Source organism: Bidens hawaiensis, unplaced genomic scaffold (genome assembly GCF_021521415.1).
Source record: "Bidens hawaiensis isolate Kalapana, Puna unplaced genomic scaffold, B.hawaiensis_p1.1 tig00023694_1, whole genome shotgun sequence".
In the NCBI taxonomy this organism is placed as follows: domain Eukaryota; kingdom Viridiplantae; phylum Streptophyta; class Magnoliopsida; order Asterales; family Asteraceae; genus Bidens; species Bidens hawaiensis.
This window is the reverse complement of record NW_027493724.1, coordinates 78,582-149,905: the sequence shown is the minus strand read 5'-3', so window position 1 is coordinate 149,905 and position 71,324 is coordinate 78,582. Positions and strand designations below refer to the sequence as shown.

At 38.7% G+C, this 71,324-nt stretch overlaps 6 protein-coding genes across 7 annotated transcripts; 2 read left to right on the top strand and 4 right to left on the bottom strand.

Moving 5' to 3' along the window:
* The first annotated feature begins 30,931 nt into the window (after positions 1-30,931).
* LOC143567901 (histone acetyltransferase HAC1-like) lies at positions 30,932-38,022 on the top strand. 2 transcript variants are annotated; one of them, XM_077054183.1, is made up of 14 exons: positions 30,932-31,797; positions 31,881-31,989; positions 32,067-34,292; positions 34,383-34,679; positions 34,765-35,043; positions 35,134-35,262; positions 35,334-35,534; positions 35,622-35,764; positions 35,833-36,142; positions 36,214-36,353; positions 36,436-36,514; positions 36,606-36,998; positions 37,417-37,634; positions 37,718-38,022. In XM_077054183.1, exons 1-14 carry the CDS (start codon positions 31,619-31,621, stop codon positions 37,830-37,832), a joined length of 4,818 nt encoding a protein of 1,605 aa, XP_076910298.1. In that variant the 5' UTR covers positions 30,932-31,618; the 3' UTR covers positions 37,833-38,022. The 2 variants fall into 2 exon arrangements, with proteins under 2 accessions (XP_076910298.1, XP_076910299.1); XM_077054184.1 differs by having other exon boundaries at positions 35,334-35,538; positions 35,626-35,764.
* Positions 38,023-38,033: 11 nt separating this feature from the next.
* LOC143567905 (uncharacterized) lies at positions 38,034-41,372 on the bottom strand. The gene is made up of 6 exons (XM_077054186.1): positions 40,915-41,372; positions 39,208-39,329; positions 38,926-39,019; positions 38,678-38,855; positions 38,529-38,598; positions 38,034-38,456 (listed from the first exon to the last, which is right to left on the bottom strand). Exons 1-6 carry the CDS (start codon positions 41,351-41,353, stop codon positions 38,148-38,150), a joined length of 1,212 nt encoding a protein of 403 aa, XP_076910301.1. The 5' UTR covers positions 41,354-41,372; the 3' UTR covers positions 38,034-38,147.
* Positions 41,373-42,387: 1,015 nt separating this feature from the next.
* Positions 42,388-44,442, bottom strand: LOC143567903 (putative fructokinase-5). Its single transcript, XM_077054185.1, has 5 exons — positions 44,192-44,442; positions 43,236-43,646; positions 43,014-43,148; positions 42,806-42,922; positions 42,388-42,720 (listed from the first exon to the last, which is right to left on the bottom strand). Exons 1-5 carry the CDS (start codon positions 44,366-44,368, stop codon positions 42,589-42,591), a joined length of 972 nt encoding a protein of 323 aa, XP_076910300.1. The 5' UTR covers positions 44,369-44,442; the 3' UTR covers positions 42,388-42,588.
* Positions 44,443-45,886: 1,444 nt separating this feature from the next.
* Positions 45,887-48,628, bottom strand: LOC143567888 (uncharacterized). Its single transcript, XM_077054170.1, has 2 exons — positions 48,114-48,628; positions 45,887-46,256 (listed from the first exon to the last, which is right to left on the bottom strand). The coding sequence occupies exons 1-2, from the start codon at positions 48,398-48,400 to the stop codon at positions 46,034-46,036; spliced, it is 510 nt and encodes a 169-aa protein (XP_076910285.1). The 5' UTR covers positions 48,401-48,628; the 3' UTR covers positions 45,887-46,033.
* A 3,608-nt stretch (positions 48,629-52,236) lies between these two features.
* LOC143567900 (chlorophyll a-b binding protein CP26, chloroplastic-like) lies at positions 52,237-54,528 on the top strand. The gene is made up of 6 exons (XM_077054182.1): positions 52,237-52,486; positions 53,306-53,390; positions 53,483-53,533; positions 53,694-53,814; positions 53,905-54,039; positions 54,124-54,528. The coding sequence occupies exons 1-6, from the start codon at positions 52,276-52,278 to the stop codon at positions 54,382-54,384; spliced, it is 864 nt and encodes a 287-aa protein (XP_076910297.1). The 5' UTR covers positions 52,237-52,275; the 3' UTR covers positions 54,385-54,528.
* Positions 54,529-59,898: 5,370 nt separating this feature from the next.
* LOC143567899 (uncharacterized) lies at positions 59,899-64,658 on the bottom strand. The gene is given in 19 exon segments (XM_077054181.1): positions 59,899-60,231; positions 60,302-60,411; positions 60,491-60,675; positions 60,753-60,867; positions 60,948-61,074; positions 61,154-61,219; positions 61,331-61,454; positions 61,578-61,696; positions 61,789-61,961; positions 62,064-62,177; positions 62,316-62,394; positions 62,478-62,624; positions 62,720-62,785; positions 62,787-62,960; positions 63,046-63,241; positions 63,334-63,518; positions 63,588-63,695; positions 63,771-63,873; positions 64,417-64,658. Coding segments are annotated over 19 exon segments (2,706 nt in total). The 3' UTR covers positions 59,899-59,958.
* Between the last annotated feature and the right edge of the window lie 6,666 nt (positions 64,659-71,324).

Here is a 71,324-nt window from a genome sequence, read left to right as displayed (position 1 = left end):
TTGCGGCTTGCCATTTGAGATCCATGTCTTCAAGGTCATCAGCATCTATTTGTTCCAAATCATCCTGCACTACACTTGTGTGAATCATGTTTTTGGCCACAAATGCATTGTAGGACTCAGTGAACATAGACATTAGGGCTTGTGCATCATTCCCTTGAACATGCCCTGCACCAGCACTTTGAGCATTTCCATTTCCCACAGAGGCTAAATCATCATCAATCAATTGGACATTAAACCTCTGTTGACCACCTTGACTGCTTGAACCACCTCTAATGAATGACCTAGCAGTCTCATTGTTGTGATCACTTGGTTCTTCAATGATGGGAATTTGTTGTTGATTCTTTGTTGTAAGATTCCCTATAGGAGCAATTAAAGCATTTGACATATTGAAACTTGGTTTGTCTTCCTTGATCATTTCATTCTCAATCATTTCAAGTTCAGCAGCTTAAAGAAAACATACTACATCATCCAATTTCAATTCATTGAAATTTTGCTTTTGAAGGATGAATTTGCAAGCAGTATACCATTCTTTTGGCATTGAGTTGAGCAACTTTGTATTTAAATCAAAGTCAGTCATTACATAGTCAGTTGTTCTCAACTCATTCACAATACTCAGAAAACGTTCTAGTATTGACTTCAACCTTTCACTATCTCTATACTTGAATCTTTCTAACTGTTGCTTCAGTCTTTGCTTCTTAATGTTCTTCAATTCAGTGTTCCCTTCATACATCTCAAGGATTGCATCATACATTGCCTTAGCACTTTGATGATGTGAAACCTTTGTGAGGATTTCCCAAGACAGACCAAGTTTGAGCATAGCCAATGCCCTATCATCAACCTTTCTCATTCTCTCTCTAACGGCAGCAATAGCATTTGCATTAGCACCTTCTTCAACAGCAGCTTGTGGTCCATTCTTGATAGAATTCCACATATCCACATCATTATAACAAACAGCAGCCTCAAAAAGCACTTTCCACTTGGTAAAGTTCTCCTGACCATACAATCTAGGTATCTTATTAGTAGACACCTCTTGTTCCTCATATCCAGACATTTTCTTAAAATAAAAGTTATGATCTTATCAAAAGTAGATTAAAACAATCAGATCTGAGAATAAATTCTTAGATCTGAGGTGTCTGATATGAATAGAACAAGATTCAACAATAAAAATCAAAGCTTTAAGTGAAATAAGGAAAAGAAAACACCTAAAACTTGTAGATCTGGAAGAAAAATGAAGAACAGAGCTTCTGACGTCACAAATCAATCGAACAGTGCTCTGCTTACGTCATTCTTCTTCAAAACTTAATCAGCAACAATCTTTCTAAAAATAGCAGCAACAAGCTCTGATACCACTTGTCAGGTCGTTTCGGATCGGATCTTAATCAATCATGTCATAACTCACACAAAATTAATCGTGTTAACAAGCGAGTTAATGATGGGTTACTATGTTTAGAAAGATGACCGTTTGTTAAAGGCGGAATCAATAACAAACATACGGTTGCAGTGAATATTCAAAATACGAAGACACACGAAGGATTCACTCAAAAGATTTCCATTTATATAACGTTAATCATACAAAAGGATAATCGATTAGGGTTTAGGAGGAATCCTAGGACAGCCGTCACACACAAAATATTCTCTTAATTAATGTGTCGGTCTTATCCTCTCTGTCTCTCGTGTCTCTCGTGTCTCTCTGGCGGCGTGCCCTAATTATTCTATTTATAGGTCTGCCAACCTAGGACAGCTATCATTCATTCTAGAAACCCTATCCGATAGTACATATTCAATTTACATATTCAAAAATTATACTAAGTGTAAAACAAGTCTTTCGGGTAGGCTTTTCATTAAACTTCAGTCTCCGAGTACGCAGTGTACTCGGCCTTCCTTCAGACTTGGTAAACATAGAAGTGTACTCGGAATCAGTTTCCGGGTAGACTTTACTTAAAGAATATTTTACCAAGTAAAATATTCACCGAGTAGACTTCAATCTTCTTGGACTTATCAAACTTTGCTCGACAAATCCTTACGAGCAACCTTGTTCTTCTATGATCCTGTTCGGCTCATTGTCAGTTGAATAACTTATTGATAAGGCGTACTCGAGAGTACATACCTTGCTTGAGCAGAACCTTACTCGATATAACTTAGAGATATTCCATCAACTCATCAAGTATACTCGGACCATAATTATTAAAGAATACCTTGCCCGGTCTTCCAATTACTTGGCTTCTTGGACTTGGTTGACCAAACCTTACTCGGAAGAGTAAAATACTTGGTCTTGAAGAACAATCCTGCTTGACAAAGTGAACCTTACTCGGATATGCCAAATAGATGAACCTTACTCGGAAATCACCAAAAAGCATACCTTGCTCGGATATCCACTTAAGAAGACTATTTGAAGAAAACCTTGCCCGGGAGGCAAAATCTCGTACTCGGCTAAGTAAAAGCTTACTCGAAGGTCCAAGGTGTACCCGGGTTCAATACTTAGCAGTTTCTGAGAAGGTTGAGAAGATTCCAATCTTCAATATTCTTCATTTAGGTCAAATCTCCTCATTTGGGTCAAACTCTTGACCCAACAATGCTACTTAACCTTGCACGCCAAGTAACGCCTTGAACCGAAATTCCCAACAATGCTCTTAGTAAAGTTATGGGCCTTCTTGAAGCCAATCAAAGATGCATAAATATTTAATACCAACACATAAGTTCTCATATGTTTATATGCATTTATATGATCAGATTTCACCATTAACATCTGTTTACCACTTTCTTGGTAATGGCAGTAGCTGTTATTACCATCACAACCTTCTAAGCGGCCAACAACATCATACCGTCAACATGCAATAACACAAATTTTAACACAAATTTTAAAAGGATTATTAAAAGAACTTTTTTAAGGATAATTATATATAAGAAAGCTTCATACTATGCAACTTTCTGCTAATTTTTTATTTGTTGGCCACCCTAGGATAAAGGAAAACTTTTTACTTATAGGTTAAACCAGTCTATATACCCGTGTGACACACAGGTTATAAAAAATTTGAAAACATATTAATAAATATAATATATGATACAAATACAATGAAATCATAACAATAACTATATAGAAAGAATGCATAGAATAATCAAGCAAAGATATAAAATAAAACAAATTTCTCAATGAACCAAATTTTATGGTTCTACAGTACATTAAAAGATGAAAGTACGGAAACAATGTGCCTTCCACTTCCTTTTGTAGTTTGTTCTTGATTTTCCGTCAACCCAGAAGCATTCTTATGTTATGCCACATTTGAAGCCATAAGCTCTAAACATGTTAATATCAACCTCCATCACAATTAGTAATTATTACCAAGTTGAAATAGAAAATAGTTTCCACAAATTTCACTTGTTTTGATCACTTGAGATCACTATCACTGCACATCTAGACAACATATCGTTATGAGTAATGTGAAAAAAAGTTACCTTTTTAAATACTAATGTGAATATATAATTCTTTTCGGGGATGAGTGAGCTTGCAACATACAATCTCGACTATCTGCAAATTTGTAAGATCACGTAAAATTCGGGCCAAAAATGTCAAAATTCCAAAGTATAGGGACTAAAATTGTCCAAGTTTCAAACTCAAGGGGCTAATATGAAATTTCTGATTTCCTGACTAGGGCTGTAAATGAGCCGATCGAACACGAACAAGGCCTTGTTCATGTTCGTTCGTTAAGAAAATATTGTGTTCACGAACAGTTCACGAACACTTACCGAACGAGATTTTATGTTCGTGTTCGTTCATTAAGAAAATTAATGTGGTCACGAACACATATAAAATCGGAAGAGGCTAGAGAATAAGACCGATGTATTCATCAGTGTGAATATTGAAAGCCCGTAAATGAATCGAATGAACACGAACAAGGGCATACTCGTGTTCGGTCATTCAACTTTATAATTAATCGAACAAATATCTATGTTAATGTGCGTTTATTTAAAAATGGACATTTGTGTTCGTTTATGTTCATTTGTTTAAAATCTAAACAAAAATAACTAAACAAAGATAAACGAACATAAATAAACACATATGAACCAATATGAATGAAGAAAAACAAACATAAACAAACTTAAATCTGAAAACACATAAACGAACACAAATTAACAAATATAAAACCTTTAAGCAGATGACTTATCTAGATAATATTTAATTATTTTCTATTAATACATAAACGAACGTTTATGAACATAAATGAACGAACGGAACATGTGTTCATATTCGTTCATTTAATTAAACGAACACAGATTTTGTGTTCATGTTCGTTCGTTTATTAAATAAACGAACATAAACGAACTTCCCGCCGAATGGTTCACGAACAGTTCACCGAACGTTCGGTTCGTTTACAAGCCTATTCCTGACCCATCGCTACGCGATGGATCAAAAGAGACACCCATCGCGATACGCGATAGGGTGTCTGACACGCAGTGACACGTGGCACACGGTGGCAACGTCTGTCGCCACGTGTCACCACGTGGCAACACGTTCGCCACGTGGCGCGGCGCCTGCCACATGTCACCACGTGACAGGTCTACACACTGACTCAGCAAGCCTACATCGCGGTACGCGATGGGCTTGCCAAGGGACCCATCGCGTACCGCGATGGGGTCTAAAATCAGCTTATAAATAGAGGGCTGCGGGATTCATTGCAACTCACACCAATACACACACATTACTCTCTTACTAGTCTCTCTCTAAACCTCGAAAAGCGTGTCCTCGATCTACCTTGTTTTGCGTGCCCGATTCTTTGTTTTCCGTGCCCATTATCTCGATATACGTACCACTTCCCGACAACATACTAATCAAGAAGGAGGTGCTGCCCCAACGTCCCGACAACTACCTCGAAGTACGTGCTGTGAAGAGTTGGTGTCTTGATTAGCGTGTGTTGATAAGAAGGATAGAGTCGAAGTGCTGCCCGAGTGTGAAGGGTATATTGAGCCAAGAAAGTTAGGCATAATGCCGGAATAAAATAATAAAATATTATAAAGGCTTAATACCCCAAGTCGAAGTTATTCTCGATAAACAAAGAAATATATAACAAAGAAAATAATGAAAAAGAGAAATGAAATATATATGTGAGTATATATATATATATATGTATATGATTATCCTTTGTTATAAAATATATTATTTAAGTATAATGAGTATACTTAAATAATAAAGAAATAAATACGTTTCTTAATGAAGAAGAAACGTAGGGTTTTTATAAATAAACTAAAGGTTTATAACGTTTACTTTTTAACTAAAGGTTTTAGAGTAAAAAGAGATAATGAACTAAAGGTTCATCGAGATAAATAAGACTAAAGGTCTTAAGCCGGATCATGTATCCGACTAACAAAAGTTATACGCGTACTATAGGTGCGAGATAGCAAGAGAAAGACTCACGGACGGTGTTGGAAGCCGATCCCATTGAAAAGGTGAATACGCCCCACTTTTACAAACTTGTTTTCAAACAAACAAACGTGTTATGTGTAAAACTTTACATGAGGCTACGTGTCTCTAAAAACATTGTAAATAAGAGTATAAGCCTAGCCTTCAGGCTGTGGTATACGTTTGTCTGGATCCTTACATATGTGGAACGCGGTGGGCACATCGCACCACGCTTGGTCACGACCTCCAGCCACGATGGGCCGGACCTAAGTTATGTCCGAGCGAGACTGACCATGTGTATATTTATGGTACCTAAGTTATGTCGAAACGCTGCGGTGTTTTGCTGAGGTGACCTAGTGTAGAGACTCGAGTTTATGATGATTGTTTAACTTGATTATTCCTAAGCCAAGATGGGCCGAGGCTTACGTGGTCTCGATGGGTGATTAAGTAAAGAAAATATTTTTAGCGTCAGCATATTCACCAGCATTCGTTGCTGACGTATTTTTATAACATTTTGCAGGTAATCAAGATTAGAGCTTGAAAGACGAAGAGCTCAAGAATCCGATGGCTCGGATAATTTTGTGTAAGTATTAAAATATGGTGGTTTTGTAAAACTTATAACAAGTAAACTAAACGAGACTTTCGTCTCGTCTTTTGTGTTGTAAATATTTATTATATCGATCCTTAAGTTTTTATAAGTCTTCCACTAATAACCATAACTCTGATTTATTTACAAACATGGTACCAACTATTGGTCACACTCTTAGGCCTTAGATGGGGGTGTGACAAAATTTCTCAGCATTATGCTTTTTATTAACAGAAAGTTCATAGACGAATAACTATAAGAAATGAAAGATAATTGCATACCTTTGGCAAGTGATTTAGTAGCAATGCATTAGTCCTCCTCACTATGAACTAACAACACAAATTTTAAAAATGATCAGTTGCTATAAAAGAAATATCGTATCAATAATTAGCTTTAGTTAACATGCTATAAAAGAAAACTGTATCAATAATTAGCTTTAATTATATAAAAGTAAGACAAACTTACCTGATTCGTTTTTGCACTTAGTTATGTTGAACGTTCATTTGCGAGACGTTTTTCTTCTGAACAAATAGGCGAGCCACATTTTTTAAAGAACTGTTCATAGGTCTAGAAATGAAATATGCAAAGTTGATCAGATTGTTGCATTTATGATTAACATCACATATATAAGTCATCAATAACAAATTCATATAAAGACTTAAAAATCCCACGAGCCCTAGCCTTAAATCTTTTTGACACATGTGTAAAACAGAAATTAAAGCTGAACAAATTATACAAGTTGGTTTGTCTACATTTTGTAGTTATCTAAACATGGGTACACAAAATCAGCTTTATTTTTTTCATGTCCAATATTTCGTATATAATCATTATAGTTGTAAAATGTATTAATATCATGAAAATATTAGTTTTAACTAACTAAAATAAACACATATTATTGTGCACACATGATACAATACTGTAAGCCTCCTAAAAAATACATATATATAATAAATCGAGTCGGCGCACGAGCTCAGAAGCTGAGCTCGGGCTAGCTCAGGCTCGGCCCGTTTACAACTGAGCTTCGAGGCACAGGCTATTTGGACACCCCTAATATAAAACTGCCGGTCAAACCTACAATCCTATAAAGTCAAATGAACCTTTAAGAAATCCATAGAAAACTCCTGGACACAAATAATCTATTTGCAACCCGTTGTAAAAAACGAAAACCTAACAAAAAAAACCACGACCGAACTGAATTCATTGTAAAAACCCGAAAAAAAATAAGATGAACCGAACATAACACATCTTCAAACCATACTTAAACCCGAATAAACAAAAACATATCAATTAACAAATGCATACTATGAAATGAATAATATCATAATATGCAACTATAATTTCTTAAATGAATATAGTAAAAAAGAAACATAAACATGAAGTAGTAACCAACTTAGGGGCTGTTTGTTATTCCTTAAAACCTCTTCCTGACCACTTTTGTCTGCGCCGCGCAGACCACGCGCAGACGTTGTGGTCTGCAGTGTGTTTTTTTTTCGAAGACATTTCATTAATAAACCTCTGCGCGTCCTCTTCTTCTAGAAGTGTTGTTCATATTACTTCTCACCACTTCTCCCCCTCTTCTTCTTTTTTCCTTCATCTCCTTCATCGGACACACTCCAAAGTCCAAAACCTAACCATCTTTTCTCCTCTCCAACCCTCCACTCCACTGCCGCTGCAACCATCGCACTCCTCCACCCCCGCAACCGCCGCAGGCCTCCACTCCTCCACCGCCGCCGCTCCACTCCTCCACCGCCGACCTCTCTTCTCTCTGTCCAGGTTTGTTGATTAGCTCTTTAGAGGACTTCTTGCATATTAATTTATTTTCACTGTTTATTAAGTTATGCATATGATATACAGAGCTCGGATTATTGATAATTGTGAACACAAAAGGCTTCAATATTAATCTATTTAATTTATGAACCATTTTGATATTAGTCTAACAGCAGATTTGACAAAAATGAACACTACAAAAAGGAAATTATAGCATTTTCGGGTCATAAAGGGTCGACTCAAAGAAAGTTATTTTGGTACGAGTCGGCACGGGATTTGGGTGGGTACGGGTTGGGGTGTTAATGCGGTTCAGGAACAGATTTGGGTTGGAGTCGGTTACGGGTAAGAGCACGTGCAGGCCACAACGTGTTCGTGTCATAGCAGGTCAACTCAAAAAAGGGTTATTTCGGTATGGGTTCATGTGTCAATATGGTTTTTTTGGTTAACATAATCTTACAATGTTATCTATCGATCTATGTGTCTATATTTTTTTTGTTTAACGCATATGCTGCCTTCTAAATATGACATTATTAATTAAATATTTTTTTTTATGTGGTGAGTTGTTGCTTATCAATAAGTTGGAACAGTTTTCATAACCCAAGGTTGTCGGTATAGCAAATTTTGACCCGTTTAAAGTTCGACCCACTCTAAAATTTCAAAAATACAACATTCTTTAAATAGACAATCTATCTGCAACAGAATTAAGGTAAATTAAAATATCATTAATAGTTAAGTGTAAACAAATATGCAAAACTGAACCACCTTATTTGAAGAATGGCGCTTACCTTAACCCATCCGAACACGATTTGAATCCGAAATGAACCCACACATAACCCATATATTTGCAGGCTGGACCGAACACATGGCCCGCTTGACTTGTCAAGTTTTTCTTTGAGATGTTAATACTTGGGGTGTTAAACGAATGGCACCATTTCCATTGGAAACACAAAGGAACGTTACCGTTGCATGTTTCGCTTAGGAAACAGGGTTTGGACGATGAGTTGTTTACGCAATACGATCAACCCGATGTGTCGCTTGAAAATAGTCGTGGGCAAATTGATGCTAATGAAGACGAGGTTGCAGCACTTGGAACTGCATCAGATCGGGAATATATGACTTAGTTACGGGATGAAATTGATGAGCAGTTAATGCAAAGTACGGAATAAATGATTTAAAAAATGTTTTGTGGTATTATGAATATTATTTCAGTGTTGTTGACCATTATTTAAATTTGGATGTTGAAGACTTTTTTTATTTAAATTTCAGTTTATTTTAGCAGTCTGCAGATATTAAAAAACAAACAGTCTTCTTGTTGCAGACTGCAGAGGTTTGGTCCACCTCTTATGCTACAGATGTCTGCAGATGTGGTCCGTAGACTGCAGACATTTTACCTCTGAAAAAACAAACAGCGCCTTAATTAGCGGTGCCAGTCGATTGAGCGTCAGTGATGGCCATTTGAGCAAGACGAACAGTGATTGAGCAGCGGCTACACAAATTTATGAAAAAGTCCGTGATTAACCAAATCCACAAAAAAAATTGAATGAAAACATACCACACAAGTGATGAGCTTTGATGAGGTAGCAGTCCCCCTTTTAACCACATCCACGGAGGCCACCACGAGTTGTTGAAACAGTTTCCGGCTTGGAAACGGCGTGACAGACCGCCGGTGTTGACCGACTCTCCCTTTTCTCTTGTGTTATCTCTCGAATAAGAAGGGTAGAAGATTAGTTTTTCTTGGATGTTGTGATGGAAAGGTTTGAAATTCAAATTTGCTGAAAAACCAAAATAAAGCGTTGTTGCTTTTTGGATTGAAACTTTCACAGGAAGCTTGTAAACAAAAAACGTGGCTGGCTTATTTAGTTGACATAGTAGCAAATGGCTCCTATGGATGACACATCAGCCCAAACAATATTGAGGGGACAAGTGGCAAAAGAGATCTTCTTTTATTATATAGGGAGCAACCAGTTAATTATTAACCAACAAAAAGATTAGGTCTTCAATATTTTGGGCAAAAAATTTTTCAACCCAAAATTTTCAAGCCCAGATGGTACAACCGAAAAAAGCAAAACACAACACCAACCCTATGCAACCTCCTAGATCATTTTATTTACAAAATTAGATTATTATTATTGTAATTATATTGTCTTTGCAGTCATAACTAATGCATAACTAAATCATAGAAAGTACCCAAAACGGACAAAAGGTGTTCATGGGTCATCTTAACCGTGCCCGTTTTGAGAGGTAAGGTAATAAAAAATGACCTGTTTTAACCGTAGCCACTTTTAACTCACTACATTCCCACCACCCCCATCTTGAAGGAGAAAACTATGTAAATCCAATCTTGGTTACATTTTAATGACGATTAACGAAGAACAAACCGTATGAAAATTGCTTCTTTCTTCTCCATTGAATCTCAATGTGATCTTTTGGGCGTAAATTGCTCAAACAATATGAAACTTGAAGATCAAGAGGTGACGTGTCAATAGGTGGATACCTTTAATCTATCCCAACTCACCCATGTTTCTATTGCTTCTGCCTTCCTCCCATGAAACAGATACTTATGACAAATAAAGCTATAAAGATCACAAAATTTCTATAAAGTATGAAACTTTTAGAATTTTTATAAACTTTTCCTTGGCCTGAAACGTGCTGGTATCATAACTAAGATCAGCATCATAGCAAGATAACATAAATCCCACATGTTCCTTATGTAAAAATCAAGAAAATGTTATTAGCCTTGTAAACAATCGAATGTTGTAAAATTGTAACCGAACAAACGATCGAACACAAAAACGACTAAACGAATGGGGTTTTTTGTTCGTGTCTGTGTTCGTTCGTTTAGATATTTGGTGTGCATTGTGCAAGTGTTCATTAACATCTTTATTTTGACCAAGTTGATGAGCTCAGTCCCGAGCCCACCGGCTCTTGTGCTCAATAAAATACAAAAATAACCATTAAACTTATATTCGGCAAGAAACTCACCTTTGTGAATGGCGTTCTAAAAAGTAACCATTAAACTTATATTTAAACCTATGAATCTGAAACCAACAAACTGGAGTGTCAGATATGTTTTACCTGCACAAATGCTCGCTAGCCGGAGACATCAGATACACCCACCAGAATCTGAGGATGATTATAACATTTTGTACGTAAGATTTAATATATCACATTTGCATAAGATATAACATATGTTATTACATTTTGAATCGAATAGATTAGTTGCAGTAGATATAACATATTTTATTACTATACACATGCATTCATTATACACAACAAAATCCAATTCCTGTATAACAAACAAATTATCATAACCACAATAGATGATAGATGAAACTGATATTGATTGCAATTGAAGTCGCCAGAGGCACGGAGTTGGAAGGTCGCCTGAGAGGGACGATTGTAGTAGAAGTTACCGGAAAGTTAATGACAAAGCCGGAGGTTTTATATGTAATATAGATATAGATTTAGATATTGTATATTATATTGGGGAGGTTTTGAGCGGTTACCATTCTGGCATTTTGTTCTCCACGTCTCCCTTCTTCATCGGAGCGGTTAACATCACAGATGCATCACATATATCTAACAGATTGCACACTTCTCCTATCCCCTCAATCTTCTACCGCGCGCCGCTGCTGCTTAATTGACTATCGCCACTCCTCAATCGACCGTCACCGCTCAAATTAGCAATTACTACTCTTCGCCAGAACCTTAATTCTCGATTCCGTACAGGCAATGAGTGTCACCGGTCAGGTCAGGAGAAACAAATTTACATATTAAATTATTTTTAATTATTATTATTATTTATTTATTTTTGGTGAAAGAGAGGTTGTGGACTCGTGCTGCTAAAGACATAAATCATGTGTTAGTGATCTTAATTATATCAAATTGTAGGCGTTTGTTAAATTAAAGTGGATTGCAGCTCAATGTACCTTGTCAAGTTCAAAATATCATGCAAATGCTTAGTTGTAACTATGTAAAATGTAGTTGGATAATAGTTCTGCATATATATATATGATCATAGTGAGCATTCAGTGTTAATAGATAAATTTGCTACACCAACGTGCAATAATTTTATTAGTTCTTTTCATTGCAATCTATCACTATAATTATATGCAGATTTCACAAGTGGACTTCCAAACTAAACAGATTGAGTGCACCTCGACAACATAAGCTAGCAATCATTGGTCTGGTGATGTCTATTGCCCAAATATAATGTAAGGCCCCGTTACCGGTAGCCCTACTTTCGTGTTGGATTTACTCATAAACGCAGTTCTAAATATCAGAGTTAATTAAAACATTCGCGGAACATTAAAAACTTTCATAAAACATTTAGTAACAATCGAAAACTTGTCTTTCAAAAACAAAGTAATTAAAACATATCACGTCTTGAGCCTTCTGATGCCAGCCTCTTATTCAATGCCACGTGTCTCCTCAAGCGAGCTGCCTCATCCTACTCACCTGCGTGCATACTAAAAGTCAGCTACGCTGAGTGAGTTCTAGTTAATCATACATTATACAATACACACAAACGTATATTCTTTCATTCATACTTTCATACTTTCTTTTGTACTAACTTGCTTTCATATCTTACGTTATAAAGAGCATTACGCCCTACATTCCTCGAGTATTATTAGGGCTCGGTACCCTCCTTCCTCGAGTATTATTAGGGTTCGGTTCCCTAGTTCTCGAATATTAGTAGGGTTCGATTCCCTCTTCGTTACCATACAACCATACATCATACCTCGAGTATTATTAGGGCTCGGTACCTTTTTCGTAACCATACAACCATACAACCATCCTTTCCTTCTTTTATTAACTTTATCACATTCATACACATAAGCATACATATCATACTTACCTTATACATAGCGTTACAACCTGAAAGTACGTGCAATATCTGAAGATCGTTCACGTACCATCAAGCAATCATTCATACATTTCACATTATTCACATAAGGCATACACTTATCTCTTAGGATAAGCGTATTAACAAACATATTGAGTATGCACACAGCCCCGAAAACATAACACATAAATGGGGCTAGAAACTCACCTGAACACGGTTACGTTCACCGTTAATTGTTATTCCCTTCTTGAGCTGTGCACGGCTAACTGTATAACAATACACGTATCAATCATCTATCGCTATCTATATTGTGTTTCTAGTTCAATTATAACCCACAACGAACGGGGGTCCGGGGCAGCGCCCCTGGCAGCAGGGTTCTAGGGGCGGCAGCCCCTAGCAGGGTCCAAGGGGCAGAGCCCCTGGCTGGGGTCGAGCTGCCAGGTCAGCTTGAAAAAATTTTATTTACATTAACTGTCTTAACACATTTTCCATTAGGTTTTTAATTTATTTTCTAAGCGAACTTAACTTTAGGCGAAGTTAATTTGGCGAAGTTAAACCTTAAGCGAACTTAGCTTTGGGCGAAGTTATATAGCAGCGTACTTATATAACCAGCGAACTTATGTATCTAGCGAAGTTAACTAGGAAGCGAACATATAGGGCGAACTTAGCTGATGGCGAACTTTAAGCCAGACGAAGTTAGGCTTGGCGAACTTGGCCTTAGGCGAAGTTAACCTTGACAACGAACTTGGCCTTAGGCGAAGTTATCCAGCTGCGGCCTACTGTTCGTCCCCAAACCCCATAATCATCATCGTTTCATCACGAAAGCCTTGAATGCGAGTTTAACCAAACCCGTAAACATTCTTATGTTCATTTTCGGATAAAACTTAACACGTAACAGCATAAAGCATGAATCTTTAAGGCTTAAACGTTTACTACTAGATCTAGGGTTCATTTTACACGAGTCGCACATGTTTGCAGGTCTAACGAGTTCGTTTTAGCATCAAGTTCGCAACTTTACGTTTCATTTGTATCCGATCTATACCCGTTCTAAGTTTCAAGGTTAAACGTTACTAAACACGTAAACTTTAAAGTAAAACGGCTTACCTTTCGGTCTCGGTTAGCTTGCTTATGGACTCTAGATCTTCGTGTATGGCTCGTATAGCAAAGATCTACCACAAACGGATGTTCGCTCGATCTCGTTTCCCTCTTCCCTCTCGGCCGTAAGGTTTATGGTGGTGTAGGGTGTGTGTGTGTTTTGAGTGTGTAGAGAATAAGATGGAAATGAATGAGGGTTTAGGGTTTTAGGTTGGTTTAGGGGATATTTATATCCCTTAAAGCCCATGGACCTAAGGCCCATTCCCATTTAACCCACCTTAATTAATCTAAGTCCATGATCCGTTCTTTACTCGATATTAATTAATTAATAACGCGAAATCACTAAACGTAACTTTCTTTATTTAACATTATAATATTCAGGATGTTACATATAAACACATGAGAGCAAATATGTCTGAACTAAGTCAGGTAAATGTTAGTAATGTTAGCATTTGTAACTGAACAAATTGTTACTATTACACTAATAACTAAACCATGTTCTCATTTAGGGGTGTCTAATTATACAACGAAGAGGGATTGAGAAATATGATTCATCTTGGGGCCACAAGATTTACGCATACGTCTATTGGTGGATACATAAGGTAAGAAATAAAAAGACTTTTAAATTTTAAAAAATTCCCAGAATGAAGCAATATTTATTTTTTTTTTATTTTTTTTCATTCCAGGCAACATTCTTTCCAAATTCTTGGATCATTTAGTTGCCTACTCCTTTGCATGAAAGTGGGGGTGCAATCCGAACAACCAAGGCCAAAGTAGAGAGAGATGTGGGATAACACCATCAATTAATGTAAGTTAAACGTTACAATTAGTCGATTAAATTTATAAATTATGATTAACTGGTATGTTTATCTTAATTTTTGAAATTAATTTTTTTATGCTACATCACTCTTTATTTTTGCTATAGGGAATTTGCATAAAGCATGAACTCTTGAATATATCTAGTGAAAAGGATACAAATACAACTGAGGTACCCAAATTATCTAATAAACTTGTACTTCCATTTAATATCTATCTATTAATTATGTGCTTGATCTTAAATGTCAATGGCATAACCCTTTATACTGTCAATCTTTCATGGATTGGTTGCAGGTCATTGGAAAATTGGCTTTGCGAGATCAGGGTAAGATTAGTTAGTCACTTTCTATCTATGTTGTCTTAAAAATGTTCAACATTGTTGAATTACAAATGAAGAAACGTGGATCGACTCACTGGTAGACGATCAACTTTCCTCGGGTGTGATTATGCTATTTCACTGATGGTTCTCTGGAATCTGGATTCTTCCACCTACAAAATGAACAGCACCGTAAACTTACCCCTCAGAAAGGGACAGAGGGGTCCTCTTTGGGGTAACCCTCCGGTGTGAGAATAAGAGTTTGTAGGAGAAGATAATAATCTGAGAGTAAGGAAATTGGAGTGTATTGCTTAATATAGCTTAATACTGTGTAATAGGGCATACCTCTCCTTGTGGAGTTGATGTGGTATTTATAGTGCTAGGGTTTCCAATGATTGGGCTCAGACCCAATTAGGGCCTTTTTGGCCTCCTCCTATTGCTTCGCGCCACGTGTCCTTGGGACACCTGGTGCTTTTTCATTGATTATTCTCTGACCCAGGTATTTTACCTGACCCATGTGCAATCACGTGGTGGCACATGGGTTTTACTGAGTTGTCCACCTTTCATTGGCAGCTGTCAACATCAGCATATTCTTATTCCTTAAAAAGATACCTTCTGGAAGGTTGTCTGACGTGCACAATCAAGGTTGTCCTTACCCTGATTTGGATAAGGACGAGGTTGATTATGTGCATGTGTGATATGCGCCTATCCTGAGGATGCGCGAGGTCTTCTCTTTATTCTCACGCGCAGATGTTTCATGCACAGATGTGATATGCACAAGCATGTGATATGCGCCACGCGCGGATGCGCCACGCGCAGATGTGATATGCGTGAGCATGTGATATGCGTCACGCGATATGCGTGAGCATATATGGTGCGTGAGCATGTGATACGCGTGAGCATATGTGATGCGTGAGCATATGTGATGCATGAGCATATGTGATGCCTGAGCATGTGATGCATGAGCATATGTGATATGCGTGAACATATGTGATATGCGCCATGCGCATAGGTTTTGGCTTTGTGCCTTCATAATGTCTTGATTTCAAGCCTCTTGTCTATATCTTGTGGGTTGACCCGCCTCGCTCGGTGTTAAGGCGGGTACATACCTCTTCAAGCCCCCCCAGTCTAATGTGTGTCTTGTCTCGCGCGAGCGAGGTAAGATAGATATTAGACTTAATAGTTTGCTCTTTTAATAGGGTTTGTCTTTTCTTCTTATTACTCATCGTTGCGCGAAATTCTATCCATTTGGTTGAAACGAATCGTCCATGTACGTGGTTGGTTGTTGCTGACATGCGTCAGTGATGGAGACGTGTCAGACTTTTCGTGTGCTCGAGGTGCTACAGTTGCCTTTCATGTCCCCTCACATAGTGTCAGGAACACGTGTCGCGCTCGCGTTGGTCTGTACCTGCGAGTGGTGGCGCGTGAACTCTGGCAGCCCCTGTATCGTTTCTTTTCGTGTCCCCTCACACAGTGTCAGGGACACGTGTCGCGCTCGCGTTGGCTTACACCTGCGAGTGGGGGCGCGTGAAGTCCGATCAATACCAATTTTTCTCTCTCCTGGGCCTATAAAAGCAAGCCCTTTGAGTTTTTTATCCTTCATCTTCTTTGTTGTTTATTCAGAGCTTTTTCCTTTCATTCTATTCCGATTGCCTGTCTTCTGCTTCCAGATCTCTGTTCTTCAGAAGCATCCTTTGTCCGATTTTATAGTTGTATGTCTGATAGCTCAGACAACACAATCTCCCCCAGCCATCGCCGTGTGAAATCGTTAGTAATGTCTACGTTTAAGAAGACCGGCAAGGGGAAGAGGGCTGCTGAGGCCTCATCGGAGGAGGTAGGGAAAACCAAGGCAGTGAAGAAGTGGGATGAGATCCCCTGTAAACTGAGGCAGTCCGATTTTGACAGCCTTATCGCCTCTCAGGGTTTTCTCCCTGAGTATGGCTGCATGTTGCCGGCGGCCGGGCAAACGGCGGCGGACCCGCCCACCGGCTTTATATCCCTGTATTGCCATTTTTTCACCCACTGCAACCTTCGTCTCCCGATGACAAGGTTTGTGGGTGCGCTGCTTTGGTTTTATGGGATTCATATATCCCAAGTCCATCCGTTTGGACTCGTGCGCATGACTCACTTTGAGTTCATGTGCAAATCTCAGCGCGAGGAGCCCACCCCTCGGCGCTTTCAGTTTTTTATAAGCCCAAGATCCAAGATTCTTGGTTCTCATTTATTCCTCGCAGTCAGAAGGTCAAGTGCTGCACTGTTTCATTCAAGAGCCTTCATGACTGGTCTGAGAGATTTTTCTATATCAGGGCTAGTGTGATCCCCATCCGCATGACCATGCGCGCGATCTCTTCTGCGCCTGCGGATGTGGGTGTCTTCAAGAACCCAACTGGCGCCTGGGTAAAAAAGTTGACTGCCGAACCATCCCCCGCCAAGAACATTTGTGAGGAGGCGCTGGTGGGGGTTGGTATGAGCAGGAGGTGGGCCGACAGTGCGACTGAGCCCGTTATCCAAGTTGACGGCTTGTGTAAGTTAACTCATTGCATTACTTCTGCGCGAATATAATTCGTTTTGCTGATATCATTTGACTTGTTTTGTGCAGTCAGCAAGGAGTATGTCCACGCCGCCTATGATGAGCATATGGAGGGTGGCTCCGTCGCGCTGGGCGCTGGGGAGGTTGGCTTCCCCGATCGCTTCGATGACATGTTCATCCCTGTTGATATGGGATTTCGATTTGACAGCGACGCGCCTGGTAAGCCTTTGTACTTATGCTTATGCCTTTATAATACCAGATTTGGCTAACCTTTCTGTTGCGTGTATTGTAGACGCGCTTGAGAACTACGAGCTGGAGCTCGCGGAAGAGGAGGAGGAGGAGGAGGCTGAGGTGCCCCAACTAAAGCGTAAGGCTAAAGGGAAAACTGGCGCAGGGGCCAGTAAGAAACAGAAGAAAGATGATGCCCCTGTTGTTCAGGATCCTCCTACTCAGGCGAAGGGACTTGAGAAAACCCAGGAGTTTACCTCCAAGTTTTCCTTGTCTTCTCTGCCTCAAAATGTGGGCAGACCTCCTGTCCACACGAGGTATGGGGCCGCTACCTCCTCCCTTCGCGCGGCGGAAAAGGGAAGCGGCGTTGCGCCTGCTGTTTCCTCTTCGACAGGTATACTTTATACTTTATGGTTTTATGAGCGCGATTCTGATAGAATTATTAATGAATCTTTGCTCACTCAAATGTTTGTAGAGCCGGCGACCTTGGTGGATCAACCTCAGGCGCAACAAGGTGCCGAGGCTGCGCCGGAGGTCGCTTCGAAGTCCCCTGTGTTACCCTCAAAAAAGGGGAGAATGGACTTCATGGCGATGTTTAACTCGCGAACGGCGTTGCGCCAAGGTATGTATTGCGCTTTTATTTTCTGACTTTTTTCTTTTAGATCAAGTCATGAACCATTTCTTTTTGTAGATTTTTTCATAGGAGTCATAGCTGGCGTACAAGCTGCTGGCGGCACTACTGGCGCCGGTGCCAGCGCCGTTGGTTCTGCTCCTGCTCCTGCAAGCGCTGAATCTCCCCTCATCGGGATTACTAAGGAGCAGGAGGCTGTTTTACGCGCCGATCTGGCGGCGTCGAGACCTCCCTCACCTCCTCCTGCGCGCAGCCCTCCTCGCGAGACTGGTTTTGGTTCTTCCAGGTCGCAGGAGAAAAGGCCTGTTTCAGAGGAAGATGAGGAGGTTCAACTTGAAGACTCCGACGGCGGCCGCGCCAGCCCTGCAGCGCCACGAGATTTCGCGGCGCAGTCTTCTCGTGGGGCTGGCGCTGACTTTTCTGCTTGCTCCCCGCAGGTATAAGTTCGTTTTACTCCGCTGCGCGGACTTCCATATTAGTGTTTTGATGACTTAGATCATTACTTTGTGTTTGCAGGAAGCCGATCACATTTACCGCCCGAGATGGAATATTACTGAGGACAGCTCATTTCAGTCCATGGGTGTGTGTGAGGACTTCTGGGCTCATTCTGTGCCTCCAGCTGAAAGGAGGTTTCAGGAGGACCGCGCTCGCGTGGACTTGCTCAATGACCATCTGTTCGCTGGGTCGGCTTTCTTTGCTGCCTCCCAAGAGCTTCGCTATGATTACGTAAAGGTACGTGATGCTCTTGCGGAAGCCAAGCAAGAGGCTAAAGTATCTGCTTGGAATCTTTCTGATGCTCGAGAGAGAGCTGAGAGACTCCAAGCAGAGCTCAGCGAAAACCGAGAAAGTGCCAACGCTGCCTTTGTGAAGCGCGGGCATGAGCTACAGGCTGCGCGGGAGAAGCTACAGGCGGCCGAGGCGGACGCGGCCAAGTACGCGCGGCGAGCGCGCGACTTGGAGCTGGACGCGGAGGCGCGTGACCAAGCTCTTGTGCAGTCTATAACTGACAAATCATCATTGGAGAGTGAGGTTGCGCGCCTGAAGAAGGAGCTTGCGGCCGCGCGGGCAGAGAAAGATGAAGCCTTGGCGACGGCAGCGTCTAGCCAGGAAGCACTCGATGCTGCACGAGCGGAAAGGGAAGAGGCCTCGGCGGCAGCAGCGTCCGACAAAGAGGAGCTGAAACAGACAAAGGAAACTGTTGAGTTGTTAAACTCTCAGATTCCTGCTCTTGAGACGTCTGTTTCTTCCCTTGCGCAGGATCGCCAATGGCTAGTCTCACAGGGTATGACTCGTTGCGCTTATGCGATGAAATACTCAGACGAGTTTCAGGCCCTTGTGATGGATTGCAACGCTGCCTCGCGCTTGGTGGGTCGAGCTGAAGGGTTTAAAGATGGCTGTGAATATAGCATGCTGAAGAAGAACCCATCCGACTACCCTTATCAGCTCGACGTTGTCTGCGCGGACATGGCCGAGATGGGGGAGAAGTATTTGAATACTCCCATTCCCATCCTTGCGCAGGTATTTTAACCTTAATGAGTTTACCTTGACTTATTTTCCTAGTCTTTTGGTACTCATATTTTTCCTTATGATTTGCAGATATCCGCGCTCGCAGACCAGCCCGATCTCGGCGCGCTAAAGAAATTACTTGACGATTGCGAAGAGGCTGGTGGCGGCGATGATGGCGCGGGGAATGCTGCCCCTGCTAGCGGCTCTGGCGTGGCCAAAGGACCCGCTCCTGACACTATTGTGATAGAAGGCGACTCCATTCAGGACGAACATCTTGACTATGGTCAGTTTGGAGATGACGAGGAGTGGGCTGCGCCAGATGCTGAGGGCGGTGATGAGGACGATGAAGAGGCTGACGTCGACGTGGAGACTTGAGAAGCCCTTCATGTTTTTTTTTTCTTTTTTTTATTTGTAGTTTGTATCTCATCATCTTGTAAACTTGTAAATTTCAATGCTTTGGAATGAAATTTTGTTTTTCCCTTATTCGCATCTTGCGCATTCCCCATTCATCTCTTTATATTGCATGTTTGCTTGTTGAATATAAGATATGCTTGCACGTTGAAATAAGAACAAGGTTGTAAGGAAATTATTATACTTAATCCTTGTCATATTGTAAGTGATTTTGCCATATCCTGACTATGTTGACACGTGCTTTGGCGTTTCATTATTCCTCTTTTGCGCGGCGTTATCGCGCATTTATTATAGGGAATTATGAGTTTTTTAGCCTTTACGTGTCAGTATGTGTTACTCTGATATCCATTACAATTTCATGCGCGACCTCGACCTGAGACCTTAACAACTATGTTTTGGCATGTGCTTTGCCTTAGTTGTGCTTAGGTATTTTTATGGTCAGGCTGCGCAGCATGTAGGATGGATGTTGTGAGTGATTTGAGCTAAGGCTCACATTATTGGGCTAAGGCCCTGAGCTAAGGCTCATATTATTGGGCTAAGGCCCTGACGTTTTAGAGTTAAGACTCGTTAACGCGTTTGAGCTTGAAGCTCGCGCATGTATGTTTTACTTCGTTTTATTTTGTTTTGATGTCAATACAATGTTGTCATATTGCTCAAAATTAATAAAGGGAAGTGTGAAACATGTATGCAAAAGGTAATATAATCCACATTAAGAGAAGATAGCGCGTATCATTATTCATAATGGCTTAAAAAGCCTTGATTACAAACTTGACAATTTTTACATGAAACATTTTCTAAGCTGTGCCGCGTTCCATGCGCGCGGGATCTTCTTTCCATTCAAATCTTTTAAAGCGTATGCGCCTTTTCCCAATTCTTCCGAGACTTGATAAGGTCCCTCCCAATTGGGGGACATCTTTCCCGGGGGTATCGCGCGGCTAGCTTCATTGTTTCGAAGGACAAAATCATTCTTCTTGAAGTGGCATTCTTTCACGCGCTGATTGTAATATTTTTCCAGTTTTTTCTTGTATTTGGCTTCACTGATGATAGCCGCCTCTCTGCGCCCTTCAAGTAAGTTGAGATCCAACCTCCTTTCGCGCTCGTTATCAATCTTGCTCATCATGAGCACTCTATGGGATGGGCATCCAATTTCTGCTGGAATCATAGCCTCCGTTCCATAGGTTAGGCTGAACGGGGATTCGCCATTGCTGGTTTTGCTTAATGTCCTGTGCGCCCACAGGACATTAGGTAGCTCGTCAACCCAAGAATGGGATTCTCCCTCCAACCTTTTCTTCAGCCCATTTAGCAAGCTTTGGTTCGCGCGCTCCACTTGGCCATTCCCCTGAGGGTGGTATACTGAAGTGAAAATTTGGTTGATGCGCAATTCCTTGAGCCAGCTGGATATCTTCTTGTCAGTGAATTGTTTGCCATTGTCGCTCACAATTTCCATGGGAAGGCCAAAACGGCATATGATGTGGCTCCAAATAAACTGCTTCATCGCCTCGGCTGTGATTTTTGCTAGTGGCTTGGCTTCGACCCATTTTGTGAAATAGTCTACTGCCACTACCAAAAATTTTACTCGCCCTTGCGCTTGCGGTAGGGGACCCACAATATCGATGGCCCATTTGTGGAAAGGCCATGCGGAGGTCACCGGAATCAAGTTGTTCTTTGGCCGCATGGTGTTTGGCGCATAGCTCTGACACGCTTTGCATTTTTGGATCTCTTTTAACGCGTCCAAGTACATGCCTGGCCAATAGTAACCTGCGCTCATTGCCTTGGCAACCACCATGCGCGGGCCAGCATGTATTCCACAGATTCCTTCGTGTATCTCTCTGATCACATAGCTTGCTTCCTCAGCATCTAGGCATTTCATGAGTGGTCCAAGATAAGAGCGTCGATATAATGTACCATCAAGCAGTTCATAGTTCTGCGACTTCTGTCTGATCTTCCTCGCCTGTGCGCGATCGTCTGGTACCTTTCCCTCCATCAAGAATTCCATTATTGGAGTTATCCATGATGAAGGTGTTGTATGAGTTACAAGGACAGACTTCGCTACCACCGACGGGTTGCTCGTTACTTCTACCCTGACATCTTTGCCAAAGTGATCGAAGCTGGTTGATGCCATCTTACTCAGCGCGTCAGCAGACTTGTTTTCACTGCGCGGAATATGAATGATTCTGAAGCAGTCAAATTGCTCGATGAGCTTTTTTGCTTGCTCTAGATACAGAGGCATGGTGTTTTCCTTGGCATCATAAAGGCCATTGACCTGTGCTGCTACCAAGTATGAATCAACATGGGCCTCTAGCTTTTTAACTCCGAATTTGTGCGCGATGCGCAGGCCAGCCAGCAGGGCTTCATACTCAGCTTCATTGTTGATGCTCTTGAAGTCCAACCTGATGGCGTAAGTATATTCATGATTCTCTGGATCCACTAGCTTGAGGCCTGCGCCGGACCCTTCGTTGTTTGAAGCTCCGTCAGTGAACAAACTCCAAACATTTTCTTCATCATTGGCTCGCGGAGGGTCTACCTCGCGCTGAGCCTCTTCAATTTTTCCTTCGGGGATTTCTGCGATGAAATCAGCTAAAACTTGTCCCTTTATTGCTGGACGGGGCTTATAGGCGATCGTGTGTTCTCCTAATTCCAGCGCCCATTTTGTCAGCCTTCCTGAGAGCGCGGGACGCCGCAAGACTTGCTGGATGTTGTAACCAGTCAGAACTTCAATGGGATGACCATTGAAATATCTATGAAGCTTGCACGACGCGTGTGTTAGTGACAAAACTAACTTTTCCATGATGGAGTAGCGCGTCTCAGGATCTGTCAGCACCCGACTCACATAGTATATTGGCGTTTGGATTCCCTTGCGATCCACCAACAATACTGCGCCGATGGCGCGCTCTCCTGCTGATAGGTACAATTTCAAAGTTTCACCAGGAAGTGGAGCTGTGAGCGCGGGCAGATTTATCAAACATTCTTTTATCTCACTGAAAGCTTGCTCGGCCTCAGGAGTCCACTTGAATTGGCTTTTCTTTAGGCAGTTTCTCAATGTGTTAACGAATGGGGTAGATTTGCTTGCATGGTTCGCTAGGAACCTGTTGATTGATACCAATCTCCCATTCAACTTTTGGACTTCTTTCATGGTGGATGGCGAGGGCATGTCAAGGATGGCCTCCACCTTCTCTGGGTTCACCTTGAAACCATCCTTGGTGACCATTACACCTAGAAATTTTCCCTCTTGTACGCCGAAAGTGCATTTGCTCGGATTGAGCTTCATGTTAACTTCCTTTAGGCGCCCAAGGGTTTCTTCGATGTCTTTGAGCATTTGTTTTTCCTCCCTGCTTTTGATCACCAAATCATCCACGTAGACTTCTAGGTTTCTTCCAATTTGCTCGTTGAAAACAGCATCCATAAGTCTTTGGTAGGTGGCTCCCGCATTCTTCAAACCAAAGGGCATTTTTGTGTAACAAAAAACACCCTTGTCGGTTCTGAAGGCGGTCTTGTCCTCGTCTTGTGGTGCCATTTGAATCTGGTGATAGCCCTTGTAGGCATCCAGGAAACATTTGAGCTTGAATGGCGCCACGGAGTCCACCTTTGCGTCGATGTTTGGGAGGGGGTAACAATCTTTTGGGCATGCTTTGTTGAGGTCCTTGAAGTCAATGCACATCCTCCACGACCCGTTACTTTTCTTTACCATCACAGGATTGGCTTCCCATGTCTGGTATCGTATCGGGCGGATGATGTTTGCGCGCAGTAGATCCTCAACTTGCTCATTCATGGCCCTCGCCTTCTCATCCCCCATGACTCTCTTCTTTTGAGCAATTGGCTCTACAGACTTGAACGTGTTGAGAGAATGTTGCGCCAGGTCTCGCGGAACCCCAGTCATATCAGAGTGTTGCCACGCGAAGACCGACATATATGCTGTGAGCAATCTTTTCATTGTCAACCTCGTGTCGTCTGATATCGTAGCGCCAATTGTGATTGTTTGCTCCGGGAATTTTGGGTTGAGAATCCATTCCTCTGGCGCGTTGTCTGCCATTGGAAGTTTCATTTTCCCTTCCCGTGGTGTACTTGTCACTGCACACAAATGATCTCGGTATACAAAAGTTACACCTGTTGGTGTTGGGAACCCCAACGCGCCGTGCGCTGGCGACGGTATGGCGTTGAATTGGGCAATCGTTCCCCTACCCAAGATCATATTGTGGCATGAAGTGGTGGGCAAGACCAAGAAGTTGACAACTTCGGCTCGCTTGTGTTTCTCATCCCCCATAGTTAGTTCAAATTGTATTTGACCTAGGGGATGAATGATTTCATTTGAAACACCAGAGATTGGTGCATTCACAATTTCAAGCCTTGCTTGGTCTGCTGGATCCAACTTCCTGAAACATTGCTCATACATGATGTCTGATTCGCTGCCAGTGTCCACCAGGACTTTTGACACTTCATAATGAGCAATGTGTGTAGTGATGACAAGAGGACTGCTGATAGAAGGGCCTCCCCTGATTCTTGGGAAGATTACTTGTTGCTCGCGCCAATCTCCTTGGATTTGCGTGCTTCTCTTTCTTGATCTTTGCCCTTGCCTTCCTCCCTCGGCTACACAGATTCTTTTGAACTTTTTGCTGGCTGAGGCTCCTTCTGGTTGTTCATTTTCTGGTCTTGAGTTTTTCACCAGGTGAGCCAGCTTGCCTGATTTCACATCTTTTTCAATTGCATCCTTCAAGTGGTGGCATGCATCAGTGTTGTGTCCTGTGGACTTGTGAAACTCACAGTACTTGCCACTGTTTGATGGTCCCTTGTAGTGTAGTGGCTTGGGGCTTTTGAACTGGACATTCTCAGTGCTTAACACTTGTGAAGGCGTTTTAGTGAGGGGAGTCCATATTCTTGGCAGAGGACTGTTAGGATCTCTGCCGCCTTCCCTCTTATCACCTTCTCCGCGATTACGAATGTCTTTTTGGGGCTGAGGTGAGCTTGGTTGCGCCTGCTTTTCTGCGGGAGAAAAACTGGTTGGTTGCAACCTGGACCATACAGAGTTCTGTTTGCCCCTTCTTTCGTTGCTGCGCGGTGTCTCAGCTTGATGCCCTCTTTCTCTCGCTCTATCTTGGGCAATTTGTTTTTCATTTCTCGCGAAGACTCGCGATGCTTCCATTAGCTTGGCCCAAGTGGTTGGCATGCCATCTCTGCTCACGAGAGCTCGGCGGAGTTGATCACTGCGCGCCCTTGTATAAAGGCCACGCGCAATAGTTGCTCAGTGATACCTCCGATTGCCAGAGACTCCTGATTGAAACGAGTTATGTAGTCTTCAATCGTTTCATCATTCCTGCGCACGCAGTGCATGATGTCATCAGGGTCGCGCGTGTGTTTGCGCTGCTGTACGAAGTGAGCTTGGAACTTTTCCAATAGTTCCTCGAACCCATCGATTTGCCCAGTCGGCAAGCTCTCGAACCAGACACGCGCCGCGCCCGTGAGGCAGCGAGCAAACATGTGACACCATGTTGGCATCGTCCAGCTTTCTAGGTTTCCGGTGTTGTAAAAACCTTGTAAGAAATCGTCTGGATCTGTTGTGCCGTCATATTTGCCCAAACCACTTGGCATCTTGGTTTTGTGCTGAATGGGGGCCTTCGCGATGCGCTCAGTGAATTTTGAATGTTTTACCAAGATGGCTGGCCTGTATGGTGTGGTTACGTCCACTTGCCCTCTCACTGGTGGGCTGTACGGCGTGTACAGATCCAGATCGGCTTTGGCTCCAGGCGCCATGTTCACGTGCGCGCGGAGCTGTGAGCCTCATGCATGAGTATCTCGCGTCTTCCTCATGCTGTGCACTTCTTCATCACTAAACTCAGCGTGTTCAGTGTGAACAGAATGACCATCTTCCGGCGCGCGCGCCCTTTTTGTTCCATGAACGGTTTGCTTGTCAAACGCTAGCCTTTGTGTTAAGTCGGCTGACTTTTTGTGTTTGACCAGCTCATTGTACTTGTCCATTAGACGTCGTTGCTCGTTTATGAGCCATTCTTTAGGGTCATTGGTTTCATCTTCTGGACCCATTGGTCCTTTTTGTTTCGCGCCGGTAAGATTTTGGAACGTGAGATCGTCTGGAGGAGTTTCAGTCTGACTATGAGGAGTTGTGATGAAGGGATGGTTACTGGTGGTGCGCGTAGAATCACGCGGCACCCTCAGAAACTGCTGTCCCCCATTAACATCCTCACGCTCAATATCCTCCAGAACTTGATCGACGTTACGAACACCAGAAACCATGGTGAAATTTTTTTTAGAGAACTGATGAGATTTTGTTGCCGTTGTAACAGGTGATGGCGCCAATGAAGAAACGTGGATCGACTCACTGGTAGACGATCAACTTTCCTCGGGTGTGATTATGCTATTTCACCGATGGTTCTCTGGAATCTGGATTCTTCCACCTACAAAATGAACAGCACCGTAAACTTACCCCTCAGAAAGGGACAGAGGGGTCCTCTTTGGGGTAACCCTCCGGTGTGAGAATAAGAGTTTGTAGGAGAAGATAATAATATGAGAGTAAGGAAATTGGAGTGTATTGCTTAATATAGCTTAATACTGTGTAATAGGGCATACCTCTCCTTGTGGAGTTGATGTGGTATTTATAGTGCTAGGGTTTCCAATGATTGGGCTCAGACCCAATTAGGGCCTTTTTGGCCTCCTCCTATTGCTTCGCGCCACGTGTCCTTGGGACACCTGGTGCTTTTTCATTGATTATTCTCTGACCCAGGTATTTTACCTGACCCATGTGCAATCACGTGGTGGCACATGGGTTTTGCTGAGTTGTCCACCTTTCATTGGCAGCTGTCAACATCAGCATATTCTTATTCCTTAAAAAGATACCTTCTGGAAGGTTGTCTGACGTGCACAATCAAGGTTGTCCTTACCCTGATTTGGATAAGGACGAGGTTGATTATGTGCATGTGTGATATGCGCCTATCCTGAGGATGCGCGAGGTCTTCTCTTTATTCTCACGCGCAGATGTTTCATGCGCAGATGTGATATGCACAAGCATGTGATATGCGCCACGCGCGGATGCGCCACGCGTAGATGTGATATGCGTGAGCATGTGATATGCGTCACGCGATATGCGTGAGCATATATGGTGCGTGAGCATGTGATACGCGTGAGCATATATGATGCGTGAGCATATGTGATGCCTGAGCATATGTGATGCATGAGCATATGTGATGCCTGAGCATGTGATATGCGTGAGCATATGTGATATGCGCCATGCGCATAGGTTTTGGCTTTGTGCCTTCATAATGTCTTGATTTCAAGCCTCTTGTCTATATCTTGTGGGTTGACCCGCCTCGCTCGGTGTTGAGGCGGGTACATACCTCTTCAACAAACTAACATGTTTTCGTGTCCTAAATTTACTACAGGAAAGAGAGACACTAAGATCTTTTACACTAAGATCTTTTAAATACCGGTCACTCCTATTTCGGTAGCAACTAGGGATGATCTTTGGTAGCAACTAGCGTTTGTACTTTACCTAAATCTATGGCCCTGTATGTTAACGTTTTTTTATAAAATATCCAACATGGCTGACAACAATTGAATCGGAGGCAAGAGCGCACCATGAGATGCAAGTGAAAGTTGAAAAGGAGATGGTGCATTTAACGATTGTAAATTTCTCTTTACCAAATATGTGGTTAGAAGATTGAGCTCGTCCTCTGATTGCGTGCATGTGGTTTCACCATGTACACACTCATTATCTTAACGATTGTACATTGATATTAAAAAACTAAATAAATATTGTTTTTGTTTGTAATGAATGCGATATAATGATGACATTATGATGTTAAACTGCCCGGCCACCGGACGGGTATAAAACTAGTTGATATAGATATAGATAAGTATCATCACAAACTGATATGTATCAAATATAATTTAATTTTTAATGTATCTTGATAAATAAATATGTTTTAGTTTGTGATAAAAGTTATACCAAAACATAGATCAAGTAAACACATGATATATTCAAAATTATATAAAACATTATAACATAAGATAAATATCAAATCCTTGAGCCGTAAAGGTATTTTTGAATATTTTTATATTGTCTATTTTTTGTTTTAGTTTTGATAGTTCGTAACCAAGACTTCGTGTCAACTCGCCATCGTATCGTTCGGAATTACCAACCGGAGTGCCGTAACGAACATAACCAACACCGAAAAAACTCGCTGCCGCAATAGTCAGGTTTTACCGTACATACCATCCGAAGCGTTACTAAACCGACACAACACGATGGGTGCAAGAATTGTTATATTAAAAACCATAACATAGAAGAATGAATCATAAACAAAAATAGTAAAAACTGAAAAAAAAAAAAAAGCCTCACTTGTATTAAAGTAGTTAGCTTGCTACATTAAGATCCGACAAACCCTTCCACTAATAATAGTACATCAATAACCCGTATGGAATAAGTGCACCCGAACCAGAAACCCAACTGCTTTTTACACCCAAACCCGGCAACTTATCGGGTACTATTTATACCCGACCGATTTCACCCCTTTTGTCTCTCGTCTTCAAGTCATCAGGGTTTCTTTCTTACTGTTCAATTCATTCATCCAAATCTAATATCCAATCAAATTAAAGGTATTCACTCTGCGATCTATTATCCAATCCTTCATTACTTTCTATCAATTTACGTTTCGTTATTCCAATTGATTTAGCTAGGGTTTCGTGTTGTTCAATTCGATTGATGCAAATAAGCTTGATTCAGCTTATCGTTAGCTGATATTGTTGATTGTATGAGTAAACGTTGCGTAAATTGATTGATTATGATTTGTAGTTTAGGAGTTGAGATTCGGTTCACATTTTTGTTAGTAATTAGATTTGTAGATTCACGGATCCAATATATCGAGAGACCTCAACCGAGTAGTTCCTCGTATAATATTATTATTGACTCTAGAGATATAGTAGAAAAATGAAGACTATGCCTTCGCCTTATCACTGTTATAGTAGTTTCTTTGTTTTCTTCCGATTGAGTGAAATGTGATGCATCTCTGTTTTTAGTGACTCGTCAAGATCGCTCTTATAGTAATTTCTGTTGTTTTCTTCCGATTGAAATTCATTAGGTATATTTCTTTGTTGTGATGGATTAAATTAGGGCTGATTTGTTATATGTTATCTGTGTTGCTCTTTATTTATTTTTATCTATATACACCCTTTGTATGTGTATGCATAAATGACATATGATCTATATCAACTACATGACTACATCTACGTATATGTGCATGGCATAATGTTCTATATCAGTTGTGTACGTGTATGCGTGTATATATGCCTATATATACTGTCTATGTATCTATGCATGTGTGTGTGCATGCGTGTAAAGATGCAAATATTTGTACATGTGTGTGCTTGTATATGTATAAACAATATATATGCAGGGGCGGATCTACATAGGCGAGACCAGGTTCATGGGAACCCACTGAGTTTCAAATTTTATATATAACGCCTATATAAAACATGAGAGTGAACCCACATATATTTTGTGAGTGAACACATACACAAAGTGGAACTCTAGTCCAGTGGTAAACATCCATCTTCCTGATTGGGAGCCCGGGTTCGAATTTCATGCTCTCAGTGCATTATTTTCATTTTTTCCCCATCCCTCTCCACCATGCTCTCGCATTATTTTCTTTTTTCTTTCCCCCAGCCCTCTCCACACATCAAATATACATAACATGGAACAATTATGTAAGTTATTTGGTGAAAATGACAGAACCATGTGCAGCTATAAAAATGTAATACACATATTACAATTATTTGCAATAAAATATTTTTTAAACATTACTAACAAATTAATAATTTATCTTAATCAATAATATGTAGTTAGAACAAAATATTTGCTAATCCGCAGAATCCGTTAAACTTAACTCATTAGAATTGGATAGTTATTATGTTTTTGTTAAATAAGTTATTAGGTTCTGGTCCTAACCCGTTTGTTGATCTGTGAGAATCAATAGTTGGGTTCTTAAAAAACATAAAAATGACATATGATTAGATTTTGTAGTGTTTTGAATTTTGGATGGGTGCGGCCTGCGGGTATGAATCTGTAATTTATATTCCTTTGATATTTACTGCATTCTTGAGAACAATCTTGCCAACACAAATTAAACGTTTAGTAATAATATCATAAGATTAATATACGGTATTTTGTAATATTAGTTTAACATTACTAACAATTGAAAATACTTAAAATTCTACACTATTTGAACATATAAAAGGTAGCACATTAAATTGACTAGATTTGTAAAAACATATGGTGAATGTTGGTCATATTTAATGGGATTAATGTTATCATGAACTAATTAATATGAATTGTAGATTTTTTTTCACGTTTCTATGTGAAGTTTACTCGCGATGTTATTACTAATAATGTAAATGTATCCATTTTTTACCTCATCGTGAAGCACGGTTTGTATTTTACCAGTAATGTTTAAATTTGATTTGTAGGCATTATGAATATTAAGATATATTATGTGTTTTTTTTAATTTCTAATAGATATGTTTTTTTTCCCTTATTGTATCGTGTTTTTGTTATGGGATAAACCTTAACCGACCCGAACAGTGGAAATGACCCGAAACCTCAAACCGACCTGAACAGTGGGTTCACTGGAAAAAAAATCCTGGATCCGCCACTGTATATGTGTATATACAATGAGATCAAAGACAGATCACCAAGAACATGGTAGAACCGTAGAACACAGTCTAGAAGAGTGTAGTTTTGAGAAAACTTCTAAATCACTTAGTTAGCTAATCATGTGGTTGTTTAAGTTGGAAGAGGTTTGATATACAGTTAAATTAAATATAATAAGAAGAAAAATGCTCTGTTCGTTACTTATAAAACTCTACTGAGCTAGATAGTTCAGCAGAACCATCAGATTTTAATGATTAGGCAAGTCTTGCTAGTAAAAGGGATCTATAATTTAAAAATCTTTTAAGTAGATTGTTGCGTAAAGATCAAACTAAAAAAAAGTTATGAGAGTTGGTTTAAGATAGCCATATCACCAGCAATGTTAATAGTTGATTGCTAAAGAGTTTGATGATTTTATGATCTATGGCTAATTATTCAGGTATGATAATAAAGTACATTTAGTGTTGGAATATGTGTAGGGCTTTATGAGTATAAAACACGAGCTTTTATCAATTCACTGTGTTAGGCTTTATGGCCTTGGAAACATGTAATGACATGGCACCTATACTCCTAACATCACCCTCTGTAATAATCATTTTAAACGTGTTAGTTTTAAACATATATTATATTAAGAAGACTCACTTTGATCTTTGATGTACAGTCATATAATCATATTCTGCCTTTACTGAAGTTTTTCTATTTCGTAAGTTGATTTTACTCAGGAAAACTGAAGCAGCTTGACTAAAGGATAAGCATCACAGTCGGATATTTTGTGTTTATAGAACACTTTGAGTGGTGTTTTGTGGTATAAGGTATATGATATCAAGCAGTTGACAGGATAAGATGAATTTACAAACACATATGTCCGGACAGTTCTCTGGACAGGTACCTAATCAACCTGTGACTTCAATGTCTGCCGTGCCACATCAGCAAACCATAATGCAAAATTCTGGAGTTCAACGTAGTACACTCCAGATGGATCCTAGTCTTTTCAAAGCTCGGCGTTTTATACAAGAACGAATGTAAGTTTTTCTTTTTTGTATATGCGTGTGCTTATGTAAATGTGACATTAAACCCTGATGATATGCATTATGTTCTTTTGCAGCTTTAAATTTTTAATGCAGCGACAACAAACTCAGGAGATACCTTCAAAGAAAATGATGGACATTGTCAGACGCTTAGAAGAAAGCCTGTTTAAAACTGCAACCACCAAGGTTATTTTTTATTAATTCACTCATCTTATTTTAAATCAATCTTGGCATACCCTTAATTTTCTTTTTTTGTTATATAGGAGGAATACTTGAATATAGATACATTGGAAAGCCGTTTACATATTTTAATCAAACACCTCCCTTTGAATAATCACAATCAACAATATCAGCAACAAGGGAATACTTCTGTTCACATGATTCCAAATCCTGGGATGCCTCAAAATGGGAACTCAAGTTTAACTGTTCCATCATCTATGGATAACATGGTACCACCAGCTGTCAACACGGGAAACTTTCTGCCTAATGTTTATCAACAGTCAACGGCAAGCTTCTCCAGTAATTCAGTTGGAAACAGTTTGATTTCATCAATGGGTGCACAAAGAATGGCCAGTCAGATGATACCTACTCCTGGATTTACTACTACTACTACTACTACTACTACTACTACTACTACTACTACTAATAATAATAATAATAACAATAATAATTATAGTACGAGTAATCAATCTTACATGAATATGGATTATTCTCATAGTGCTGTTGGGATGTCAACTATTGACTCTTCAACCGTATCTCAACCACTGCAACAAAAGCAACAAGTTGGTAGTCAAAACAGCAGAATATTACATAGCCTTGGGAGCCATATGGGTGGGGGAATCAGGTCTAGTATCCATCAGAAAGCTAACGGGTTTTCAAATGGGTCAATAAACAATGGTCTAGGAATAATGGGAAATAATTTACCGATTATGAATGGGTCAGGAACCTCAGAGAACTATGTGTCAGCTTCTAACTTTGGAAGTAACACTGCTGATTCTTCCCGACCTGGAAACTTTCATGTTCCCGCAAATTCTGCTACTTCAATGATGAATAATCAGAACATGAATTCAGCAAGCTTGCATGCATTACATAAAACAAGCGCTCCAATGATGGTGAATCAGTCAAATTTGCTCAACAATCAGCAGATGTCAAACATGAAACCTGTAATTGATCAGTCAGCTCAGCATTCACTACAGCAGCAACTTCTTCAAAATCAAAGTCATAGTCTAGGTCAAAGTCAACAGAAGCAGCAATATCAGCAGAATCAGCATTTTTCTTACGGCCAATCTCAGTTGATACCTGATCCTGGTGGTCAACCACAGATCTCTGACCAGTTCCAGTCTTCACATACATTTAATCACTTTCAAGAGAACTTTATGGACGATCAATTTGTTGACACTCAAAATGGTCTTACTAGCTCGATAGGAGGTCAACCAGGGTCTGTAATGCAGGGCCAATGGCATTCAAGGTCTCAAGAAGCGCCTCATGTCAAACAAGAATTTGGTCAAAGAATAACGGGTCAAGATCAAGCTCAAGCTCAAAGGAACAATCTTCCTTCAGAAGGATCTATTACTTACCAAAGTGTTGCCAATAAATCAGCAGACCCACCAAATTCTGGGGCTATTTCTAAATCTGTTAATCCAACCCGTGACTTCAAGAAACAACAGAGGTGGTTATTGTTCTTGAAGCATGCTCGCAAGTGTGTTCATCCACCTGGAAAATGTCCAGAAGTCAATTGCATAACCGCCCAAAAGTTGTTGGATCATATGAAAACATGTACAGATCTGGCTGAATGTCAATTTCCTCGTTGTCGAGGAACAAAGCTTTTAATCCATCATCATAGGCACTGTAGGGATTCTAATTGTCCTGTTTGTGTTCCAGTGAAACGATTTGTACAACTGAAAGGGGCCTCACGTGCAGATACTAGTGAACATACCATGAAGACGAGTCCATCTGTTGTTGAAACTTCACAAGATTTAAATCCAACTTTGAAACGAATGAAAATAGAATCATCATCATCACAATCACTAGCTGTTGAAAGTCAAAATCAAGATCAAATTCAAAATTCTGCCATACCTGTTCCTGTCACCGATGCATGTCATCTTCAGGATCAAATTAATGATACCAATGCGCCTCCTACCAAATCTGAGGTTATGGGTTCTGGTGTAAAATTGGAAATTCCTACGAGCTCTGTGCTTGCAAGCCCCAAGACAGATTATGTGGAAGATTCTGGGAACCAAAAGTCCAAAATTGCTCCAGCTGTGCCTAATAAGACCACTGGTTTAGCTAAACAAGAGTTTGTTAAGACTGAGATAGAGGCAGATCCAGGCCAGGCCCCACCTAATTTAGGAAATGCAGCACTTCCTGTTGAAACTATTTCTGGAACCAAATCTGGAAAGGCAAATATAAAGGGAGTATCAATGATAGAATTATTTACACCCGAGCAGGTTCAGGAGCATATCTCTGCTCTCAGGCAGTGGGTTGGCCAGGTGAGATTACTAAAATACCCTCGTGCAGTCGTGCCACTTTTTATATTTTATATGTTCTCATCTTATAGTATCCGTTTATTTGTTGTACAGAGCAAAGCGAAAGTAGAAAAAAATCAAGCTCTAGAACATTCAATGAGTGAGAATTCTTGTCAATTATGTGCGGTTGAAAAACTCACTTTTGAACCACCACCTACATACTGTACGCCTTGTGGTGCTCGAATTAAAAGAAATGCAATGTTTTACACTGTTGGGACGGGTGACACCCGGCACTATTTTTGTATATCCTGCTACAATGAAGCCCGTGGCGATACTATTAACGTTGACGGAACCAATGTTTTGAAAGCTCGATTGGAGAAAAAGAAAAATGACGAGGAAACCGAAGAATGGGTATGAATCTATGACACATACATACATACATACGTACGTATATGTTGTCTGAATAATTGTTTTATTTTTTGTTGGTTTTTTGCAGTGGGTTCAGTGTGACAGATGTGAAGCATGGCAGCATCAAATATGTGCATTATTTAATGGTAGAAGAAATGATGGTGGGCAAGCCGAGTACACGTGCCCAAATTGTTATGTAGAGGAAGTTGAAAGAGGAGAGAGAAAGCCGTTACCTCAAAGTGCTGTACTTGGAGCAAAAGATTTACCTAGGACTATACTAAGTGATCACATAGAAAGCAGATTGTTTGGAAGATTAAAGCATGAGAGACTAGAACGTGCGAGGGTCCAGGGTAAAACTTATGATGAGGTGATGTCATTTATCATAAGACTTCCAATTTTTAAGTTTTTACATATAGATCAGAATTCTTATTGTTTTTAAAAATTTTGATTATTTCAGGTTCCTGGAGCAGAATCACTTGTTGTTAGAGTTGTATCGTCTGTTGACAAGAAATTGGAAGTGAAACCACGATTTCTTGAAATCTTTCAAGATGAAAATTACCCTGTTGAGTTTGGATACAAGTCTAAGGTATTAAAAATAGAAATATTGCATCATTATTTCTTTTTTATGACATTATTCTCATGCCAATCTTGTTTTAGGTAGTTCTGTTGTTTCAAAAAATTGAAGGTGTTGAAGTATGTCTTTTTGGGATGTACGTTCAAGAATTTGGAGCCGAGTGTGAACAGCCAAATCATCGACGTGTTTATCTTTCATATTTGGATTCCGTCAAGTATTTTAGACCCGAAATTAGGGCTGTTACAGGGGAAGCCCTCCGTACATTTGTATATCATGAAATTCTGGCAAGTTCTTTCTTTGATTTAATCGCATACACATTTTAAATTAAATCTTACTTTTTATGCCAACCCATTTTCTTTCTATGTACACAGATAGGTTACTTAGAATATTGCAAATTACGCGGTTTCACAAGCTGCTACATATGGGCTTGTCCTCCATTAAAGGGTGAAGATTATATCTTGTATTGCCATCCTGAAATTCAAAAGACACCCAAATCTGATAAATTAAGAGAATGGTGAGTCGGTATTATTTCATTTATGTAATTAATACATTATTATTGATGCATATGTAAATTTGTATTAGGTATTTATCGATGTTGAGAAAAGCTTCAAAGGAAAGTATTGTAGTCGGTCTCACTAATCTATACGATCATTTTTTCGCATCTTCTGGTGAATGCAAAGCTAAAGTAACCGCAGCTCGATTACCTTACTTTGATGGAGATTATTGGCCTGGTGCTGCTGAAGATATGATCTATCAGATTTGTCAAGAGGAAGAAGGAAGAAAAAATAAAAAAGGGCTAGTTAAAAAGTCAATGACAAAAAGAGCTTTGAAAGCTTGTGGTCAAACCGATCTTTCTGGCAATGCATCCAAAGACCTGTTACTAATGCGAAGGGTAATTAATTTTCTTCATTATTATTAAAATCACTAATGTATTTGTATTCTTACTTACACTATTTGGTACAGCTTGGTGAATCAATATCCCCAATGAAGGAAGATTTCATTATGGTTCACTTGCAACACGCGTGCACGCATTGCTGTATTCTTATGGTATCTGGAAACCGCTGGGTTTGCCATCAGTGCAAAAAGTTTCAGATCTGTGATAAGTAAGCAACATAATATTTGTTTTCTAAATTTATACGTTTTTCAGATAAATGTAATGTGTTTTGCTGTAATTATGACTTGCAGGTGTTATGAAATTGAACAAACACTTGAGGATAGAGAGAGACATCCTGTTAATCACAGGGAAAAACATCCTCTTTATCCTGTAAGTTCTTCAGAATTCAGGTCTCCATTCCAATAATCATAACTTGATCATAATTATTAACTTATGATTGAAAATAATGATAATAATGCAGGTTGAAATCAATGATGTGCCAGTTGATACAAAAGACAAAGACGATATTCTCGAGAGTGAATTTTTTGACACGCGGCAAGCTTTTCTTAGTCTTTGTCAAGGAAATCATTATCAATATGATACGCTTCGTCGTGCAAAACATTCATCAATGATGGTATTATATCATCTTCACAATCCAACCGCACCTGCGTTTGTTACAACATGCAACAGATGTCATAATGACATAGAAACCGGACAAGGTTGGCGGTGTGATGTTTGCCCTGACTATGATGTCTGCAGTTCATGTTATCACAAAGATGGAGGTATTGACCATCCTCATAAGTTGACACCTCATCCCTCCATTGCTGAACGCGACGCACAAAATAAAGAAGCTCGCCAACAACGTGTTGTACAGGTATATGCTAAATACACACATATACATATGCATACGCATACACATACACTCACATACATATACATACACTCATACATACATATATATGTGTGTGTGTGGGTGTGTGTATGTATTTGTATAGGGGATTGCTCAGTTCAGAACCAACAAATACATTGAGAACTGTGAGAACTGCATAATGCACTTGTATCCCTTGTTGTAAGTGTTATACAGAAGACACATAACCACTATACCCACTTCTCATTAAATCATTAATGCACAACGTATAAGTGATTTATGAGGTTCTCGCATTTCTTGACATTAAACTGGTTCTGAGAAGAATACATCCCTATGTGCGTGTGTGTGTGTGTGTTCATTTCATTTTTTGTTTGTTTAGAAAGATTCAAGATTATAACTATGTATTATTTTGTTGGTATTGCAGCTTAGGAAAATGCTTGATTTGCTGGTACACGCGTCTCAATGTCGGTCCCCGCATTGTCAGTATCCAAATTGCAGGAAAGTGAAGGGACGTTTCAGACACGGGATTAATTGCAAAACACGTGCGTCTGGTGGTTGTGTACTTTGCAAGAGAATGTGGTATTTACTTCAACTTCATGCACGCGCATGTAAAGAGTCTCAATGTCATGTACCCCGTTGCAGGTTTGTTCATTCATAAAAAGATTTAAAGAAAAGTTATTGGATAATGTGGTTGTTTCATTAAAGTGTGTGGATAATGCTTACAGAGATCTAAAGGAGCATTTGAGAAGGCTGCAACAGCAGGCTGATAGCAGGCGGCGGGCGGCGGTGATGGAAATGATGAGGCAGCGTGCAGCGGAGGTCGGTGGCAGCAGTGGATGATAACGTTGTAAATATTTAAAAAGATGTATCATAGTGTGTTTTTGAAGAATTGTGAAGCGTGTTGAGGACGACAAAACAAGAATGGTCAACAGACAACATATGACACCACATGAGGGTTAATGTTCAACACACATGATCATGTTCTTTCATGTGGGTCGGGTCAGTTTTACCTACCATTGATTCTTTGATTCTTGCATCATGTAATGTTGTCAAAATGTACCATAGATTTCGGTTTTCCAATGTAACTTTACATCATGTAATGATAACATTGAAATATATGAACTGATGAATCTATACAATCATAAAATTATATGTTTATGAAGAAAGAGTGGTCAACCATGGGACCAGCTTTTCATGAACCAAATTGGGGCTGTCATCATGAGGGCAGTGTCCAACACCGGGTAAGACCGAAAGGCTAATATTTGAAACTTTAGATGGTAGGGTTGCAAAGTATTTACCGACCGGCCCGTCAAGAGGCGTGAACGGGTCTTCATCTCCCCACAAGATTAAGACGGGAAGTTTAATTTTTGGCATCAACTGAACCAGGTTCGGGCCTGGTGGCCCGGTCACAATGGAGACAAAGGCATCCAGTGCACCTTCATCAAGTGCTGGTTCCCTGATTATCTGTTTAAAACATTTAACAAGCATTTTATCCTAAACATAAAAGAAGATAATAAATGATTAGTAATTTAGTACCTGTATGAGATCTTCATCTACAGACTCCTTGTTTCCATAAACTGATAACAGGATGTTTCTAAGAGACTCTCTGATTAAGTTGTACATGTACACAAGTTAATAATATATGTGAAGTAACAAATATAATAATATAAAATAAAATAGAGAACCTTTGTCTGACTCGTTCAAAGATGAAAGATGCAATTGCTTTTTGCTTCAACAAAAAATCAATCAACCATAATAAAGGGAATACAAGCTTAATTCGCCAATCATCGACTATCGCCTTGTTGTTCATGCCACCGGCACAGTTTAACAGAACGAGCCCTTTAACCAGTGAATTCTGAGCATCTAGTTACAGTGAAAAAGACACTTTGAACGAAAGATAACGCGATTTGTGTAAACTTAACATAAAACAGACCTGCAGCAGCAATAACACATGCAAGACTTCCTACAGAGTTCCCGATCAGCACGGTCGGCATTTGAACAATTTCTTCCAAAAAATCCAATATCAACTGTCATGGTGTGTAAGGTTGAATTTACTCTTAAATAAAAATTTGGATAAATTATTATGTTGAAACATCCAAATGATTTACAATGAAGTGGCAGGTAAGCGGGCAACAAGCTGCGCCGCAACCCCAATAAAGAATGAAAGTTAGTTGAACATGCATACAATACAAAGGTAGCCAATAAAGAATGATACCTCTGCCCATGCTTCCATGGTGTATGGAAAACCAATAGGTTTATCCGAGGCACCGAAACCAAGAAGATCAATGGCATAAACTGTATTGGTCTGAGCCAAAGTTGGGATATTCTTGATAGATGCTAAAGTTTAAGATGAGTTCAAGCATTTGCTAAAGCAATCAGTAGTGAAAGATTACAAGTGTTACCTGCACTAATGCACATGTTATATGTACATTACATGAACATGTTAAATGCAACTACATCCATGGCTGTAAAAATCCCGCCTAGGTACCTCTGATTAATCCCCTGACTAATCGTTAGTCCCTACCCCACCGATTAGTGACCGATTATTCGCTATTTGGTTAAACTCAAATCAAAATTGAAAAGTCAATATATAAAATTTGGCATATATTTATATATTTCAAAATCTACATATAAATTCCAATCCGATTAATCCCATTTAATAGTTAGTCCTTACCCCACCGCCTCATTAGCGCCTAGCGAGTTCTACAACACTGACTACATCTATAATAAGGAAAAGCATAGATACATGGTAGGTTTTTTTTTTTTTGGCATAAAATCTTATTCTTCAAAGTTTCAAACACACCATTTCGAGCATTGATATCTGATTCATCTTAGATCCGTTTCGGAAACAAATTGTTTCATTACGAAGCTCTTACATAGTAGAACGGAAACACAGTAAATAATAATTATATTAATGATTAACATATATTTTTATGTCAAAATTTATTTAAAAACTTATTTTCACTAACTTTATAACACATAATAATAATAATAATAATAATAATAATAATAATAAGGACTATTGGTTTTTATTGGTCCCAAGTATTTCATTTTTGCCGGCGCTGGTCCCAACTATCACTTTAACCGCCAACGGTCCCAACTTTCACACATGTGTCTGCCACCAGTCCACGACTAACCGAGTACTAACTCCGTTATGTTTTAGATGACGTGTCCATCCTACGTGTTAAAAAACCTTGACGTGGCTGCCTGCGTGTATATTAATAACAAAAAACCAATTTCCTTTTCTCTTTTCTGTTTTGTCTCCAGTCCCAGGCCCCCCGTTTCCCGGCGTTGCTCTCCGGCTGCTGGAATCAATAGCTACGTGTCCACCCTATTATCTCCTCCTTCACAAAATGCTTCCAAACTCCAATTTTATTCATCCCCAAACACCCCTCACCATATGGCCGTCGCCGCTGCCGTCACCGTCGCTTCTGCCACCACCACTCTTCAAAAATATCCGGTCACATTTCAATCTCGATACCCACAAATCCATTCCGTCAATTCACCAACTCTCTCATTCTCCGGCGGCCTCAGGCTCCGTGACCTAACCATCAAAACCAAACCCAGATCTCACCGCCTTCCACAGTCAACGCCATCGCCGCCTTCCATGGCCGACTCCACCATCGCCCTCGACAGCCGATGGATTCGAGTTCAGTTGAGGCGACGGAGAGGGTGTCTCGGTCGGAGAGTTTGGTGAGGCTGCCAATCAACACATATAAATTGGGTTTTTTGTTATTAATATACACGCTGGCAGCCACGTCAAGGTTTTTTAACACGTAGGATGGACACGTCATCTAAAACATAACGGAGTTAGTACTCGGTTAGTCGTGGACTGGTGGCAGACACATGTGTGAAAGTTGGGACCGTCGGCAGTTAAAGTGATAGTTGGGACCAGCGCCGGCAAAAATGAAATACTTGGGACCAATAAAAACCAATAGTCCTAATAATAATCGAAAAGCAAAAAGAGCAAAATACCTGCGCCAGTGAGCAACAGAGGCACCAAAACCATGAACAAGAAGCAACGGAGGATGGTTCGATTTCTGACCATTTTGCCCTTGAAATTTCAAGTAATTAATATTATAACCTCTCCACTGCCACTTGCTACATATTTCTTTAATCGTATTCACCTCCAATGGCGTAACAGTCAACACTTGGTCGTCTGTTATCTCACCGCCAGCAGCACTGGTGCTTGCTGTGCTCCTACAAGCAATTGAATTGAAACAATTACTATTATTAGTCAGATTGACGCCGTTGATGAATTTCCGTCGGACGTTAAGTAGGTCCGCCGGCGGACGACGTTGCAGTGGAACTTGTGGTCGTTGGAGGATAACGGTTGCGGTTCCCGTTAACGCTCCTGCCATTTTCCGTTACTTTTTTTTGCTTTTTAGTTTTGTTTTTCAACGGTTTTTTTTTTGTACCAATTAAAATGAGATGTTTCATTTACATCCCTAAGGTTATACAATTGATTAATAACTCATCGACGCCAAAAAACGATAACTTTGTTTCAGTAATATCAGGTTTGTCATTCAAAAGGGGATGACAGTGTACATGTCTCTCTATCGTAATTGGATCATTTTATTGTTTTATCAAATAAATAAATAATAAAAATAACCATTTTCTTTATTTTAATTAGAGGTGGTGTTTGTGTGCTACACAACATTGGCTCGATAAGCTTAAACGAGGTTGGACCAGAGATCATGCCTAAAGGTAAGGATGGATGCGCTAGTGATAGATGAGGAATTGGTTGGATATGTGGTGGAAAGATCATGGTTGTAAAATTCCCGACTAAACGTCGATTAATCCTCGATTAACCGCTAGTCCCCCTAATCGGTCAATGGTCAAATCCAGCCAAATCATGATTAATTGGACCTAGTCGGCGTTTTTTTTGCGAGTATCCAGCCAAAATTGATGAATTCTGGTGAGATTCCTGCCAAAATCAATGACTTCTAGCGAGATTCTAGCAAATTTCTGGTCAAAATGTTTATATGTATAACACTGAAACTTGCATATCAATATATGTATAGATTAAAGTCTGCTCCAATTAATCCCGGTTAATCGCTAGTCTACATCCCACCGTCCGACTAATAACCAGTGGCTACTACAACCTTGGAAAAGATGCCCCGAGGGGACCATGTATTAGAAAGTTATCTTGCAAAACTAGGTCTAGAGAACAAATGGTATGAAATTTACGCATTTTTTCATTTAATAAAAGGGTGACAAGATGGACATTTTAGGTGACTTTTCAAAACGGGTTTGCTTGTAACGAGTCATCTCGGTTTACTCTTGTTGAAACCAGTTTTTGTGACAAACGCAAGGAACATGTAACATTCCAAGAGTAGTACCTAAATTACGCCCCTTTTTCGAGCTCTTAACAATCTTTAAAACCTTTGTTGTCAAATCTCATTTTGATATGCCGACAGAAATTACACATCCAAACACACAAAAAACATCTTTGATCCAAATCAAGATGATCAAGATATCCTTATTTTACGGTTTGAATCATCCAAACAAAACTCAAGTTTCAAACATGTTTATAAAACAATTGGCTTCAAAAGTCTCGCAAAAACAAAATATGACCCATGGATGTATTCTCGATCTACTTGGTACCCGACATGAGAGATTGGGCATCAGATACGGATGGTAGCGCCGGGATAGCTCCTTTCTTAGTCGTGCATATCGCTCCACACGCATTAGAAAAGGCTAGTGCCTGCTTCAACTTTGCTTCATCCTATATTTACAATAGAAATTATTAATTAAAAACAACAATTCGGCGTCTTAAATGTTTGGATGTAAGTAACAAGCGGGCTTATTACCGTACAAATAGAAGTGTCTTTCGCCATGGAAACCAACAACGAGCCAACAAAAGAGTCTCCGGCTCCGGTTGTGTCAATGGCCTTCACCGAGTAACCGGGCACCTTTCCCTTAAAGTTCTACACTCATCAAGGTAAAGTTTCCATCATACATTTTGAGATATAATATCATTTAACATGTGAAATATTATAAATCAAAAGGTAACAATACCTTTGTGTAATAACGACAACCCTTCTCGCCATCGGTAACAACCATAAGCTTCAAACCATCATGCCACAAAGACTTGACCGCATCCTCGTTATCAGGACTCTTTTGTGTCAAGAATTCCACCTCATCATCGCTCACCTGCATAAAAAGGGTATTTTTGTCATTTCACATCAAAAAAACCATGACACGTCAAAATTGTAATATTTAACATATAGCCTACAATACCTTGATGAAATCAGCTTCGTTCCAAATGCTCTTGATGCCTTGCCTGGCGGCCTCAGCTGAAGGCCAGAGTGGAAGGCGAACATTGGGATCATAAGAGAGCAAGACCCCAGCCTGCTTGGCGGCCTTCATGGCTGCCATGTGGGCAGATCTACATGGCTCAGTGATGAGACTGATCGAGCCATAGTGAAAGATCTTCGCTTTCTTGATCAAGTCCATCTTGAGCTCAGACTCTTTTAGAAGCATGTCAGCACTCGGGTTTCTGTAAAACATAAATTCTCTTTCACCATCTTTCTTCAAGGTCACGAATGCTAGAGCCGTCCTAGCATGCTCATCAAACAACACCCCTTCGGCATTCACTCCGTTCTTCTTTAGAATGTCGGCCAACATGTACCCGAATTCATCTTTCCCAACCTACTCATATCAATCAACTAGAAGATGAATCATAATAAAGATGCATTGCACAATATAAGCTTATGTTGTACAACATAAATGCATCAATGAAGCTAGAAATTTGATATAAAATTAATTAATTAATTAATTAAACAAGATCAACAACCATAAAAATATGAATAAATCATCATGATGATCATCTAGGAAAACATGGATCCATAAATGTCCATTAGCAAATTATAGGTTTGATCTAAGAATAATTTTTTATGGGATTTTTTTTTTCTTTTAGCTACTTTTAGTATATTACGCATAAAAAGATAAATACCAACACTAGATAACACAAATCATAAGATAAAAAAGAATAATCATTCCATAAAACAATTCGATCCATTAAATAAATAAATAACAAAACATTATCCAAGAACAACTAGATTCATGTAAATGACACATTAAACATAACATAAATCAAAATATATAAACCAACGCAAGATCTATAACAAATCATTATGAATATAAAATTCAAGAAGAATAATGTACGATCTATATATAATCAATTATCACGTTACCTTGCCAATGAAGGCAGCCGATCCACCGAGCTTAGAGATGGAACATGCAACGTTAGCGGGTGCACCACCGGGGGCTTTGAGGAATCCTTGGGACTCAGCCAAGGAGACCCCGGCGGTGTCGGGCACGAAATCGATCAACATCTCTCCAAAACATACTATGGTTGAAGAAGCTGCCATTTTTCACAATGGTAATGAATAATAATAATAATATTATGAAGATGGTGAATGTGTATAATTATATATATACAACAAGTGAGAGAAATTAGAGTTTTAATGGGAATATATGTGGGTGAGATGGAGAAATCATGTTTGTTGAAGGATTTTCGGAATGATTATTGAAACGTAAATTTGACTCTTTATTTATGCTTTATTTATTTCTTTTTTATTTGCTTAATGGTTTGTAATTATGGGAGCATGAGATTTTAAGATAGAGTTTTAATAACGTTTAATGGATTAGTTTAAAACATTATTATAATTATTATCCGTTTAAAGTTCAAACAGGTTGGCTTTGTGGAACAACCGAACAACATTATCCTAAAAACATCCAACCAACGGGTTTTAATTTTACAAATAAAGTTTATTCACTTTTTACTTTTAGTAATTGTAGCTGTTTTTATTTTTAATCTATTTTAAGTAAAAATTTATTAATTTGTTGGATCCAAATCCACTACCTAAAAGGAGAATGCGTCAATGTGGTTGCAACTTACAACACATCAACTTTCTATTTTAAGACATCTATTTTGATGAATGTTGGTAATTAGTAATTATGTATATGAATGAGTATAAGAGTATAAGATTAGAAATAGGAAAATATCACGTGTGGGAAGGAGTAGATTTTTATTTATTTTTATTTTTTATCTATCTTCAACATGTGTAACTTCCGTTTTTCACCTCACAATTCCGTATATCTTTTCTTCCCATTTCATAATCCTTTATCCGTCATCACGAGCGTATCCCCTCCCTCTCTCCTCTATATCAACACACCATCTACTCCACATTCGACATGCGCTCTCACAGGTCTTGCCTTAACTTGTTTATATAATGCTTACAATAAGTTTTTCTAATGATACTACTAATATCTTTAAGAACCTATATTACTTTAGTTTATATTGTTAATGTTGATCGATAGTTCTAAGCCCCCCCCCCCCCCCAAAAAAAAAAAAAAACGAATTTAATTCTTGTACTCTAATTTCATATGCTTGAGTTCATGTCCTTGCATTTTTGTCAACTATTATTGTAAATTTATATGTACTTTAGATCAAGTTCACAAGTTTTCAAGGCAAGTGATGCATGATGATCTTTTATATTTAAAAGCCCTTAAATCATATCTTTATCTTTTTATTAGTATTTATTATATATCCGTCTATCATTATCTGTTTTTCTATTATTGTTTTAGGAGAATTATTGTTTTAGGAGTTAGTTTTTCTATTATTGAATAAATTTGCAAAGCCCTTAGGTTTTGTAGCTTTTGATTAATCTTCGAGACTTTTAAGCCATTTGATTGTTATTCAATCTGTGCATTATTTGGCATTAGAGCTTAAGGTTAAATAAAATGACATTTAAGTCCAGGCAATATAGATGACAAAAAATGTATAGAGTCGATGGTTTTGATTCTCGTGGAACAAATGTTTTCCTATTTATATGATTATCTTGGACGACAATTATGTTAAACCAGAAAAACTAAAGACAAGCAACTAACTTCACACAACAACATTATTATTAGTTTGACCATTTTAACTAGCAAGATAACAACATCCAAATTGATTATGGATACTGATCATATAATATTAGAAACCAGATTCAACACTAAATCAAACGATTAAACGAGTTTAGTGAACAGTTTTAACACATAAAAGCTGAATCCGACTGATCACTCAAACTTGTAATGCTTGTCGAAACGTCCCAAGTGCAACTCATACCCTTAGGAAACACCACCAAGTCGCCAGCGCCGATCTCCACAGCCTCATCGGAGCCTTCAGGGTAAACCTTCACCTTCCCTTTCAGAAGGTAACATGTCTCTTTCGCCGAATACGTCCATGGAAATTTGCTCGGATCACATCCCCACCTATCACACACATACACAGTCTTCCTTAACAAAAATTTGTTCGGATTCGAGTTCTAGGATTCAAATAATAAACATAAAACGAAAATTGTAAGTAGAGGTGCAAATACTAATCAAGCAGTTTATGGACCATCGGTTATTAACCGAACTAGTTTTTGCTTCAAAAGGTCAAAACAACCAGTTAATCTCAATAACCGATATCACCAAGGGTGAAAATGAGCCGAGACTCGCGAGCTTGGATCGATAAAAAGCTCGAAATAAGCCAAGCCTCAAGTCAAGCTCGTTCAGTTATCGAGCCTTGTATAGGAAGCTCGTTTAGGCTTGTATAGCCATAATGAACCTTGTGTACTTTCAAGTATGACCACTTTTGGACCTCTGTATATTAATTTCACACTACACAAGTACACAGCCAAGCTCTAGCCGAGCTTAGGCTTGTTCAAGGTTTATCTCAAAAGATATAAATATAATTAAAAACCTATATAAACTAATTAATAAATAATAAATCACTCGGATCGATAAAAAGCTCGTTTAGTTATCGAGCTGGAGCTCAAGCCTTGTATGGGAGCTCGTTTAGGCTCGTCGAGCCATAACGAACCTTGTGTATTTTTAAATTTGACCCCTTTTAGACTTCTACGTATGAATTTCACACTGCACAGCTGAGCTTCAGCCGAGCTTATAGGCTCGTTTAAGATTTTTCTCAAAATATATAAAAATAACCAAAACATACATAAATTAACTAATAAATATAAACGAGTCAAGCCCGAGCTCGAAAAACAACTTACAAGCCAAACTCGAGCTTCTAAAAAAAAGTTCGAAACAAACAAGCTGAGCTTCAGCCAAGCTTATAGGCTTGTTTAAGGTTTTTCTCAAAATATATAAAAATAACTAAAACGTATATAAGTTAACTAATATAAGTAAACGAGTCAAGCCCGAGCTTGAAAAACAACTCACAAGCCAAGCTCGAGCTTCTAAAAAAAGCTCGAAACAAGCCGAGCTTGAGCTCGAACCCTCGTAAGTCAAGACAAGTATCGGCAAGCTCGGGCTCGGCTCATTAACATCCCTATATTTCAGTTACTACCTGGTTTGAGTAAACAATCACTAACCTATGAAACCGGTTAACGGATAATAACCGGTTATAAATAAACCTTATTAACCTATGTTTGGGTAACCCGTCTCTAACCTATGGTCATTAACCGGTTCCGGTTTCGGGTCAGTTTCGATTCCGGGTCGTTAACAGGTTCCAATTTGCACCTAGGGGTGTTCTTCGGGTTCGTTTTTCGGGCCGGGTTCTTCGGGTTTCAAAGTTTTAAATCATGACCCGAAACCCAACCCGAATCTCTCAAGGGTTTTTCGGGTTGGGTTAATCGGGTTTCGAGTATCCTAGAAAACAAAACAAAAAAAATTAAAAACTAGAATGCTAAAATTAAAACAAAATATTATTCTTTGCTCGTAAGCAAATAATCAAATAATAAACCAATATAACTTGATAAAACAATCTAACAGAAGAGTAAAACTAACTCGAACCATAATTGTCTCCTATCGGGCGTGATTTGGTTGTTCGATTACGGTTGCTATTAGTATTAAACTAAAAACATACATTAACAATAAACAATCGATCTATAATATACCTAAAAATATATTTAATTTCAAAACTAAAAGTTTATTCGGGTTGACCTGAAACTTATAAAATAAACCCGAGAATCAACCCAAATTACTTCGGTTCGGGTTCGGGTTAGTCTTTTATCGGGTTGGGGCACGTGTTTTCTCGGGTTAGTTTTCAGGTAAAAGTGACAGCCCTATTTGCACCTCTAATTGCAAGTGAAATCAAGAAACAAGAGAGTGAAGTAAAAGAGTAATTACTTGGGCCAAGATCTAACACCAAGGTCAGTAAGCTTTGATTCCGTTGGGTTTTTAACGATCTTAATTCCCAATTTCTCTACAGTAGTCATGGTTTCTGAAGAAGCTTTGATGATTCCGTGATAACGGCGAGTGTTATAGTTATAATAAACCCTAGCTGTGGATTTACAAAATGAAGAAGAAGAAGGTAAAGATAAGGAGTGTTTGGTTGCGGGTTTAAGGTTGTGATAACAGGGAATAGGAACTAATTTGGGTGATTGGATGGTACTATGGAAAGTGAGGCACGACATGTTGTTTTGAAACAAATAATGAATTTGGTTATAGGATTTTTAAATTTGTGCACCGATATATCTTTTGTTTGCTAATTCTAGCCACTAAAATCTTATCATTATGCTTCCTTTGGTTGGATACAATACTTGGGTTATATGGTGTTAAGCAATACAAGTATGTTATGCACGTATATGTTTGAGTTAATTATAATTATGGTCCTTGTTATGAAATTCAAAACGCAGTTTTCAATCTTGTTGTGACATTTCGTAGATATGGGCATGTGGTGGTCCTATTTTTTTTATTTTTTTTTTTGCAATCGGGAACCCGCCATGAACCTAACATTTGTTTTTCTACGAAAAGACTGTTCTACCCTTGCAATTTGCAACCCTGTAGTTTTTAATTCATGCAATTTGGACCCTCGGTCAGATAAAATATTTTCCCTCCAACAGCTTTAACCAACCGAATATTGACTTTTTATGGTTGACTATCTGTGACCCGTTGACTCTAATTCAGACACAATGTTTGATCCTAATCTTGATTATGTATATGGTTAACCAATCGAAACACAAGGTTTGACTTTCCTAAGTTAAACCGTGCCTTGCACAACATTAACCTATTGAAACACAACGTTTGACTTTCCTAAGTTAAAATGTGTTGTTGCACAACATTAACCTACTGAAACACAATGTTTAACTTTCCTAAGTCAAACTGTGCCTTTTAAGAAATGCACTTGAATACAGTCAAATGCATACAACACGTACACAGATGCATATATGCAACACATAACAAACCATTATGCATACATGTACCCACATATGCATACATTTAAACACATACATAACATGCCATTATGTCCAAACAGTTGATTATTTAATACATATAAACACACGCACTAACATATAGCCATATGTCTAGATATTAGGATCGATATAGTTTGCTTTCAACACTAATATCTAGTCATAGTTGTTTGGAATGATATCAAATGACATGGCAACGGAAGAACAATAACAGATTATGATTAAGGTTATTTGGTCATTTTAAAAATAGACTAAGAACACAATGGCTTTCACTAAGTTTAATTCATTCTCATTCATCGATTAATTCAATGAAGTAAATCACAAGTTAAGATTGATATTCTCTTATTTAATCTCATCACACTCACGTTGTATAAATGATACAAAGAAACTCACTCTAGAATTCTCTCCCAGTCGCACCTCTAATTACACGCTATCTTCAAGCTATATTGTCAAATTACACATGACAATCTCTATAGTGATAATCGTTGACGTTATCTCATATAACATTCTATTAAAATCCTTGAAAGCGATGTGCCAGTGGGAATTTTTCCATTAGTGACAACTAATGTAAGAAGTATGCTGTATTTAAGTGGAAATGCCAATCAATGCGAACTTAATGTATCTTAAGCATCACTGGTAACTTGCTTCGATTGTAACCATGTCATCAACAACTCCACCTTGCTTGTAACTTTCATTCAATCTTAACTGTTACATGTTGAGTGTCCTCATGACAGTCTTGGATTTAGCAATAACGCTTTCTATTGATCATAATCAATAGTAAAACCCATTTGTTGAAACTCCTATCTTTTAGACTAACCAGAATCAACACCCATTAGTAGCAACTCACATAAAAACAAAACACAACTTGTAAAATAAGTGGTAATTGTAGATAGACTTGATAAGATTAGGTTATATTATTGGGCTGCAAGGTTGTTACAGTTATGTGCAAAATATTTGCACAAACAACGCAGGCATATAGTGAACCACCATAGTCTATGGACGACCAAAATCCAAAGCTACAAAATGAAACATCTGAGTAAAGTAATAGGATGTGTAATTGGGTACACGGTTTTTTATTCACTGCTGAAATAACATTTTTTTCTTTTGTCACACACAAGATTTGAATCCTCGTAACATAAAAAGACAAAGTTTTACATTATTATATGTTTCAACACCAATAATTGAAATAGTTAGCATATAGTCTTAAAATATTTAGCTATGTTAATTAATTTAATTATTTTAAAGTGTTTTCTTCATCATACATCATAAATTTTATTTACAATTTCATATTTTTCAGTAATAAATTTACTTTATGGATTAAAATATTACATTATACTAATAAGAAAACTTTAAAAACACGTATTCCTACCTCTAACATATAGTTTCAAAGGTATCATGGTGATGATGAGAGACTATGTGAGTATATGACTTCACTAGTTGGATTCTCGAACTGAACGAGTTTTATATCACCGTATGGTCGTGTGATCGATGTCGAAAGGTCAATAAAAATATTTGTAAAAGTTACCTTTACTAGCTAGGGCAAGTAAAATGTCGAATCCACATGGAATCAGTGGAAAGTGTCAATCAAATTTATTGTTTAATAACAATTATGCTAGGTGGACAAACGATGTCAAGCAGATGAAATATTGATTTGGTTGTAAAACAATTAGAGAAAAGTAACCAAGCTCCAGGTTTTAGGTTGTGAAGCAAACCAGACCAAATGATTAAACTTATATGGGAAACTCGTTTGATTACACCTATAATTAAAAAACTAAATATTTGACTTTACTGATTGACATAATTTAATCTGAGCAATTGGTTTGGATGAGGTTTAGATGAATAATAACCTAATTGATTACCATTTTTAGGGTTTGACAAATGTAAGTGATTTGATGGCTAAAGATAAACGAGTCAATGACTCTAAGAACTTAATCCTAAAAGTTGATGACCACAACTCAATTAACTGATAAAATCACAAAACATTCAGTTACGAAAAACTGTTAAATGCACAAACAAACATAAAAGATTAATCAACCGAATGATTAATCAACTATAGTTTCAATGTAAAGATTCAAAATACAAAAAGTATTGCTTACAAACACGACCCTGCTCCCGAAGATGGTCATGAACGGTCTAGCCTTGCATCTTGGTCATGGATGTCTTGATTCTTGGTTGGAAGGATGATAGAATGGATGATTATGGTGATTAAAGGGTGTTAGGATGGTGGAAGACGGCTCCAAAATCGCCCTAATATGATAAAGTATGAAAGATAATCGACCTAGGTTTTAACTGGGCTAAAATATGGAAGGAAAAAAAAAAATCCAAAAATCGCTTCTTTACGTCAGGATCGCCGTAGCTTACAGCAGACTTAAGCCTTACGGCTCTCAACTTCTATCTTACGATCTTGATTATGACATATCTTCCAAATACTCCATCGTAAGCTACGTTGGAGCCACTGTAGCTTACGGTGGCTTCAACACCAAATCTTTTTTTTTTTCATTTTCGTGATGCTTGTTTGCCTTTCTGATGCCCCGGTTTCCTCTTTTCATCTAAAACTTAATCTCTTGCCATCCCAAGTGCTCTAATTAGTTTTTTTAAGCCTCAAGCACCTATAATCATAAAACCACTCAAAATACTCGTGTTCGATATATATAAATAATAAAATCACCAAGTATTAAACATTAAAAACACATTCTTTTAACCACTCATTATTGTGTTTTCGGGTGAGTTTTCACGGATCGAAAGACGAGTGTATCCAATACGAAGACTTAGCCAGTAACCAATTGAAGGATTCATAAGGCGTTAAAAATAATAATAATAAAAAAAATAAACATATTCTAAACACAAATATCACACTCCACCAATGTCAACCACAAGGTGTTGTGTCCCTACAAGTACTCGACACACAGGACTCATAATCCTCCACGTCATGATATCATGATCCTATGTGATAACAGATTCAGATATCATCTCCATGTTCTCACCAATCACAGCCATCCTAGGTGGCAAGTCCACATCCACCAGACCCTCCATTTAGCATCAACCTCTGCTTCTCACTTCTCATTCAATTCATCCTAAACAATCAAACCAACAAACCAATGGCTTCTTTAGCAGCTTCAACATCCCTTGGAGTGTCCGAAATGCTTGGCAACAAACTCAACATCTCCACATCACCTGCTGCTTCCAGGGCTGCAGCTTCCAGCCCGGCAACTTTTAAGACAGTTGCTCTTTTCCAAAAGAAGAAGGCTCCTACACCCAAGGCTAAACCTGTTGCGGTTCCGGCTTCCGATGAGCTCGCCAAGTGGTACGGTAAGTATTATCACCGTAACCGCTAGTACTGTAGGCTCTGATACCATGTAAGATAATAAAATATTGATTATATTTCATTTAATAGAAGGTTACAATATATAAAGATGCCAAGTCATGGGACCAATATTTAAAACAATATTTAAATAGCACTAAGTTTTACAATCATCTTTTTTACTTATATTAAAAGCACTGGTGGTGAAGTTTGGATGAAAAACTCAGGCCGTCTTCGAGAATCCTTTAAAATTTTGAGGCCTGTGACGAGTAAAAAAAAAGGCCCCCTAAAATTGCATAATTAGATAATTTGACAATTTTACAAATTGGGTTGCATTTAAAAAGCCCAAAACAAAAAAATAATAATAAATAGGTTGATGAAATGACTCATATAAAACACAAATGAAAGTTCGTTTCTAAAAAAAAGAACGCCACTTGTGGGAATTGAACGCATGGCCTTTAATTTCATAGTCTCACCCTATTTTCATTCAACTAATAAGTCATTTTGTAGGCTTTTGTTTTAAAACAAAATTATATATAAATTAGAAATATTATTTAACAATTATGAGCCTCTTGAGAGAGTCGGTTTGGGTCCGTCGCCCTCCATTGGTCCGGGCTGGACTCAATATATATAAATTTTTTCATAAACTGGGGTGCCCAGGCTCAAAATTATTGGACGCAAACGGATAAATTTACCTTACGTGTAACAATTTTCAGTCGAAAACACTTAAATTTACACTATTGAGAAAAAACTGGGGTGGCCGAAGCCTCCACATACTACGATACAAGCTTCGGCCTTGATTAAAACCAATTTGCACTCGTTTTCAGGTCCCGAGAGAAGAGTCTTCTTGCCGGAAGGTCTTTTGGACCGATCGGAGATCCCAGATTACCTTAACGGAGAAGTTGCCGGAGAGTAAGTCAAAGATATGCAAACTATGCATACATCTTTACACAATAGTCAAGTAAACTGACCATTTTTATTGTATTCACTTCTTGTTAATGTAGTTATGGTTATGACCCTTTTGGTCTTGGAAAGAAACCCGAAGACTTCGCCAAGTAAGTTCATTTTCGACTCAAGAAAACACACATACACACACCGTTGACCAAGTCAACTCAAACTTGAAAGTTGAAACCCCAGTGACCATTATAATTATCAGCTAATTTTGAGATCAAAGTGTATTCGTTGAGTTACTTACAGCATGTGTATGACCCACAGATACCAAGCCTACGAGCTGATTCACGCACGATGGGCTATGTTGGGTGCAGCCGGTTGCATTATCCCTGAAGCCTTTAACAAATACGGTGCTAACTGTGGCCCTGAAGCCGTCTGGTTCAAGGTTTGTATTGTATCACATGAATCATTCTCAAACTAAATAAAGCCCAAAACTTTATAGTCCAATCTTATAAATTCATTTGGGTATTTGCAGACCGGAGCTCTATTACTCGATGGCAACACATTGAACTACTTCGGAAAGAACATTCCCATTAACCTTGTCCTAGCAGTCGTCGCTGAGGTTGTTCTTGTTGGTGGTGCCGAATACTACAGAATCATCAATGGTTTGGTATGTAATGTTCTCGATGTTTCATCGAACGTGATACCTAACGACACATTGAACTCGGTTAACTAACTAGTTTTATGTATGCAGGATTTGGAGGACAAGCTGCACCCTGGTGGTCCGTTTGACCCGTTGGGCTTGGCTAACGATCCGGACCAGTTTGCACTGTTGAAGGTTAAGGAGATCAAGAACGGTAGACTCGCAATGTTCTCCATGTTTGCATTCTTCATCCAAGCGTATGTGACTGGACAGGGCCCGGTAGAAAACCTTGCGTCTCACTTGAGCGATCCCTTTGGAAACAACTTGCTGACTGTGATTTCTGGAAATATTGAACGCGCCCCAACCTTGTAAACGGCTATATGTATTACTAAATGATGACCATTGGATCATTGTGTATTCTATATATTTGTTTTCGATCAGTTGTTTTATGAACAAACGAACAATCGTTGAAGTAGTAGATTCTATATCTTAGAAAGAAACTTATTGTTCTGTTGATTTTTTTGACTTTGTGGTGTTTAGTAAATAAACTCCATTTCCTTGTCACAAAAGTGGTATATTGCCATATAGCCTTGATATACGAACGTATAACCGTGGTATATATAGTCCTTAAATCAATGAAATTAATAGAAGGGTTAATTAGTGGATGAGAGTGTATTTGAGAACATTATGTAATGACCCGCGCGCCTAAATATTAACCAGACATAGATTACAGAATGTCCAGGCCAACTCTTGAAGGATCAAGAATAAACACAATTATGTTAACAAGAGTTTAATATATAAAAAGCAGACTAAATGTTTTATTATATCATGTACTATTTTGAGATGGTGAGATGTCAAGTTATCTAGACATCACCATTTTCTTCCACAGCTTCAACGAACACAGTACACGTCAGACATCATTATCCAATAAGATAGCTGCTTCAGATTCCATCTTCCTCTTGCTACCAATCACACGCGTCCCACGTGGCAACCCACATCCACCAATACTTCCATTTAGCACATCCTTAATTTCTTCTATCTGATGTTGAACCGGTTAAATCGGATTTCGCATAACAGGGCGGTATTTTGAGCCCGGTATTTTTGGCCGATTTGTTAGAACATCAAATCGGCGGTTTTTTCTAAAATACCGGTTTCTACCGGCAAACCGGTTTTAATTACGATAAATTTTTGATATTTGCGGCCCATATTTTATCAAAATTACTTTTAACCCAAATATTAATATTTAAACGTGTAAACTTTAGGACTATTTTTTTAAAATTGAGTGCTTTTGAATTATTTTTTTTAATATGAATTAACTTTTAGATTATTTTTTGTTATGAAATCATTTACTTTTAGGTTATTTTTGAGTTGAAGTTGTATTTATAAAAAAATATTAGGTAAACTATTCAACCGATTGAACCTCCCAGTATACCCGGTTCAACCGGTTGTACCATTTTTTAGCCTAATCCGGTACGAGTTAAAAACCGGTTTTTAAAACATTGATCTCAACCTCATCACACAGTTTATAAAACTATCTTACTTGCTTCAGTTTGTTAGCTTAATTTGTGTTTAACAATCCGCAATTGTTTTACAGGTCCTGAGAGGAAAATCTTCTTGCCCGAAGGCCTTTTGGACCGATCAGAGATCCCGGAGTACCTCAACGAAGAAGTCGCAGGAGAGTAAGTCAAAACAACATACATATAGTTAGTTATATACACGACATATAATAAAACTTAAATTGACTTATGATTTGCATTATTATTAGGAAAATTGGATTTTAATAATCCCAACTTAATCCAGTTGGCTGATAATAATCCCAACTTTAAAAGTAGCTATCACTGGTCCCAACTTTCACACTATTTGTTTTCATTAGACCTCTGTTAAAAAAATTTTAACGACGTTAAATTTTTTTCAAATTTCAAATTGATGTTTAGAGGCTTTTGATCAGAATGATTATACGGATCGATTGATGTAAAACTTAACTCGAAACTACGCTTCAAACAACTTGATTTTTGTTAATTAAAAGTTTAAACACCGAAATTGAAGCATCCTTTAGTCGTTTGGACCACCGATTGGAAGTAAGTTTTACATCAATCGACTCGATTCTCATTCCGATCAAAAGCCCTAAAATATCAGTTTGAAATTTGGAAAAAAACATAACGTCGTTAAGTTTTTTTTAACGGAGGTCCAATGAAAATAAATAGTGTGAAAGTTGGGACCAGTGACAGCTACTTTCAAAGTTGGGATTATTATCAGCCAACCGCATTAAGTTGGGATTATTAAAATCCATTTTTCCTTATTATTATTATATATGTAGTTACTGTTGAACGTGTCCAACACCAAATCAGATTGAAGGCTCCTAGAATCTTGGAGAATAATTAATATAATAATTAGTTTATTATTATAAGATAAGTTAGTCTTATTTTGTTTAGTCCTATTTGTTTTGGATTCAAATTGTGTATTTGAGTTAGTATAGGATTAGGAACCATGGTTTTATATATACCCTAGGTTCAATGTGTTAGGAATTATTAAGTTTTTCACGTTTGTCGTTTTCTTAATAAAAGAGTTGTAATGAGTTCTACAAATCCTCGTGTTCGTGTTCTTGATTCACCTGCTAAAAGTTTAACAAGTGGTATCAGAGCCTAGGACTCGTACCGGGAAGCGGTTTGAAGATCGGGGCAGCCTCCACCCAGGGCCGGCCCCGAGGATTTAAATACCTCGGCCGAGCCGAAATAAAAAGGCCCGTAAGGCGTAAACCTTAGCGAGTAACGAAGTATATGGGTAAAAACTGGTTTCGGGCATAATATATTAAGCAGTGGCGAAACCATAAACTTTTAGCCGGATGGTTATAGTATGTATATACTTTATGTCGGTTAGCTTTTCATAATTTTTTTTTGCTGATGTAAAAATAAAAATAAAATCAAAAGCTTGATAAAATAATAAAAAAAAGGCTGCAGATTGTCTTTAAACTATTAGTTATAAGTATATTTAGCATTTAGTACTATACTAGGCATTTCAAAAAAGTACTCTATAGCCTGCGCTGACTTTGACCACTATACACCTACTGAATTACGTAATTACAAATATACCCTTTAAATCATCTTCTTCTTTACATAAAATCTTCATCTTCTTTCTGTTTATATCTTCATATTTCAGGTTTTCATCACTAATTAACTAAACAATTTTGGCCCACGAAAATCGCGTGCCCGGCCGGTCGTCCGGCTTGCCCTACCCTAGGGCCGGCCATGCCTCCACCGGCGGGTGTGTCCTTCGGTGGAGGGAACGCGTGAAAAATTGGCTTATGTCGCAGCCATAAAACCTAACAGCAGTAGACGAGACCGGTGCGGTGTTTCGTTCGACCGTTGTCACGTCGTGAGGGAGTGCCGTTTGGGACGGCAGGGGTGACGATATGTTCGTGGCTGTTAGAGAAGAAATATGGTGGTGGTAAATCTTGATTGGCTCATGTGAAGAAGTTGGCCATGGATTAACAAACCATAATATGGAGTGTTCAATTAAATTGCGTCCAACCCGTCCTTTTACTTCATGTTCATACAACAAAGGTAATTAACGTTTGATTTTTTGGAACGGACCCGATCGCGTTGAGTTTCTGAAAGAAGGTGTGTCCAGGTTTCAATCGCCTTAAGTTTTCGATCAAACGTATTGTGTATTTGGTTCTGATTGCGGTATGATCAAATGATGGTGTGTCCAGGTTTTGATCGCAGTACGTTATCAATCGAAGATGTATGTGTTCGGATCACAGTATGAATTCGATTGGGTGTTGGCGAGAACTGATTGAGATGATGATCGATTTTTGTTATTGATCAATCCATAAATAAGATTGTGATAAATAATAATGATGATTCAATGATTTGGTGAATTGTCTCCAACTAGTGAACATTGGTTGCATGGTAACGTCGGTTTTTAAGTGGTGAAGCTTTTTCAATGGCATGTTGGTAAAAAAAAAAAATTTTGTTTGTCAAATAATATTCTAGTTCAGGTTCTTTGTTTTCGTTAGTCGAATAAAGGTGAAAAGCTTTCCAACTACCATTAGGTGTTCGTGTTTTGTGTTATTGATCTCCACTTGAAAATCTTAACGTCCGCTGGCTGGTATAACGGGGTGCAAGAGGTTGTGTGTCAACTTAGTTTTGGTGTTCATCGAGCTAAAGGTGTTCATGTTCAGTTTGAAGTTGTTTTAAGGGCGATGTAGAGCTGATTACAACATGTGTAGTGTAATCACAAAATCATAACCGGTGTGTCCAATAAAAAAAAAGGAAGTTTGCAGCCAAAGCGAAGTAGAAAAGCTTCTGTTCAAGAATGACCCGATGTTCCGATCGTGAACGAGTGACAACCTGTTTACCGGGTTAGTGATTGAACCAATCAAAGTCGAAGGAAGCAAGAGCCGGCTGTTTTAGTTCGTTTAAAACAGAGAAACCGGTTCGATCGAAGGTTTGTCCATGTTTCGATTGCAGAAAGAATCCGATCAAGTATAGGTGACAACCCATCACCGTGTGTCGGTATGGTTAAATCTCCGTGTGCCGAGCAATGATGTTGTGCCATGATCGTGTGTCGGTATGGTTAAATCTCTGTTTGTCGAGATGATAAAATCTCTGTGTGTCGTGGTAGTTTAGTGGGTTGGGTCGATGACCCAACAGTCCCGAGTGGTAGCGTTGCCAGGCTGTCTAAACGAGACAGCAACATCAGATGTTCGGGATCCGGTTTCGAGACCAAATCGTAACGTACAAGTCACAGAGGTTCAGGTTGTTGACGACAACGAGGGATGAGTTATGGAGCTAAAACCGGTGGCTAAAAATGGCCACATAATTATGGTTTTGGGGCTGTCAAAATAGAAGACAGCGGGCTCGATGGTTTCGGTTTCAGTTTGTACGAACAGTGGGTTCGTAGGAGACCACCGAAGATAAGGCATGCAACATATGTGTTTGGAGGTGAGTTGAATGATGTCCTAGATGATCTTGTGTAGATTAAGGAGTAACGAACCAAGACGCAACTTCGTGTGAAGGCGTGTGATGAGTCCAAGAATCAAGTTCAAAGAGATACGGGTGTTGCGGGCTGTGAAAGACCTTGGATGAAGAAGTATGAATCTAGAGGGAGTGTTGGAATTGAACACTTGAGCTTAAGCCAGAATACGTGACCTATTGTGTTGAGTCGCGGGTTGTTTTGAGTCTAGCTGCTTCGTGTGTGTCACGGTTAGAAGAAGTTTGGTGTTGAGAGGGAGTGTTAAACGTGTCCAACACCAAATCAGATTGAAGGCTCCTAGAATCTTGGAGAATAATTAATATAATAATTAGTTTATTATTATAAGATAAATTAGTGTTATTTTGTTTAGTCCTATTTGTTTTGGATTCAAATTGTGTATTTGAGTTAGTATAGGATTAAGAACCATGGGATTATATATACCCTAGGTTCAATGTGTTAGGAATTATTAAGTTTTTCACGTTTGTCGTTTTCTTAATAAAAGAGTTGTAGTGAGTTCTACAAATCCTCGTGTTCGTGTTCTTGATTCACCCGCTAAAAGTTTAACAGTTACGGTTATGATCCTTTCGGGCTTGGCAAGAAACCATAAGACTTTTCCAAGTAAGTTCGCATTCATCTCATGAATAAATTGATTCTAATGGCCCATTTAACTAAGTTGTAATCAATTGGTTTTGTATGGCACGTACTCACGTAGATACCAAGCCTACGAGCTAATTCATGCACGATGGGCGATGTTGGGTGCAGCCGGTTGCATTATTCCTGAAGCCTTTAACAAATACGGTGCTAACTGTGGCCCTGAAGCCATCTGGTTCAAGGTTTGGATCACATGAATCATGCTCAAACTAAATAAAGCTCAAAAATTTATGGTTCAAATCTTATAAATTCATTTGGGTATTTGCAGACCGGGGCTCTACTACTCGATGGCAACACATAATATTATTATTGTTGATAATGTTATTTAATACTGCAATAATCTTTAAGTACCTGTCTTGCAAGATCTACAGATCCACTACTTTTATATATAAGGTGTAAATTATAAGCCGCTTCTCTTTTAAGGTCACAATATCCAGGTTTCAGGTCATTAGTAGTTTCTTGACCGTCATTTGGCAGCTTTGGTATTGGGTGATCTTTTTGATGAACCGCAAGCACCTTTTCATAATACGTAGCTGCAACCGAAACTAAACCGACATGATGATAGGCTCGTGCTAGGTTGTACAAAGCTTCCTGTTACATAAACATTTCTGTTAGCCACTAAATTATATATAAAATGTATAAACAATTTATTAATATTAATCTGGCTGTTTTCTGAAAGGCGAAGATTGTTGTAGAGAAACGCAAAACCTTGCAAAACACATTGATGCTTGTTATGAAGTCGAAGTCCAAGAGCTAGGTTGATTAACGACGTCCCTAAATTAAATAAAAAAAAGAAATTAACAAATATTAGTTATTTATAATATGGAAAGAATCGGATGAGAGAACATTATACCAATACATAGGTTGACCACAGCGTTTTCGAGCATTAATTTATAGGCTTTCAAGTAATAGCTCGCTGCTGCTTGATGTCGGCTACCCATTGTCCATTGATGGCCTTTAATTAAAAGAACCGGGACACAATCTTCGTGTTTCAAAATCTTATCATGCAAGAAATTTTTATGCTTATCCATCCGCGATCTAACAAAGTAGTAAAACTTTTCAACGACAGCGTATAGATATAAAATGCCGGGTGACAAAATAAGTAGAGTATGTACCTTAACATAATTTTATAGTAGCAATTCCATGCAGCAAAGCTGTAGGGATTTTGTTTAACGATGTATCGAGCACAATCCCATCCGTTTGCGGGACCATCAATATCATATGCTATCTCTGTACATAAATTCAAATATATTCATAAATTTTGAAAAAATAAATTTATGGCATTTCGTTCTGTGACCTTGAAGACTTACTTGCTCCAAGCACTCGAAGCTCCTCTTGCTTCTCGGTTGATAGAATGGTTTTTGTCAATTTTAGACTCAGTGTGATAACTTCAAGTGCTTCCGAATATTTTTTCAACGATACTAATCCTTTGCATAACTGAAAATGACACATTAATTGAGATATCTCAGTTAAAAAGGTAAAATTTCACATGCAAATAAAAATAAGTATTACTCACATCTACGATAAGTGTAAGTTGATCCTCATCCTTTAAGAGATTAGGCAAGGGAGGTTCTATATATGCCTGTTACATGAAAAAACTTAATTAGATAAGTAAGCGACAAGCGCGCAACTATGATGCTGAAAACGTAACCAAAATATTAAATTTAATAAAGATATACTTTTTTATACTTACAGGAGATTCATCATCCGATTCGTCACTTTGCAACTCAATTCCAGCAGCCAATGCTGCCGCTCGTTTTTCTTTTCTTTTTGCTTCTATTTTCTGAAGCGCCTTCTTTGCTCGTGCAGCTTTAGCCCTGTTGACCATTAAATTCATGAACTTATTTTTAGTAAGCAAAAAGTATATGTACTGGTAATGTGTTTCACATGTAATTTATATCATATAATATATTAAATAAAAATATACGAGGAACACTTACAGGTCTGAAGACGAAACAACGGGACGGAATCCTTGAAATAAGTTGTCATGTTGAGTTTCATCCAGCACTTGAAGTCTTTTACACAGCTCACTTATTGTTAACCTTTTCTTTGTTCTAGCCTTGAAAAAGACAAATAATTTAAAGTAAGCATAAATATAAATACTGAATAAAAATTGATTACTAAACACTAAAGAGAAATATGCACAAACACCTTTTTTCGCTGAATAGTTTCAAGATTCAATGTTTCACGAACTAATGGAAATATTGTCTCAACAAAGGCTTCGGTAAAGAGTTTGGATTTATAAATGTAACATAGCTTTAACTTTATTCTTCCATCAATCCACCAGAGTTTTCCCTTATCAGAGGGTAGACCAACTCTTGATTCTGAAAATATGAATGTAAATAACAACAAATTATTAGCTTCTGTGAGTAACAAGCTGTTCAAAAAAATTTTAAACTAATTCTTAAATGCAAAATCTGGTAAACCTGAATCAAGAGGAGGCAAAAGTAGAGAAATGGCTTCATCTTCTTTATTTTTTTCTAAAAGATATGACACTAGATCTAACCTAGCATCAATGTCATAGTCAAGTTCCTGTAAGGCTGTCTAAAAAAAATAATAATAATAAGTTGACTTTGTTGCTAATAAATTTAATTTTAATGCAACTAAAATTGGTTCAAACTTTAAAGAGAGAGGCTCAAGTTCATATACATATAGATGAAATTAAATTTGCACCATACCTTTGTGCATGTAGTCAATTGCTTGTGTTATTGCATGTAAGAAATAGTCACAACGCCCGATATTCAAATTTATGTGGCCCTTTAGAGAATTAATAGAAAAAAATGTGAACAATTAAATGCAATATAAAATACTTCATTATGTAAAACGAGTTATGTACTTACTTTGTCGCCACCAGCATTTCCTTCTAACATCAGATAGTACTTCAAAGCAAATTCATGATTCTTAACACTCATAAACGAGTCTGCAACTTCTAGAACTAAGTTGCCACAGTCATTTAAATTCTTTTGTATAAGCACACTGAAGCAATCCTACATGTCATTTGTAAAAACAGAAAAAAAAACAGTTTATAGATACTTCAATTCATGATAAATAATAAGTAATTATATGGAAACATCATCTAAACCTCTGCTTTTTCCAAATTTCCAAGATGAACATGACATATTCCCGCTTTTATTAACAATCCAATTGGAAATTTGTTTAACAGCAGACTAGATACGTTGAAGAGCTTTTTCATGTGCATTTTCAGACATAAGAAAAGAAGCCAACAAATCAACCACACCCACATCAGCATCTTTCGGGGTCTGTTTTAAACAATCTTCAAGAATGTTGATACCGCGTTCTTGCAGACCACATTTTTGGTACAACTAGAAACAACCAAAAAGTTTAAAAAAATCATTTTGGTACATAATTAGTTCTATAAAACAAAATTATAGAACAGTGATCCCAAACCGTTGCTGCTTTCCTGAGTGCTTCAAGATTCTTAGGACGACATTTCCAGATTCGGTAATATGATTCAGCAGCCATTTGATGTTCTCCAAGGTCAAGAAAGAATACGGCCTGATTATATCTGAGTTCCATATCTTCAGGATCTGCTTTTATTGCTCGAGTAAAACAATAACCGGCTTGATCACGGTGTCCTTGTTCCCTGCATCGTTTATATTAAAACGATGACAACTGACAGCTATTTCATCAAAACTATAAGTATGCTATGCTATTATTAAATGAAAGAAAACTTACAAAGACCATGTAACAAGAAGCTTCCAGAGAGATACATTCTTAGGAGCCGAATATGCAGCAGCCATATAAAAAAAATCTAAAGCTTTCGTTTTATCTCCCATAGCATTGTATATAATGCCAAGTGTATGGTAAGCCTCAGGTATATTTGGTGAAATCCGAATGATTTCTTTCAATAAAGGTATGGCCTAAAGTTCGAGACAATAAACATTATGAATGCATTAAAGATAAAACATATCATAGCAATTAATTAGTACCTTTTCATATTGGCCATGTGCATAGTATAGTGTAGCATCACCTAATTTTCGTGTAATCTCGGGCCTAATTTTATTCTTTGATCCTTTTCTCCTGCCTCTTTTCTTATTCTGTCATAAAATTATACCAATCAAAAGCTAGACTAAAACTCTTCAGATATAAAGGTAATAGGAACAATGTGATACCTTCTTCGACTTTCTTCTCGTTCCATGTGTCATTTCCTCTTGCGTCTTATCAAAAGTTGCTCGATGGAAATCTTCTGTTCTCAACTTCTTTTCTGGTGGCATTCTGACTCAAATTTTGAAGTTAAGATTATTTAAAAAACTGTGAACAAGAAAATGCTGATGATAATAATAAGGAAAATTGGTTTTAAATAATCCAAATTATGCCCTATTGGTAAATATCAGTCTCAACTTTACACTTGCCTGCTGGCAGTACCAACTACTTGTGTATTTGTTTTTAACGGGCCGCGACTAACGGATGTTAACTCCGTTAGTCTTTTTCTGACGTGGCAATCCCAGCTGTCAAAAATCAGATTACGTGGAACGTTACGTGGCAGCTGATTTTTGAGCCCGGAACGTTCCACATATACCTTAATACACAGTCAGCCGCCACGTAACGTTCCACGTAATCTGATTTTTGACAGCTGGGATTGCCACGTCAGAAAAAGACTAACGGAGTTAACATCCGTTAGTCGCGGGCGTTAAAAACAAATACACAAGTAGTTGGTACTGTCAGCAGACAAGTGTAAAGTTGGGACTGATATTTACCAATAGGGCATAGTTTGGATTATTTAAAACCAATTTTCCTAATAAAAATGATAATAATTACCCTTGATTGCAATCGAGGATTGCTTTACGCTTTTTCTTAGCCAAAGCTTCGTATTTCATGCGTTTAAAATGCTGATAAGGATGAGCTCCATTAGCATCAGCCTCTGTAAAAGCCAATGGATTTATATCTCCTTCAAATCTTAATGTGTATGCATCATCATCTTCTTGTTCGTCTTCATCATCATCATCTTCTTCTTCTTCAGAATTACTGTCTTCTGTTTGATTATCTTGAGAGCACCCCATGTTATTATTCTCTGTTGCCGTTGGAACCTTTTTTGAATCGTGAATGATTATGTGAGGGCTCGTGTGTTGTTCTAGAGAAGAATGGGTGTCGTGAGGAGTTTCCGTGAGACAGCAATGTAAATGAGAAGTATATTTTATTGAGCATATTCATGCTCATCACTACAAAGGGAATGTATACATATATATGAAGTCTTGGGGGAATCTCACTCCCAACCATTGTTCTTCGGCTCCCTCTATTATCCACTGGGTCTTTGACTCAGCTAGGGGACGAGCTATTATCCACTGGATCCTGTTTTCCCTCCAAGATTCTGTTTTCCCTCCCAGATTCTGTCCATTTCATCTCTGTCCTCCTCAGGTTAACAAGGACATGTCGGTGTTTGACCTCGGGCTTGTCTAAGTGCACATGATGCTACTGAGTTGGATTGGGCTGACTTGGGCTTGGGCCTCTTGTTTGGGCTCAGTTCGACCTAGTCTCTTCAAGTCCTCCAGTCTATTATTGTTGTTATTTATTTACATGCATGGATAAGCACAACTACAAATTTTCTTTTATATATTAGGCGTGCCGCGTGCGCTTTAGAATACGGCTAAGTACTTCTACATACTCTATAGATCCCATGGGTCTGTCTTGTTCAAGTCAACATCCCCAGTGGCATCCATATCAAATTTCTCAAAAGATATCTTTTTTTAACCGGAAATTGTGTTTTCTTACTAACTAGCTAGCAAATGTGTTTCCACTAATTGAACAAAGATAATGTATTTAATTGTGATTAATATAACTATTACATTGTTTAAGAAGTCATACATGTTTGAATAATGTGTTAACTTTCTAATTTTATGGATGGTTTCACACATGTGCATTGTTGTGCACAAGTGTAAAATCTTACATTCAAGCTAATTTGAAAGTAAATGAATGAGCCATTGACAAGGTTCAAAACTCGATGAAGTATATTAAAGGAAGTGATGCGAGAAAGTATAAGTTCAAGGCGTGCATACAACTACTTTCATTACAATGTAGGAAACATATGCGTTGAGATATCATAACGAAACGGAATTTTGTGTATTATGTGATTGACAAAGTACGTGTGAATGAAACATGCCTCACAACTTTGTTTTTGGAAGCTTTTATCCTACTTTTAACTTGACAATTGTGAAAAATCAAATGTTATTGAAATTGAGATTCATAATGACTAATGAGTATCATGCTATAAGTAACATGGAATGAAAGTTTGAAAATTTTGGAAAGTAATAGTAAGGTCTTGTCGTTTGCGATTGTTCTAGATCCGTGAAAAAGCTTAAGCTTGTGGAACAAAGTGATCGCTTTGAGTTTGGTCTTTACTTTTATACGTCTTGATGTCTTGAAAAGCTTAAGCAATTCATTTTCATGATAATTTATTGTTTATATTGAACCTGTATTGACGTTTTATGATTACACAAAGTTATACTTGTGTAGCTTCTTTGTAACTAGATGAACAAATTGCAATATTTTTTTATGTATTTTTTTAATAGCGTGTATTATTGTATATATTTAATAACATGTATTGTATTATTGTATATATCTCCTTATTATTAATTAGATAAATCTATATAAACAAATACAAAGAGAATAGGTAGAGAATACCCTATTCTAAGATATCATTGACCATGATCTCTTCTAATAATCTAATCTAATCTAATCAAATCTAATCTAACTATATTAATAAAAGAAAATAATGAGGATGATATGTCAATTTCACATTCATTCTTGGCATAATTTATCTTCTCATTTATCTTAACTATCCATAGGTTATAAAGCAAAACCATATTGACAAATGGGTTATACTTTCCTTTTAATTCTCTAATCTATCATCTCAATCATCCTAACTATCCATTGGTCATGAGTCAAAATAATTTTGACAAATGGGTTATAATTTCATTTCTAAGAGGGTGTTTGGGATTTCTTATTTTCATCAACTTATAACTTATAAACTTTCAAAAAGTTAATAAGGTGTATAAAGTATTTGGCAAACCATAAGGCCTTATGGATTTTTAACTTATGAAGAAGACAAAATAAATGGGTTTTGAAAAATTATGAATTTATAACTTATTAACTTAATGGGTTTGATTTATCTATTACACCTATCTAACCCTCAAAACGCATTACACTCCTTTTAGTCATTTTGGTTTTCCCAACACATAAGCTAATCCAAACATTTTTTTTTAAACTTCTTTTAAAAAAATCATAAATTAATAAGTACTTTTAGCAAAAAGTCTTTTTTCTCTTAAATAAGTAATCCCAAACAGCCTAATAATTTCTCATCTTATTTATCCTACCTATCCATGGGTCATGGGAGTTGGGACAAAACAATTTTGAGAAATGGGTTATAATTTCTCTTCAAATTCTCTAATCTCTCATCTCATTTATCATTATCCACGGGTAATTGGTCAAAACAAATTTTGTAAATGTTGTATATAAAAAAAATCAAATTTGTAAATTTGAGATTCTAGACTTCTTATTGTTTGTACTATATTTTTATCTTCTTTTTACCAATAATTTTGTTCTTTTTTTTTCAGATAATGGATCTTTTTATTTTTATTATTTGAAAAATCACGTGTAATACACGGGTTCAAGAGCTAGTAAGGAAATATAATACAATAATATGATGGTTCATTTTGACTCCTACTCATTTTAACATTTTTTGTCAAAATTTGTTCCAACTCAAACTATATAACCATTTTCTATAATCTAAAGTGGCATGTTTTTACATAGACTCTTTCTGACCCGTTACCCTACATGACCTGACCGCCTGCTTTGTTAGTTGTAGCCGACTGCTTTGTTAGTTATAGTCTTGCCAGGGGCATAGAAAACTTTTGTGGAATGAGTTCGGCCGAACCTGTAAAATTTTCTTTTTAGTGTTATATATTAATGTATTTTAATGTCTTATAATAGAAATGTTGACATCGAACCCATACGTAGAAATCTAAAACTTAAGTGGTAGTCAACCGGTTGTTCGTCAATCGAAAATTTCTGAACCCGTAGAAAAAATCTTCTGACTGTGCCAAAGAGTCTTGCACAAAAATGTAAATAAGAAAACAACATTCTGGAATCACTAATTAATTTAATTAACCTTGTAGTGATGCAAGCAACAGATGGTGATTCTATGTAGGTTCCCTGGACGGATCACACGAGATATCCCGATATACACAGGTGCGGAATCCCTGTGTAGATCATTACGGACGTAGAATATAAGCTTACGAACACACGAACACGATCTGAACCAAACACAAGTTATATTGATAACTCAAACCGTGTTACTTACAGACTCTCGATCACACGTCAATAGACTTACTGAATTACACGTAAATAACCAACTCGATCAACTTCTAAACAGTAAACCCGTAAACAGTATAAATACACGACAACTTCGCCTCAGGCGAAGTTGTCTATAACTTCGCTCGTTCAACAAGTTCGCCTAGGCGAACTTGTCAACAACTTCGCTTGGTTAACAAGTTCGCCTAAGCGAACTTGTCAACAACTTCGCTTTTACACAAACAATTACATAAACAATATTACAGACTCGATTACAGACATTAGACATATGAACTACTGACATCTATGCACCAACAGACTCCCCCTTGGCAGTAGCTTCATATCTTGATCTTTCAGCTCTTGTCTCGTAATCCTGTATCTTCAAGCGTGCACTCCTTCTCTAACACACACCGTGACTACTCGCTGATATTTCCTTGCTTCATCCTTCCAAGCAGGAATATAGAATATCTTCTTTTCATTCAACGCTTGCAAATCAGCTTTCGATAAATTAACAAGATGCATCGGGTCATACACCCTCAGCACTTCTTGTTCATCTTCGTCTTCCATCACGGCTTCAGCAGTCTGGCAATCAACGTACCACCATTTTAGATTCTTCAACACATCTTGAGGCATATTCTTCATTGGAACCTCCTTGATGCATCGGATCGGTTTGTACTTCATCACCATCCATGGCTTGCCATCTGCTCTCAATCCCCTTTCTGTATCCTCCACGAGCTTTCCCTTCTGTGGCTTTAATAATTCAAACTTCTTCTCTTTTACGCTTTCCTTCCACACGATCTTCTCAATCATTCTTGCCATGTTGTTGTCACTTCTGTTTATCAGGCCCAACCTGGCCAAATCTTTCACCTCACATTCCGGCAACGTATTGAGAGATCTCAACATTCTCTTGAAGTATTGAATACCATCATAACGCTTCACCACAAACAGTTTTATCTGTTCATCATAAATCCAACAGATAATTCCCTTCTTCGACTCAGCATAGCCTTTGACGTTATAGCTCTTCTTGAACATGGCTGGAACAGCAGGCTTCTTGGTCTTAATAAACCAATGAGCACAGCCTTCCTTCCACCTAGGCTGCCCCTCCCACTCAGTCTCATCCATCTCAGCACCCATGTCGGCTTTCTCTACATCAGGGATCTCGTGTTCAACTCCTTCTTCTACTATCTCCCCCTCTTCTATCCCATCTTCAATCACAATCTGCTCACCGATCTTCTCAATCATATCACTCGGCAGCACATCTTCATCAAACAGCACATCGTCGCTGAACATATCATCATCAAGCTCCTTCAGCGCATCAATCACATCATCCTCAACTAACACCACATCATCACCAGAACCACCAGCCACGTCGGTAGACTCCCCCTCAGCTGTGGAAGTACCAAGAGCTTCAGAAGTTCTTGGCAGCTCACCACCTGCATCTTTCGATGCATTGGGATCATCGTCTTGGTCGTTTCTCTTCTTCGTTCTGAGCTCGTCGCCCTTACAGCTCATCTCCCCCTGAGATGCCAAGAACTGCTTCAAGGCATCTATAACTTTCCCATGCTCAACCAGGAGGGATGCCTGTAGTTGATTTGCTTCCACTAGGCTTTGAATAGTCTTCGACTGCTCTGCCACGATCCGCTCTAGTGAAGCTATTCTTTCTGAATCTGAAGTAGGCGAAGGCGAGACACCAGAAGCAGGCGTAACCGCAGGTGGTACCATACCTGATAACCCTGCAGCAGTAACGACCGTTGACTATACAAATCGAGCTGCTACCACCGACTGATTAAGCGTTGGAGGCGGTAGAGACACGATTTCCGGAGTCGACGTCTGGATAGCAATGATGGATGGAGTGCCAGCCGTTGATGTAGCCACCACGGGAACATCCGCAGCGCTTGTACTTGTCACCTGTACAGAAGAAGGAACAATAGACATACCAGACATTGCAGCCGGAGCAAATCGTACAGTCCTTGAAGTCTCTCCAGCTCCCATGCCAGCACCTGTCCTCTCCCGTCTTGATCTTCTAATCAGCTTATGTATGTCTTCTTCCTCTTCCGAATCATCATCATCTTCCGTTCTCTTTCTTTTCCCAATCGTTCTCTCTCGAGACACCATCAACCGTCTCCCCTCATTCATAATCTCATCCAAATCGGAGTCAGCCATCGACGTAGCTGCTCTAGTCATACTCACACCCAAACTTTGTGCAGCCGAGACCTACATCTCTTCAACGTGATCCATATCAAAATAGCCTTGACCTCCAAAAACAGCGTCAAGGTCTATATCCTCTGCAGTAGACACAACAGGCACAGCAGGAGCAGGAACAGCTTGAGTTACTCTTGCCTGTTGCGGTTGAGGATCTCTTAACTCGTCCCCACCAGCAGGAACATACTCTGGGTTGATTAAAAACCCAAATAGAGGAGTATGCCTGGGACGACGTTCAGGGTTGCTCCTCGCACTCGACGTGCGGCATTGAGCAAAGATACGTTTGCTCACTGATTCGACGTATCTGATCGGGCGTCTCTGAGGTAGACTCGGAGCCACATGGTTCAATATCATTTGAATAAAACGTGGGTACATAATGAACCGCTCCCGAGACATTGCCCTTCTTTGCCTGTCAATCTCGTAGAAGACCATTTGACTGAAACTATAACGTTTGTTATAGGTCAGTGCAGTCATTGCAGACTGCATGGTCTCACCCATACCATCTGTGCCCGCCTTCCTCCCCGACATGCACACAATCATAACGTGCATGAGGAAGCGCCACTGATCTAGAAGGAAACCCTTCCTCCTCTGGGTATCTCCTAATGGACCAGAGTAGCCCATTCGGAGAAACGCTCCATCACGAAAAGGAGCGACAAACTCAGTTGGATCGTCTCGTGTCTCTTCTCCAAACCGTAGCGCCACCCGGATCTGTTCAGAATTGAACTGAACTTCTTGATTGTTCACCGTTGCTCTCATGACCGGGGGCTCAACACGACAGTCGTATTCGACCGTCTGCCAGAAATCTTCGATATTCGGCAGAGATATCGGCAGTGTGTTTGTGATCGCATGAAAGATCCTCGAGCGCAGGAGGAAAGTGATAATCTCGCGATAGTCGTCCACACCGCTCGCCTCCGGGTCAAGTGTAATGTACATATTGTGACCCGGGAAGAATTGTCTCTGATTGTCACCATCATCTCCTCCTGCACCTCCAGCACCTGCTACTGCAGCCATATCTGCAACAAACTAACCAAGTTAGATAATCGTTAATGAATAACACAAGTTCGTTGGTTACCATGAGCGAAGTTGTGATAAACTCTGTATAGGCGAACTTAAAGTTGAGGCGAAGTTGGGAACAACTTCGCTTCAGCTTTAAGTTCGTCTAATTTATATTAAGTAAA

What these genes read in the sequence shown, in the direction of transcription:
- LOC143567905 (XM_077054186.1), bottom strand. Translation starts at nt 41,353, where the DNA reads ATGGCAGGAGCGTTAACGGGAACCGCAACCGTTATCCTCCAACGACCA. An exon ending in CCATGGAAGCATGGGCAGAG is followed by an intron (nt 39,020 to 39,207) that starts GTATCATTCTTT and finishes ACACCATGACAG; the next exon opens with TTGATATTGGATTTTTTGGA. An exon ending in TAGATGAAGATCTCATACAG is followed by an intron (nt 38,457 to 38,528) that starts GTACTAAATTAC and finishes TGTTTTAAACAG; the next exon opens with ATAATCAGGGAACCAGCACT.
- LOC143567900 (XM_077054182.1), top strand. Translation starts at nt 52,276, where the DNA reads ATGGCTTCTTTAGCAGCTTCAACATCCCTTGGAGTGTCCGAAATGCTT. An exon ending in TGAGCTCGCCAAGTGGTACG is followed by an intron (nt 52,487 to 53,305) that starts GTAAGTATTATC and finishes ACTCGTTTTCAG; the next exon opens with GTCCCGAGAGAAGAGTCTTC. An exon ending in AAACCCGAAGACTTCGCCAA is followed by an intron (nt 53,534 to 53,693) that starts GTAAGTTCATTT and finishes TATGACCCACAG; the next exon opens with ATACCAAGCCTACGAGCTGA.
- LOC143567888 (XM_077054170.1), bottom strand. Translation starts at nt 48,400, where the DNA reads ATGTCGTGCCTCACTTTCCATAGTACCATCCAATCACCCAAATTAGTT. An exon ending in GGTGTTAGATCTTGGCCCAA is followed by an intron (nt 46,257 to 48,113) that starts GTAATTACTCTT and finishes TGTGTGTGATAG; the next exon opens with GTGGGGATGTGATCCGAGCA.
- LOC143567903 (XM_077054185.1), bottom strand. Translation starts at nt 44,368, where the DNA reads ATGGCAGCTTCTTCAACCATAGTATGTTTTGGAGAGATGTTGATCGAT. An exon ending in CGGCTGCCTTCATTGGCAAG is followed by an intron (nt 43,647 to 44,191) that starts GTAACGTGATAA and finishes TGATATGAGTAG; the next exon opens with GTTGGGAAAGATGAATTCGG. An exon ending in ACGAAGCTGATTTCATCAAG is followed by an intron (nt 43,149 to 43,235) that starts GTATTGTAGGCT and finishes CTTTTTATGCAG; the next exon opens with GTGAGCGATGATGAGGTGGA.
- LOC143567901 (XM_077054183.1), top strand. Translation starts at nt 31,619, where the DNA reads ATGAATTTACAAACACATATGTCCGGACAGTTCTCTGGACAGGTACCT. An exon ending in AGGGTAAAACTTATGATGAG is followed by an intron (nt 35,044 to 35,133) that starts GTGATGTCATTT and finishes TGATTATTTCAG; the next exon opens with GTTCCTGGAGCAGAATCACT. An exon ending in TTGTATATCATGAAATTCTG is followed by an intron (nt 35,535 to 35,621) that starts GCAAGTTCTTTC and finishes CTATGTACACAG; the next exon opens with ATAGGTTACTTAGAATATTG.